Source organism: Oryctolagus cuniculus, chromosome 2 (assembly GCF_051225735.1).
Source record: "Oryctolagus cuniculus isolate XC-2025 breed Fujian yellow rabbit chromosome 2, ASM5122573v1, whole genome shotgun sequence".
In the NCBI taxonomy this organism is placed as follows: domain Eukaryota; kingdom Metazoa; phylum Chordata; class Mammalia; order Lagomorpha; family Leporidae; genus Oryctolagus; species Oryctolagus cuniculus.
The window spans coordinates 98551093-98612040 of record NC_142868.1 but is presented as its reverse complement, the minus strand read 5'-3'; the positions used below and the strand labels follow the sequence as shown (position 1 = coordinate 98612040).

Here is a 60948-nt window from a genome sequence, read left to right as displayed (position 1 = left end):
GCAAAGGTTCTGAGCCAGGGTGTACTGGGAAAGAAACATGGGGAAAGAATTTCCCTTTGAGGCCAGCCTGATCAGACAAAAAAGCAGAAGGAAAAAGAGCCAGGCATTTCTGACAATTTCTCAAATCACAGATGCTAACAAGGATCCTAGTGCCTTTGGAAGGATTCAAGCCCTGCATTGTCATGGGCAAAATCTGCCAAGAGGATTCTAACCCGCTTGTGTAGCCTACCTCAGATTGGTTAATCAGAGGCTGGTGGTGTGGCACAGTGGGTTAACGCCCTGGCCTGAGGCGCTGGCATCCCGTTTGAGCTCTGGTTCGAGACCAGGCTGCTCCACTTCTAATCCAGTTCTCTGCTGTGGCCTGGGAGAGCAGTGGAGGATGGCTCAGGTCCTTAGGCCCCCACACCCATGTGAGAGACCCCAAGGAGGCTCCTGGGTCCTGGCTTCAGATTGGCACAGCTCTGGCAGTTATGGCCAATTAGAGAGTGAACCATCAAATGGAAGACCTCTCTCTCTCTCTCTGCCTCTCCTTCTCTCTCTGTGTAACTCTGACTTTCAAATAAATAAATAAATAAATAAATCTTTTTTAAAAAATTGGCTAGTCAAACCTCATGCTAGGGCACTGCTTTATCTTGTAGGTGAGGGTCTTCAGATTCCAGAATCTAGCATTACATGGATATTTCTAGACCACACTCAAAAATGATTTATAGCCATACAACAGTGGTCAGTGCACTTGCCTCTGCTGAGACTTCTTAAAAGCAAAAATTCTCAGTGTAGCCACTGGATATTTTGAGGGGCAGGGATGCTGGACCAGTTGCAACAGCACCAAGGCTACCTCAGTGAGGCCTGAACTCCCACTCTTGGTAGCATGAACGAGATAGTCTAGGCTCTCTGCCATTGTCCTTTGCTCTGTTCATGAGAAACTGGAGAGTTTGAAGATCAGGAATTCTGGAGGCATGCAAATACCAAATATTACCCAGTCAAAATTTTGGTCCCAATTTCCAATGTGTTCTAAGAACTGCACCAAAAATTGTTATGCAAAGTATTGTATTGCAAATAAAACAACTTTGGTAAAAAAAAAAAAAAAAAAAAAAAAAAAAAAAAAAAAAAAGCAGAGCAGCCAGGATTCGAATTGGTGCCCTTATGGGATGCTGGCACTGCAGGAGGTGGCTTCACCCACAATGCCACAGCACTGGTCTGGGTATTTTCTTATACACAGTTTTAGCTTCTTTGTCTCCCTTCTATGGATACATGCATGCATTTTGGGGGTATTCCAATGCTTCATGGTGGCTGCAGGAGATGATACAATATTGTGCATGCATACATAGTTACTGATGATGTTTTCTTTTCCACACACATACTGAGTGTTACACTGTCTAGCAAGGGTTAACACCATCCCTTAGTGCTAATAAGCAGGAACCCAAGCAGATAGTAAATCCACAGACAAGAAGATAACAATTACATTTCATTCCCAGGACAAGTTCCTCCCTTTGTCTTCTTCTGAATTTGGGAAGGCCTCTACCACAACCTTAATCATGTTAGTTAGAAACCATTTTAACTAAAAGACAAAAGACCTCTACCATGATAACCCATGTCCCACATCCTCCCCAGATGAGCACATCTGTACTATTCAGTCCCCTGCCAGAATGGAAGCCTGTGTAAGTGTGACAAATGTGGTTAAGGCCACTGTTAGTGCCCACCAGGTATACATAATGGTGACTGTGAGTACAAGGCTGGACTCTGGGAGCAGGCAGAGTGAGTGCTGGGCCAATGGGCTATGTGGAGTAGTTAGACCAGAATCTGGTGATGGAGTGAGGGAAGAGGCAGGGCTGTTGAGAGGGTGGAGAATGAGGGGAGACCCAGCTGGGTGTATCCTAAGATAAAATCCCAGAATGCATGCCAATGTCCCCAGCTCATGCTTTCTAAGTTTTCTTTGGTACCTTCTGAACCATGTCTCGAAGAACAATCTGTGGGAGCCAGAGATAGAACAGACACAGGTGGAGATACAACAAACACATGTGGAGATAGAGCAGACACATGTTGAGGAGACTAGGTTTCCTTTTGTCCTTCCAGAAAGCTAGCCAGTGACATTAGAGAATTCCACATGGCAGCCTGATGCCCCTTGTCTGAATAAGAGGCACCCCTCAGGCTAGACTTGTTTTCATTTATTTCTCAAGCTCTGGCACCTGTGAGACTAATAACAGCACACTGAAACTGAGCCTTGCTATGGAACAGATCCTGTGCTGTTTGATGTTGGATTATCTCATTTAACTCCCAAGATTTGGAAGCTGGGTACTGTTTTAAGTAAGGTATCTGAAGCTCAAAGAGAGTGACCTAATGTGATGCAGCTAGAAATTCTAGCAGGATGCTGTGGTCAGGACACTGCCCAGTGTTGGCCACTTGGCATCAATGTCCTGTTCTACCCCAACCTCAGCTCCCCATGACAGAATGGCAGGAGTGTCGCTCCCCCTCTTCGCGGAGGAATGACACAGGACCCTGCACTGTTCTTTCGTCTGCTCAGCCCTTCCCGGGTTTGCTGCTGGTCCTTCCCGGGTTGGCTGCTGTCCCTCCCACCTCCGTGGAAGGGCGGTGCCCCCTGCCACTTTCCCCACTTCCGCGGGGGAGTGGCACACCGCAGGCCGGCTCTCTCGGGGGCTGCTCAGACGTTATCCGGTTGTTCCCCTTAGATATTTCTGGTGCATGTTGTCTCTCTCCTCCTTTATAGTCCTCTTCCACCAATCCCAACTCTGCTACCCACATGCCGAGTACGCTGTTCTCCAATCAGGAGCAGGATCAGCTCTTGCAGGTTACTGGTTGAACTGGAGGCAGCTGTGTAAAAGTTGTTTACTCCTCTCCCAGCACCATATTGTGGGAGAGCAGATGCATAGAATAAGTGTTAATTCCAGTAACTTAGTCTAGTCCAAGTTGCTCCCCACACAGGAGGTGTTGAGATGTCTGAGTCTGCGCTCACATGCACCCGCCACTGCCCAGAAGGCTTTGTGGAAAATGACAAATGTAGGCAACTATTTGATGTGGCCATGTGTCAACGGTGCCACCTGCCTTGATGTCATAAACTGCTTCCCCTGCCTCTGCCCTGAAGGCCTTTCTGGACACTTCTGCCTTCTCAACAGAGAAGAGCCTGCGTGGGGATCAAGCATTTGACTTTCACTCCCTCTGCCCCAATGTCTATGGGGGCAAGACTTCTGAGACTGTCTTACTTGCCCCAAACCCCTCACCACTGTGGATACCCCTCTAGGGACCACCTTAGCACCTGTCACAGGATTAGCTCCCCGCTCCCCCACACTATGGGGACTGCTCTTCCATGGATCTCAGTGAAGGAGTTGGTGTTTAGGCAAAGGTCTGGGCTAGGGGTCTAATCTGGTTGCCTTGATGGTGTCTGGGGCTCTCACTGCTGCCCTGGTCCTAACCACTATGTTGCTGAACCTAAGGGTCTATCATCATAGTGTCTTAGCCCCAGGCCCTGAGGCTATACTGGCCTACATTATGCCCTGGTATGCTAGACCTAGGAGTGTCAGGTTGGCAGCTGTCAGCAGTGCTCTCCCTGCCAACTGACCTGCCCTTGAGCCTGGAAAGACCACAGCACTGTGATGGAGGGGAGCTTTACAGGCCCTTCCTCACCTCCTCCATCCTGAGGCTGGAGAGATCCCTTCTCACCAGCCCCCAGCTCTGGCACACATACTAAGGGGGCTTCAGCTCATGTCAGAAGTATTTTGTTTTTAATACACAAAATGCAAGATGGGAATTTCATCAAAAATAAAATAAACAGGTGGGCTCCTGTCTCAGAAACCCCACCTTGAGTGTCAGCTGCAAAAAAGGGCAGAGCAGAGGCCTGATTCTGGGGAAGCCTCTGGGTTCTGCCCACTGAGGAGTGGTTTCCCAAGAGGAAACCAGGATGCCATTTTCCTCTCTGGGGAAATGAAGAGAGCTGGAGCCACAGAGGAGAATGCAAACCTGCAGTCAGAACCTCTGTGCTGGCCCAGCTGTGGACAGATGGAGATGAGAACCCCATAGCATGGGGGATGGGGCTCAGGGCCCTCAAGGAGAGTGGTGGGATCCCTGCTGGCTTCCCTTTATCTGCTGCTTGGACAGCAAATGGGGATGGTTGTGCAGGGCAGTAGTGAGTCCAGCACTGCACCCTTCCTGCTTGTAGCACTAGTACCTGGTCCAAGTTCAGGATCAGGTTGAGCCTCTGGGAGCAGATGGTCAGTGGGTAAGCAGGCAGGGCACAGCACTCTACAGCAGAAAACTGAGCAGCTTTATCTCTTCCTGCTGTTCCCTTTGCATAGAGCACAGATTTTTCTTCACCTTATTGCTTATTTGTCCTCATCTTATTGCTTTGTCTGTGCTGTAGGAAGAACTACAAAGTTGCTTTCTATAATGTATATGATATATGTTCCTGATGTGTTTGAAGAACTTCAAAGGTTTAGAAAGAAGCATTAGAAATTTAATAACTTGTTATTGACATAATTATAGAACAATCATGATAATCTAGTTAAATATACATATATATTACATATATTATTTGTTTTTGTTTTTTTATTTTTCTCTTTGCATTTTATTTGTATTTCCAAAAGGATGAAAAAATGACATTGTTATAATCTTTTAATAGCATTAGTCCACTCTTTCATAAAGTGTCTAATTATAAGTGGATCAGATGCAAGTATTTGGGAATATTAGAAGGTCTATGGTGCTCGCTTCGGCAGCACATATACTAAAATTGGAACGATACAGAGAAGATTAGCATGGCCCCTGTGCAAGGATGACACGCAAATTCGTGAAGCGTTCCAAAAAAAAAAAAAAAAAAAAAAGAAGGTCTATGAACCCATAAGTAAAAATCAACAACTGAAATCAATACAGCTGAACTGTGAATGTTCTCATATAATAATGACTTCAGGAAAACTCTTTCTTTAAAAGATTTATTTATTTGTTTGTTTATTTATTGAAGAGTCATTCATTGATTTGAAGAGCAGAATGAGAGAGAGAAAGAGGGAGAGAGAGGGAGAGAGGGAGAGATTGATTTTCCACCTGCTGGTTCAGTCCCCAAATGGCCCCAATGAGTGCAGATGGCACTTGGGCCATCATCTGCTGCTTTTCCCAGGCCATTAGCAAGGATCTGGATTAGAAGTGAAGCAGCTGGGGCTGGCACTGTGGCATAGCAGGCAAAGCCCCTGCCTGTGGTGCCGGCATCCCATTTGGGTGCTGGTTAGAGTCCTGGCTGCCCCACTTCTGATCCAGCCTTCTGCTATAGCCTGGGAAAGCAGTGGAAGATACCAAAGTGCTTGGGCCCCTGCACCCATGTAGGAGACCTGGAAGAAGCTCCTGGCTACTGGCTTCAGATTCTGTGCACCTCTAGCCGTTGCACCATATGGGGAGTGAACCAGCAAATGGAATACCTCTCTCTCTCTCTCTCTCTCTCTGCCTCTCTATAACTCTGCCTTTCACATAAATAAATAAATAAATATTAAAAAATAAAAAAAGAAGTGGAGCAGCCAAGACACTCATATGAGGTGTCTTTGTATGCTATGTCACGATGCTGATCCCCCAGGGAAACTTGTAAAAATGTTCCTTTAGCAGGAAGTCTAATTCATTTTAGAACTTTTAAAATAAAATGCAGAGGGCCGGCACTGCAGCTCAATAGGCTAATCCTCCACCTAGCGGCACCGGCACACCGGGTTCTAGTCCTGGTCAGGGCACTGGATTCTGTCCCAGTTGCTCCTCTTTCAGTCCAGCTCTCTGCTATGGCCCGGGAGTGCAGTGGAGGATGGCCCAGGTGCTTGAGTCCCTGCACCCCATGGGAGACCAGGAGAAGCACCTGGCTCCTGCCTTCAGATCAGCGCAGTGCGCCGGCCGCAGCGCACCAGCTGTGGTGGCCATTGGAGGGTGAACCAATGGCAAAGGAAGACCTTTCTCTCTGTCTCTCTCTCACTGTCCACTCTGCCTGTAAAAAAAAAAATGCAGAGGCTGGCATTGTGGCATATGCCTTTTGTTTAAGATTTATTTATTTGAAAGGCAGTTACAGAGAGAGGGAGAGATGGAGGGAGAGATTTTCCATCCACTGGCTCACTCTCCAATTGGCCACAATGGTGCAGGGGCCCAAGGACTTGCACTGTCTTCTGCTTTCTAAAGCAGATTAGCAAGGAGAGGGATTGTAAGTAGAGCAGCTGGGACTCAAACTGCTGCCCATATGGGATGCCAGCACTGCAGGCAATGTCTTTACCACTATGCCACAGCACCAGCCTCAATAAATAAGTCTAAAATAAAATAAAATAAAATATAACACAAATACATTACTTAGTAGAAAATGCTTTTTCAAGTTGCCTATCTTACAAATAAAGCATTCAATGTCTAAGTCATATGGACCGAATAAAGGCCCAAGTTGGTTTTTGTTTGTTTGTTTTTGACAGGCAGAGTGGACACAGAGAGAGAGAGAGACAGAGGGAAAGGTCTTCCTTTTCCATTGGTTCAGTCCCCACATGGCTGCTATGGCTGGCTGCGCCAATCTGAAGCCAGGAGCCAGGTGCTTCTCCTGGTCTCCCATGCGGGTGCAGGGTCCAAGCACTTGGGCCATCCTGCACTGCACTCCTGGGTGACAGCAGAGAGCTGGAGTGGAAGAGGAGCAACCGGGACAGAATCTGGCTCCCCAATCAGGACTAGAACCCGGTGTGCCGGCGCCACAGGTGGAGGATTAGCCTAGTGAGCCACGGCGCCAGTCAAGGCCCAAGTTTTGCTGAAGAAGAGTTTACTTGTGTAGCCAGCATAGGAGGTAAGGTTACTGCTCCAAACCACATCTCTCCCAATAGCCCAGGGAAGGACTTACCATAGATACAGAAACAAAAGCTGGGGGACATTCATTCAAGAGAGGACTTGGGCTTTGGGGAGTGGTCTTGGTGCTTCTCTCATTGTGCATTTGCAGATTCCCATTGGGTCTGCTCTTGTGATCATCAACATCACAAAACTTACCACTGTGAGACTTGGGAGCATCTATCCTGAGGAGTTACTTTTTGAAAGAGACAGTAACTTTCCTCTAAGGAAGAAATTTGCCTGTGTTTAATGATTATAACAGTGTTGAGGAAACTGGTTTCCTTTTGCAGGACAAGAGAAGGGGACTCAAGGGAGGAACTAGACCTCTTGTGTTTAGGAGGACCCTGTGAGAATACTACTTCAAGAAGTAGTATTGGGCCAGCGCTATAGCACAGTGGGTTAATCCTCCACCTGCAGTGACGGCATCCCATATGGGTGCCAGTTTTAGTCCTGGCTGCTCCTCTTTCCATCCAGCTCTCTGGTATGGCCTGGGAAAGCAGTAGAAGATGGTCCAAGTGCTTGGGCACCTGCACCCACATGGGAGATCCAGAAGAAGCTCCTGGCTCCTAGCTTTGGATCAGTGCAGCTCCAGCTATTGTGGCCACCTGGGGAGTGAACCAGCAGATGGAAGACCTCTCTCTGTCTCTACCTCCCTCTGTAACTTTGTCTTTTAAATAAATAAAATAAATCTTTAGGTCGGCCCCACAGCTCACTAGGCTAATCCTCTGCCTGTGGCACCAGCACTCCGGGTTCTAGTCCCGGCTGGGGCACCAGATTCTGTCCCAGTTGCTTCTCTTCCAGTCCAGCTCTCTGCTGTGGCCCGGGAGGGCAGTGGAGGATGGCCCAGGTGCTTGGGCCCTGCATCTGCATGGGAGACTAGTGGGAAGTACCTGGCTCCTGGTTTTGGATTGGAGCAGCACACCAGCCGTAGCGTCCATTTGGGGGGTGAACCAATGGAGGGAAGACCTTTCTCACTGTCTCTCTCTCTCACTGTCTAACTCTGCCTGTCAAAAAAAATTTTAAAAAGAAATCTTTTTTAAAAAGTATTATTTATTTGTTAATTCATTGAGTACATCTCTCCTTAGTGTTTTCCCTGTGCCAGACCTTTTGAGGCATGTAGAGGTGAATCAGAGAGAAGCCTTTTATCAACCTGCAAGAGACCTCTATACAAGTAGATAAATAAAGAGGAAATGGGTTTCTGGCAACAAGCACTACAGCTTCTTGTGAATGTCTTGGAGATTTATTAATCCCCCAACCTTTCAGTTAACTCTGGTTTTTGAATCTTATTTTACAGTAGAATTGCACAGGGAGATATTTGAAAAGATTCATCAGAAAGTTGGAGATAAAATTGCTTTATGCACAGTTTTTACTGAAAAGTATAAATAACAGTGGAAATGATTTCTACTGGCAAGTTTATTTATGATAAAAAATAAGACCTACATATGTATCAGACATAAATTTTCATGTTAATCAAAAAACCTTTAATTTCTTTTGCAAAGATGGATTTATTTATTTATTTATTGGAAATAAAGAATTTCAAAGAGAGGAGACCCAGGTAGAGAGGTCTTCCATCTATTGGTTTACTTCCCAAAAGGCCACAATGGCCAGGGCTGGGCCAGGATGAAGCCAGGAACTAGGCACTTCATCCAGGTCTCCCATATCAGTGGAGTGAGCCATCTTTTTCTGCTTCCCACAGCATATCAGTAGAAAGGTGGGTTGGAAGTGGAGCAGCTGGAATACAAACTGTTGCCCATATGGAATGAGAACATCATAGGTGGTAGCTTAACCCACTATGTCACAACTGTGCCAGCCCCAAATCTTTAATTTCTATCTTAGAAACAATTATTTTATACTTAATTTTTCTTTTTTAAAAAGATTTATTTTATTTTATTTGAAAGACAGAATTACAGAGAGAGGTAGAGACACAGAGAGGTCTTCCATCTGCTGGTTCACTCCCCAAATGGCTGCAATGGCAGGACCTGATCCAATCCAAAGCCAGGAGCCAGGAGCTTCTTCCAGGTCTCCCACATGGGTGCAGGGGCCCAAGGATTTGGGTTATCCTCTGTTGCTTTCCCAGGTATATTAGCAGAGAGTTGGATCAGAAATGGAACAGCTGGGACTCGAACCGGTGCCCATATGGGATGCCAGTACTGCAGCCTGAGGCTTTAACTATGCACCACAGCATTGGCCCCTATACTTAGTTTTCTTTTCTTGAAGATTTATTTGTTTATTTGAAAGTCAGAGTTACACAGAGAGGAGAGGCAGAGAGAGAGAGAGTGGTCTTCTGTCTGATGGTTCACTCACCAGTTGGCCACGACAGCTAGAGCTGTGCTGATCCAAAGCCAGGAGCCAGGAGCTTCTTCCAGGTCTCCCATGTGGGTACAGGGGCCCAAGGACCTGGGCCATCTTCTACTGCTTTTCCCAGGCCATAGCAGAGAGCCGGATCAGAAGAGGAGCATCTGGGTCTCGAACCAGCACCTATATGGGATGCTGGCACCACTGGAGACAGCTTTACCCACTATGCCACAGTGCCGGCCCCTATACTTAGTTTTTCTGACAACTCACTGTTCATGAATTCAATGAACCTCCTCTGGGATTGGTGTCACACTACCTCAGTGATATGGAAAAATCTTGGAGGGCCTTTTCATTTATGGCAGTGATTGGGGAGCACTGCTGGCACTAGATGGTCATTATCAGTGCCCAGGACACTCCTGCACTTCATGAGTTCTCTACTGCTGCTGTCACCAGTTACTGCAAACTGAATGCCTTGAAGAAATACATTGATTTCCTTGTGGTTAGGTAGGAGTCCAATAAAGACCTCATGTGTTTAGTATCTAAGCAAGGGTATGGCTGCATTTCCTCCCAGAGATTTTACAGAATTTATTCCCTTTATCAGCCTCACAGGAGTGGGGAAACTTTTTTTTTTTGCCATGGGCCATTTGTATATGTATAATTCATAAGCCATGAATAATTAGCAATGTAAAAATTAATCTGCTGTAGATTTATTGACTTTCAAGTCCCTCCTGTGGTTGCCTTGGCAGGGCCACACCAAATGACTAGATGGGCTATATGTGGTCTGAGGGCTTCCCATTCCCCAATCCTGCTCTGGAAGATGCCCACCTTCCTTGGCTAGAGGATTCTCCCACCATTTTAAAGGCAGAAAAAATATCTCTTTTAAAATCTTGTTTAATTACCATTTTACAATGACATTTAAATGAGAACTGGTATACGTATAACTAATCACACATTTCCCTTGCCTTTTAACATTCACCCAATCTAAACACTCTCCTCTGTGGCGGCTCTGGTATATTCTCTCTCTCTCTCATTTTTCTTAAGATTTATTTATTTATTTGAAAGTCAGAGTTATGTAGAGAGAGGAGAGGCAGAGAGAGAGAGTGAGAGGTTTTCCATCTGCTGATTCACTCCCCATTTTGCCACAATGGCCACAGCTGTGCCGATCCGAAGCCAGGAGCCAGGAGTTTCTTCTGGGTCTCACACGTGGGTGTAGGGGCCATCTTCTACTGCTTTCCCAAGTCATAGCAGGAAGCGGGATTGGAAGTAGAGCAGCCGGGTCTTGAATTGGTGCCCATATGGGATGTCGGCACTTCAGGCCAGGGCGTTAACCTGCTACACCACAACGCTGGCCCTGAAAAAAAATATATCTCATTTTCCTTCTGTAGTCAGGTCACACTCTGAGCACAATTGGGAAAGATTTTTTACTTTTACAGACCTCTGTAATTTAAATTGCCCCACCTATAGTCTCCAGGTTAATTTCCCTTTTCAGGGAAATAGACACAATCACACTTGCAATCCATTTTGCCATATAGGGTAACACGTTCACAGGTTTAGAGGATTAAGACATGTTCAAGGGAAAGGCTGCCTGTTAATATGCCAGAAAGAACTCTCACTTTTTTTAAAGATTTATTTTAATTATTTGAATGACAGTTACAGAGAGAGGTACAGCCAGAGAGAGAGGGAGGTCTTCCATTTGCTAGTTCACTCCCCAAATGACTGCAAGGGCCAGAGCTGAGCTTATCTGAAGCCAGGAACTTCCGCCAAGTGTCTGACACAGGTGCTAGGGCCCAATGACTTGATCTATCTTTTGCCTTCCCAGGCCATAGCAGAGAGCTGGATCAGAAGTGGAGTAGCTGGGGCAGGTGGGGGGGGCGCTGTGGCATAGCAGGTAAAACCGCCACCTGCAGTGTTAGCATCCCATATAGGTGCTGGTTCGAGTTCCGGCTGTTCCAACTCCAATCCAGCTCTCTGCTATAGCCTGGGAAAGCAGTAGAATATGACCCAAGCCCTTGGGCCCCTGTACCTGCATGGGAGACCTGGAAGAAGCTCCTGGCTCCTGGCTTTGGATCAGCACAGCTCCAGCCATTGTGGCCATCTGGGAAGTGAACCAATGGATGGAAGATCTCTCTTTCTCTCTCTCTCTCTTTTGACAGGCAGAGTGGACAGTGAGAGAGAGACAGTGAGAAAGGTCTTCCTTTACCATTGGTTCACCCTCCAATGGCCGCTGTGGCCGGCGCACTGTGGGCTGGCGCACCACGCTTATCTGAAGCCAGGAGCCAGGTGCTTCTCCTGGTCTCCCATGCAGGTGCAGGGCCCAAGCACTTGGGCCATCCTCCACTGCATTCCTGGGCCAGAGCAGAGAGCTGGACTGGAAGAGGGGGAACCGGGACAGAATCCAGCGCCCCAACTGGGACTAGAACCCCGTGTGCAGGCACCATAGGTGGAGGATTAGCCTTCAGCCATGGCTCCAGCTCTCTCTCTCTCTCTCTCTCTCTCTCTCTCTCTCCTCTTTCTTTCTTTTGTAACACTGACTTTCAAGTAAATAAATATTTTTTAAAGATTTGTTTTATTTATTTGAAAGATAGAGTTACAGAGAAAGGTAGAGGCAGAGAAAGAGGTCTTCCATCTGCTGGTTCACTCCCCAGTTGGCCACAATGGCCAGAAATGTGCCGATCTGAAGCCAGGAGCCAGGAGCTTCTTCCAGGTCTCCCACATGGGTGCAGGGACCCAAGGACCTGAGCTGTCTTCTACTGCTTTCCCAGGCCATAGCAAAGAGCTGGATGTGAAGAGGAGTAGCTGGGTCTTGAACCAGTGCCCATATGAGATGTCAGTACTTCAGGCCAGCCTTTAACCTGCTGTGCCACTGTGCCAGCCCCAATAAATAAATCTTTAAAAAAAAAAGTGGAGTAGCAGGAACTCGAACCAGTGCCCATATGGGATGCCAGTGCCACAGGCTGGGGCCTTAACCTGCTGTAGCACAGCTCCAGCTCCTTTCACTTTTTTTAATGGCCTTACTGCTGAGGAACAATTCAATGGGAGGGCAGAATACAGAGTCTCGCAACCAAATTGAGTTATTAAATTTGCATTCCAAATGACTTTTATAACACTCAATATTTCTTCCTATCTTCAACTATTTTATAGTTTGTGTCTGAAAGAGGTTAAAGTGGCGACATTAAATGATGAATCATCATGACACTCTGCTACTGTCACAGCCTGTGATCCTTGATGTCCACTTGGTGTCATGTTCCATGGATTCCTCCCACCTGTCCTTGAAATGTATGTACAGGACAGACTAGAAATAAAGACAGAAAAGGGAAGAGGGCTAAATCTGAGGCAGTCGTCCTTCATTACCTAATTCCAGTGTAATGTATTTGTATTCAATCCAAGATTTTCTTAAAAAAAGAATTGTCTAGGGGCCGGCAATGTGGTGTAGTGGGTAAAACTGCCGCCTGCAGTGCTGGCATCCCATATGGGCGCCAGTTCAAGACCCAGCTGTTCCACTTCTGATCCAGCTCTCTGCTATGGCCTAGGAAAGCAGTAGAAGATGGCCCAAATCCTTGGGCCCCTTCACCCATGTGGGAGACCCAGAAGAGGCTCCTGGCTCCTGGCTTCAGATCGGTGCAGCTCCGGCTATTGCGGCCAATTGGGGAATGAACCAATGGATGGAAGACCTCTCTCTCTCTCTCTCTCTCTCTCTCTCTGCCTCTCCTCTCTCTGTGTACCTCTGAATTTCAAATAAATAAATAAATCTTAAAAAAAATTGTCTAAATTTCAAGTGCATCTCTAAATGGTTACCATCTCTGTTCTTTCTGATGCCATATCAAAAAGAAATAATTGTTACATGCTTCAAGATGATGCTTAGAGGAGAATATTCTAGGTTCTTGTGGAACATGAAGTCTGAAACAGAAACTTATTGGTCATACAGATGATAGTATGGCCATGTATTTTCCGTGGTTCACATCAGAATTTTCCTGTTTTTCCTTAATTACCTTCTGTTGGGCTCATCAAATTTTGAGTTTCAAAAATTTTGTTTACTTCAGAAACAGAGACTCAGAGAGTTCCCATCCACTTGTTTACTCCTCAAATATCTACAGTGGCTGGCCAAATTAAAACCAAGTGCTGGAGGGGTCCGGCTTTGTGGCACAGTGGATAGGGCTGCTGCCAGTAGTGCTGGCATCCCAGTGCCAGTCCTGGCTGCTCCACTTCCCATCCAGCTCTCTGCTATGACATGGGGAAGCAGTAGAAGATGACCCAAGTCCTTGGGCCCCTGCACCCATGTGGGAGACCCGGCAGAAGCTCCTGGCTCCTGGCTTTGGATCAGCACAGCTCCAGCCATTATGGCCATCTGGAGAGTGAACCAGTTGATGGAAGACCTCTCTCTCTGTCTCTGCCTCTGCCTCTCTGTAACTCTGCCTTTCAAATAAATAAATAAGTCTTTAAAAAAAAGTGCTGGGAATTCAATACAGATCCTTCCCCTGGGTATCTGGAACTCAATTACTGTCACCAGTGCCTACCAGGGCTCACCCCTCCTGGAATCTGGAGTTGGAAGGCATAGCTGGATGTCAAACCCAGGTACTCCAATGTGGTGCACAGACATCTTAACTATCACCTTAACCATTAGGGTGAATGGCTGTGCCCATAAACTATCTTAAATATTTTATTGTGGTACTTATATTGACTATTTATAGACTGAATTATTTTCTCCCCAAAATCCATTTGTAGAAACTCTAATCCCCAAATGACTGTATTTGGAGATAGGGTCACCAAATGGGCAATTAAGGCTAACTGTAGATCTTTGTGTGAGTCCTAATGCAATTCAACTGGTGACTTCATAAGAGATATACCAGGAATGAGATGATGCAGAAAAAAGACCAAGAGATTACATGGTGAGAATTTGGCTATCTTCATACCAAATAGAAAGGCCTAAATAAAAACCAAGCCGGCAGGCATCTTTCTCTTTGACACTTAATTTTGAATTTTAATTCTCCAAAACTATGATAAAGTTAATTTCTGTTACTCAAGGCACCCAATCTATGTATGGTACCGTATTATGGCTGCTCTAGCAAATACACTGCTTTGGGCCGGGCATTGTGGCATAGCAGGTTCCTGCACTACCAGCATTCCATATAGGCACCATTTTTAGTTCCAGCTGCTCCATTTCTGATCCAGTTCCTTGCTTATGTGCCTGGGAGGGCAGTAGAAGATGGCTCAAGTGCATGAGCCCCTGCACCCATGTGGAAGACCTGGATGAAGTTTCTGGCTCCTGGCTTCAGCTTTTTGAGAAGTGAATCAGCAGATAGAAATCTCACTCTCTCTGCCTCTCCCTCTCTCTACCTTGCAAATAAAATAAAATAAAACTTAAAAAAAACACACTGCTTGTTGCATTAATTTTCTCTGAATGACATGATAATTTTATTCATTAATTTGTTGATAATTGCTCTACTGATTTAAAATATGCATAATTTGTCATAATATTCTTGGAGTTATACTGTGCTACTTCACATACAATATAGTAATTATTTAATAGAATAGTTCTTTCGACATCTACATATTGTACTATTTCATTATAAACATACCTATGTTTACATATTAAGTCAATATATGTGTGCCTTAATGTGATACATATTGCTTCAAGTAATCATCTATGCTTTAAATTAAGAGTTTAAAAAGGTATATAGTCTCTTATCTTTAAACACATACATGTTTACATTTTTTTATCCTGATACTTTCCTGTACAGTCATTTCTTTTAACCTGGAAAACTTCCTTTAGCATTCTATAGTGTAGTTCTACTGATAATCAATTTAGAGTTTTTTCATTAGAAAGTGTCTTGTTCACCTCATATTTCAATGTTTATTTAAAAATCACAGTCACACACACAGGGAGACAGATTTTTATTCACTGGCTCAGTGGCCTACATTCCAGCTGGGCAAAGCTAGGCTGAAGCTAGGAGGCTGGAAATCAATCCATGTCTCCCAAGAGTGTGGCAGGGGCTCAAGTATTTGGGATATCACATGCTGCCTCCCTAGGTGCACACTACTCAGAAACTTCATTAAAATCAGAGGTAGGGATTGAACACAGGCAGTCAAATACAACATGTGGGCATCCCAAGCAACAGCTTAGTGCATTGCACTATGATATCCACTCCTGTTCACCTCACATTTTAAAACACTATCTAGAAATACTGAATCAGGGATGGGAGGAGATGTTATTTGAATACTTTGAAGGTGTCATCTTATCATTTTTGGAGAGAACTCAGCTATCATTTAAGTCTAGTTGTGCCTAGTGTGTCACAAGCTGAAATTTCTCTCACTGCTTTCAAGACCTTTTCTTTGTATTTGGGTTTCTTCAGTTTGTGGTTTGCCTAGAATCATTTTCTATCTTTTCTGAATAAGGAGTTGTTGGACATTTTGATGAGATAAATTGATGTCTTTTGGGGCTGGTGCTGTAGCATAGAAGGTTAATTCTCCACCTGCAGTGCCAGTATCCCATATGGGCACTGGTTCTAGTCCTGGCTGCTCCTCTTCCAATCCAGTTCTCTTCTATGGCCTGGGAAAGTAGAAGATGGCCCAAGCTGGGCCCCTGAATCTGCATGGGAGACCCAGAAAAAGCTCCTGGCTCCTGGCTTCAAATCAGCTCAGCTTCAGCCTTTGTGGCCATTTGGAGAATGAACCAGTGGATGGAAGACTTTTCTCTCTTTCTCTCCCTCTCACTGTTTATAACTCTAGTTCTCAAATAAGTAAAATGTTTTTAAAAAATTGATGTCTTTTACAACGCTTGGGAAGTTTTATCCATGTCTAAAAATACATTTTGTGATTCATTCATTCTATTTTCCTCCCAAAGTCCAGTGGTATGTATGAGAATATTTCAAAAAAGATTGTGGAAAGTTGAAATAAAAAATGAGGTTGTTTTGCTGTAAGAAATATTTTTGAGATCCATACATACAAGGAGTTTTTGAAAAGTTCATTGATGAGGACAATGTTGTGGCAAAGCAGGTAAAGCCACTGCTAGGGACACTGGCATTCCATGTCAGAGTGTCATTTGGGTACCAGCTTCTCTGCTGCTGATCTAGTTCTCTGGTGGTATACCTTGGAAGACAGCAGATGGCCTTGCCACCCATGTGAGGGACCCAGGTAAAGTTCCTGGCTCCCTGGTTCAGCCTGGACAAAGTAACAGCCTTTGCAAACATTTGAGATGTGAACCAGCAGATGAAAGATCTTTTGCTGAGTGTCTACCTGTCAAATAACTAAACAAACAATTTTAAAAGTTAAAAAGTGTCCATATGTGTTGCCATTGATTTCTCAACAATGTTGCAGTGGACTCATTTCTGAGAGGAGCAGCATGGTGGGGGCAAGAGGCGTGGAGTCACCACACAGACCCCGGGAGTCAGGTGAAAGCAGGCTTGAGGCAAGCAGCCCGCAAACTCATTTATTTCAGTTGGTACAACATCTTATATAGCCAAGACCAGCCATTCTGGTCAAGGGGTGGTCTATGCCCCAATCAATCACGGCCTGTTGCCAGGCAGTTTCCAAAGCCATCCAATTACAGCCTGTTGTCAGGCAGTTTCAAATCCATCCAATCACAGCCTGTTGCCAGGCAGTTTCCAAAGCCATCCAATCACAGCCTGTTGCCAGGCAGGCTCCGTTGCCTGGTGGGTTTCAAAGCCATTCCTGAGTAACTGATGCTCACTTGCCAGTGGCCATCTTAGCATGGCCTTCTCATTCCACCACACATATGGATTTTTTTAGATTTATTTTACTTATCTGAAAGGCAGAATTATAGAGAAACAGAGAGAGAAATAGTCCATCTGCTGTTTCATTCCCCAAATGGCTGCAACAGCTGGGGTTGGGCCAGACCAAAGGCAGGAGCTAGGAGCTTCTTCCCAGTCTTCCATGTGGGTGCAGGGGCCCAAGAACTTGGACTATCCTCTGTGGCTCTCCCAGGCACATTAACAGGGAGCTGGATTAGAAGTGGAGCAACCAAGACTTGAACTGGTACCCATATGGGATGTCAATGCCACAGGCCAGGGCTTTAACCCACTTACCACAATGCTGGACCTGGGTCCATGTGGATTCAAAAATGTTTTTAGTCAGGTGAACTTCTCTTTAATTTCACTTTCTGAAAAGTTTTTAAAGTAACCTTATTTGTTATTTTTTTAAGATTTATTTATTCAAGAGGCAAAATTACAGACATAAAGAGGAAGCGATAGAGATGTCTTCCATCTGCTTTTTCACTCTCCAAATGGCCACAACAAGCCAGAGCTAGGCTGATCCAAAGTTGGAAGCCAAGAGCTTCTTCTAGGTCTGCTATGTGGGTGCAGGAACCCAAGTACTTGGGCCACCTTCCACTGCTTTCTCAGGCCATTATCAGAAGGCTGGATTGGAAGTGGAACAGCCAGGACTTGAAACAGTGCCCACATGGGCTGCCCCTGCTGCTGGCAGAAGCTTAACCTATTATGCAATAGTGCCACCTCCATTTGTTAAATTTGTCTTTAAATTATTCCATAGTTTCCCAACCAATTTCCTTCTCTCTTTCATAAAGATTAGGCAATATCAATCTATTTTTTTCTCATTTTATTTTGTCTCATAAAAATATCACTCAATTACAGTCTGGAGGCTGAGAAGTCCAATGTCAAGAGGCTATATGCCTGCATCCTATCATGGCAGAGGTCATTACATGGTGAGAGAGCAAGCGATGGAACTCATAGCCTGAAATTCTTTTAAAATTTGGGTTAACTTACTCTTAAGGACAGAAACCTTGAGAATTAGGTTTCCAACAAATTCTTTTGGGAGGACATAATAAGGTCAGATTGTATTTCAAATTCTGTGGGTTTTTTCAATTTCCAATATTGTGGGTTTTTTTCTATTCCAATCTGTTATTTAGCCCATATGTAGATTTCTATTGTAGTTGTTCTATTTTATAGCTATAGAAATAAATTTATGGTTTTTTTTAAACTTTCATTATTTATTGTTCTTTATATTTATCTCATCATTTAAATACTAAAAGGTATTTAGTTTAGCTGTCTTTTCTGCTATTTACAACATCTCAATACATTTCTTTCTAGGGATTTTTTTTCCCCTTGAGTATGAGTTAATTTTTCTTTGTTACATGTACTGATTCTGAATTTTATCCTGACTATTATAAATAATGAAATGTAGAAATTGTGGACACTATTAAATTCTTAGGGGAATGATTTCTGTCTCATAAGGCAGTTACTTGGTTCAATTGAAATCCCAAACTTTTAATTTTTACAGTGATTAGTAACTATTTCTTTTTTTTTAATTTCCTTATTTGAGAGGTAGTTACAGACAGTGAGACGGAGTGACAGAGGGAAAGGTCTTCATCCCGTTGGTTCACTCCCCAAATGGCCACAACAACTGGACATGCACCAGTCTGAAGCCAGGAGCCAGGCACCTCTTCCTGGTTTCCGATGTGGGTGTAGGGGGCCAAGGACTTGGGCTATCATCCAGTGATTTCCCAGGCCACAGCAAAGAGCTGGACTGGAAGAGGAGCAACCAGGACTAGAACCGGTGCCCATATGAAATGCAGGCAGAAGATTAACCTATTGCACCACGGCACCGGCCCCAGTAACTATTTCTTTCACCTTCCAATAGTCCAATGCTTTTTATTGGTTCCTCTGAAATTTCCCATATGATTGCAGCATAGGCGTCAGTAATTTTGGTCCATTTTGCATGCAATTTTAGGAGCTTTCTCTTCTACAGTACTTAAATTTCTGTTCCCAGTATTTTTTATTGTCTTCTCAGCCCTGGATTTTTCCCTGTTACATCCTGAGTCAATGAAAAGGCAACTTTTACTTCCTTGATCTGTACATGTGCAGGAGTGTGTCTTCTGGTAATATCTCCCAAATGTGTGAGTTTCCCCTTTATATGTCCCCACAGTCCAGTTCCTCCCTTTTAGTTTGATTCCTCCTCTCTTCCCCAGGTAGTTGTGCTACAAATTTCTTCTAATTTCAGTTTCTTTTTCTGTTAAGGGTTAATCTGGCTAAATATGTTGTTATCACTATGATACTCTAGTTATTTATATTTAAAAGCATGTCCTGTACATTTAATATTCTTCATTATTCATAGTTTGATTTTTTCTGTCCCAGGAGTCACTGCTTCAGGTGTATTTTTTACTGTGCAAGTGAAATATTTCTTGCCTAGGGATGATTTTACAAAGCAGAAATAGGGAAATAGTCCTATGTGCCAGATTTAGCTCACTTTCTATTTTGGTGTGGCCTTTGAGTTCATTTGTTGTAACTTTTTCAAGGTTGCTTTGTTGCTCAGAAATCTTCATACTTACAATTTCTGTTTATTACCAAAAAAAGGACCCACTGCAATGAGCCAAGGGATGAGCTTCCAGTTGTGGAACCTTATTGTCATTGCCTGCTACTCCCAACAACAGTGGGTGATAATACCCATGGGACATTGACAACCAATCTTATATGAGCCTATGTTCAGAGTCCATATTGAGGTTTCATAACAGAGATGTTTGTACACCCATATGGCTTTTGTTAGTCACCAACACATCCAGAGATAGAACTGATACCACATGGCCCAAAACCTGTCACCAGAATTACATTGTAGAAGCAAAGCGTCCATGTGGCCAAAAACCTGAAGGTCAATTAAGTCATCCTCCAGGTGACACACTCTAAATGTTGGAAGAAAACCTACCAGGAGCAGAGCCAAGAGCCAATCCTTTTTTTTTTTTTTTTTTTTTTTTTTTTTTTTTTTTTTACAGGCAGAGTGGACAGTGAGAGAGACAGAGAGAAAGGTCTTCCTTTGCCATTGGTTCACCCTCCAATGGCCGCTGCGGCCGGCGCACTGCGGCCAGCACACCATGCTGATCCGAAGGCAGGAGCCAGGTGCTTTTCCTGGTCTCCCATGGAGTGCAGGGCCCAAGCACTTGGGCCATCCTCCACTGCACTCCCTGGCCACAGCAGAGAGCTGGCCTGGAAGAGGGGCAACCGGGACAGAATCTGGCGCCCCGACCAGGACTAGAACCCGGTGTGCCGGCACTACAAGGTGGAGGATTAGCCTAGTGAGCCACGGCGCCGGCAATGGATATGGTATTAACAACATTTAGTTGCTGTGTTTTTTAAAAATCATGATCTAGTACCACTCTGTTTCTTCTTATCTGGATAGATCATCCTTAGTGCCTGTGGTATCCTATCAGGAATCCCATCAATGATGGGATAGGCTATTCCCAACTCTTCATTAATCAATTCATTTGTTGATGCCTCAAATTGAGCAGCTTCTTGGACAGGAGGCACACCATGAACTACAGCAGCACCTAGTTGAAGACACTGGGTGGCTGCCCCACCCTTTCACTCCCAACTGCCAAGGGCCACAACTTTGTCACATGCAGGCACCTACAGATGCCCACAGCACTGAGGCTAGCCTTCCAACCACTTCCCAGTGTGCCCCTGGCCAGCCGCATGGTGGCCCCACTAGCCTGTCACTGTGATCTCTTAACACAGTCAGAATTCCATTGTTCCTTTCTTGTGGGGAAGGTTAGTTCTAGGTATATAAGAAAAACTTTTATAGTATATTTGCAATTACAACATTAACACAGATGGAATATATTTCCATTGTGTTTTTCTTACTGTCAGCATACAGAGCACAAAATAGGCTTCATCTTACATTAGAGACACGTAAAACACACTGAGAGAATGGATTCCCTATTTACCTGTTTTGTGACCCAGAGCTGAAATGCTGAAGACAAATGCTCTGTAAAAGATATTGGTGTCATAAGACCAGACTGTTATGTCCACCCAATGTGAGTAACAGCATCTGGACAATGCTCAGAGGACCCTGCACAGGGATGTGATGCTGGAGATCTACAGCAGCCTGCCATGCTGGGGTGAGTGACACTCCCCAGTCACACCCAAATCTACCTATTTCATCTCATTTGATAAGCAAGTAGCTACCTTATAAGGGGTAATTCTGTTTAGGTATAGGATTTGAGTCCATGAAGGATGTGAGTATCCACATTCTCCAGCAAAGGATTTAAACTGGCCCTTCTGTTGCACAACTCCTGAACCCAAGCCATTGTCTTTCAAAGAACTTGACTTAATGATGACAAATTCCTTCTTCCTTCCTTCCCCTCTTCCCCTCTCTCTCTCACCCCTCCCCCTTTTCTTGCTTTCCTTGAAAGGAACAGTTAGAGAGCTCTCCCATCTGCTGGTTCACTCTCCAAATGACCACAACAGCTGGGTGTGGGCCAGACTGAATCCAGGCACCTGGGACTCCATCTGGGTCTCCCTGACATGGGTAGCAGGGTCCCAAATATTGGAGCCAACTTCTGTTTTCCCAGGTGCATTAGCAGAGAGCTGGATTGGAAGTGGAGCAGCCAGGACCCACTGCACACAGAGATTTAACCTGCTGGGCCACAATGCCAGCATGAAGTACATGCTGTGTGTTCGAAGAACTGCCTGCTGCAGTTGTTTCTCCTCAACCCTTTCCTAATTATAATCAGTCCCTCTCTTGTGAGATCTCCAGGGCACTCCCACCCCCCAAATGACCATATAAATACTCTCAGCTTTTCCAAACCTCCAGACTGAGTGTAGGCGGGGAGTGTTTTTGTGTTTGCCCACATATATAAATACCCTCTTTTCAGTTGAGTTTCTGAAGAGGATAAATGTTTCCCCTCCTCCCTCGGTGCACTTGTCTGTCTCCCAGCACTCCCCACAGTGCGGCAGAAATTGTAATATTCAAAGAGACCAGAACTGCCTGGCTCTGGACTGCTACACAGGAAACAGGGGACTAGGAATACAGCGTGGGACTGAAAGAGCCCTTAGGAGGCATGAGGTGGAGTAGAGAGCTGGAATTCCAACCAGGGAAGAGACGCAATTCAGGGGTAGGCTAGGAAGAGAAAGAGGGGTGAGGGGTAAGTTGTTAAAGTATTTGCAAAGTCAAAAACCCAAGGGGCTTAGCAAGATGGGGAGGAACAAGTACATAAGGGCTAAGTTGGAAAGAGGTGAGGGACCACCAGAGTCTGCAAGTGATTACGGGGTAAGTTTAGGGGACCCAGAGGGTGACCTTCAAACAGTGGCCTGAGCCCCAGATTAAAGTAGGGGTAGCAGGGAAGTGTAGGGGGCGGGGCATCCCGGGTAGAGACTGAACTGGCTCCCAGAATCTGCAGCGAGTGGAGAGAGAAAGGGGGCAGAAGGCAAGGGGTTCAGCAGCGGGGGAAGCCCTGGAAAGATGCCGGGGTGGCTAAGGGTTGGGACGGGGATGGTGGGGGAGGGGGGCTCCTGGAGAGCACACGAGTCGTGCAGCCGGAGCCTATGTCCACGGGACGGACCTGTATCGGCCATCCGGGTCGCGGGCGGGAACCCCGGAACCGTGGCCGCATAGCCACTTCTCCTGCACCGGGGGACCTTGGGGCGGGCTCCACCGCGCCTCCCTGAGGGACTGGAAGGAGGAGGGCTGCCGGGAGAAACGACCCGTTGACTGACAGCAGGTATCGCCCAGGAGCCTGCAACCTGAGCCGCCGGCTGTCCCGCGCAGGTGCCGAGCAGCACCGTCCTGGGAACTTGGAAGAGAGAAGTGACGCAAGCGCGCCGGGTTTGCCGGCCTCTCCGCGCAGGCGCAGCAGAACTGGCGAAAAGCGCGCGGCGGCGGTCCAGTGGCCGCAGGAGCCTGGCGTTAAGGATTCTTTTCCCTCCTAACAGGTTCCTGCGTTAGCAGCCGTGAGGTGGTCTCCAAGTTGGAGCCAGGAATAAAGCTGTGATGGTGGAAGAAGCCCTCAGCCTGAGCCTCTCAGGTCCGTCAGCGCCTTCTGAGTGGGAGGCTGGGACTAGGAGGAGTCAGCGGGTGTGCTGCGCGCTTCTCCCGGTTCCTCCTGCGCTCCCGGTCTTGAGGAGAGTTGGTTCAGGCATCTGCAGTCTCCATGGTAGGCTCTCCTGTGTGCATCCATCCTCCTTGTGTTCTGTTGTCACTGACTGTGCCAGTGTTTTATTTTTTGTCTGCACTTTGTTGAAACGGGTTACTCCCGTTAGTCCTGGAATCCTGGTCCGAGTCTGACCTCTATTTCCTTCTCTGACCCTGTTGGATACCCTTGTACATAAAGACAGTCGTGTGTGGTGCTATAATAGTTTTACTTGGATTTTAGTCGTTTTATTGTCATTATCCCCCTTCATGTTGATCCTCAGTTTCATTCAAAGTTGCTGTGAAATTCTGTTTCCCAACCACAAGGTCCTCTCTGACTTCTGATTGGATTTGCTTTTAGCTTAGATCTCAGCAGATCCCCAGTCAGGACGGACACTTCACCCAGGTCTTCCCAGGTGACCAGGCTACATGCTGATGGGTGCTCTAGCTGTAGTCACGCCTTTCTTGTTGTGCATGCTGAGGACAGTCCTGCAAATCACCCTCCCACCTCCACTGCTGCCCTTTGGGAAAAGCACGTTAGCCCTAGTCATGGCCTTTGAGGATCCCCCAAATGCAGTCATGAGATACATACCTGCAATACAAGAATAAACAGATTTAAAGGGAAATAAATGCTTATTTGTGTTTTGTAAAAAATTAAACAAAGGTGAGGTAGCTATTCTTCCCTCAGAATTGACTTAAAGATAATTTTTTTAGAGACTGAGAAAAATCAGTTGTTTTAAGAGATTTAATTAAGTGTATTTAAAAGCTATACTTTTTTGTATATTTCTGTCAACTCACATATATAAAGTGAAAACTAGTGTAAGGGAGCTGGCAGATCGTAGTAGGAGACATAGTCACCTCTCTCCATGGGTTTATAGATGGAGTACAGCAAGGAAACAGGGGTAAGAAACAGAAAAGAAGAAAACAAAAGTAGGACCTGGACATGGAAGCTTTAGTTATTCAAACTGGATGCCCCAAATATTGATGCTCATTTTTTAATTTTTCACCAAGCTGGGAAGATATGATCCCAAAGCACTGGTCCTGTCCTGCAACTGCTTTGTATCAGACAAGCGTCTTGCAGAGTATCTCTGCTCCCCAGAGTATCTTTCAGGCAGTTGGGAGGAGACCCAGGCTCCGAGAGGGATCAGGAGTGGGTTGAACGGGGGAGGTATATATTTGGACAGAGCTGAAGCCAGGCTTACTTGGGAAGGTAGTGACTTCAGGGCCTTCTTCCTGAGCCTGCGTGTCTCAAAAATGAGGTCAAGGGGTAGAGGGAAGGAGTGACTGGGAATGATGGGACTCACTGTGAGTGCAGCATGGATTATGGATGAGGCTGCACACATTCTGTCCACACTGTGCGTCTGATCTGTCTCCTGAGGTGGAGCAGTTTCAGTACCTGGTCACCTGGTTCAGGAACCACCAATGGCAGTGGGCAGGACCTCATTTGCTTTTGCTTTCTGAGATGTGTGCAGCTGCTCCTGTGACTGGACTAGGGTTCTGATTTCTCTGCCTTTCTTGACCACCACTCATACAGTGTTCATCAAGATCCTTGCATATCCCCTGGTCTCCAGATGAGACATGGGGATCATTTTCCTGATGAAGAAATTCTGTATTTATCAGTGAGTAGCATAGTTCTCTCTTTTACCAGGGTTGCAGATATACTGTTAGTGTCCAGGAGATCCAAACATGCTCAAGCTGCTTACGTGTGAACTTGGCTTACACACTATACATTTCTTGACACTGCAAGCTAAGCAAGCCTGCCAGGCGTTGGGTGGACAGAAGCAAGTGGGTTGTGAATCTTGCATGGCCTGTCCCAGAGGAATCAGCAGAATGCAAAAGTGAGACAGGAATGAGTAGAGCAAATTGGGGTCAAGGAGAGATCCTGTACGGTATGGCTGGGTGCAGAGATAGCAGGATCTTGCTGGGCAGAAAGATCTCACAATGTGCCATCATCCCTAGCCCCTGGTTCCCTACCTGCAAGTAGCCACCGCTGCACCGTCGTTTCTTTGTCTTTTTCCACTCTACCTTCTATATATCTTTTTCCTCTTTGGTTTGGCTTTAGCTTTTTCCAATTTTTCTAATTTCTTAAGGTAGAAGGGTAGTTTACTGATATCAGATATTGTTTTTAAAATATCCCCCATTCACTGGTTTACTCCCTAGATGCCCACAACAGCCAGAGCCAGACCAGGGTGAGGCCTAGATCCTGAAACTCCATTCCTGTCTCTCTCATGCACGGAAGAGACTCAGGTACGTGATCCATCACTTGTGTGCACATTTTCAGGAAGCTGGAATATTGGGCAGAACCAAGGCTCAAATCCAGGACATGGACATTTAAAGGGGCATTTTAACCACTAGGCCAAATGTGCGCCCCTAATTTTCTCTTGTGATCCTTCATAATCAGAAAATACCTCCTGTGAGTTCAGTCCTTTTAACATTTATTTAGTCTGTTTTATGACTTAGTGAATCTTATATGCATTTTGGCTTTTCAGAGTTCAGATATAAACAAGATAATATATTTGCCTTTCTGTGCCTGACTTGTGTCACATAATATAATATGCTCTATTCATGTATCTTGTCATGTGACAGAATTTTCTTCTTTTTCAATCTGAGTAGAATACATTTTAAGTCCATTCATGTGTTGGTGAACATGTTCATGGTTTTTATGTCTTATGTACTCCACATGGGAGTACAGCTATATCTTAAATATAATGGTTTCATGTTCAAATATATACTTAGTTTTGGAATTAATAAATCCAATGCAAGTTCTATGTTATGTTTTTAGAGGAAACTTCATACTACTTTCTAAGCTGTCTGATTTAATTTACATTTCCAGAGACTATTGTACTTATGAACACTTACTATTTTGCATCTTTTTGATAGTAGCTATTCCATCAGGTGAAAAGTGATACATTATTTTTGTTTTATTTGTGTCTCATCATTAATAATATCAAAGATGTTTTCATATGTTGACCATTTATATATCTTCTACTGAGAAATGTCTATTTGGTTTCTTTTCTTATTTTAATAAAGATATTTGAGTTATTTTGAGTACTTAGATTCCCTTATACATATTTGTTGTTAGCCTCTTACTTTCTAATGTGTGGCTTTTCTCTTCACTTTGTCATTTATCTTGCAGTATAAATAGTTTTTAATTTCCTATAATCCCAGTAATCTGTATTTCTTTTAATGCCTGGCTTTTGGAATCACATCCAATAATTCATTTTCTGGACTGATGTCTTGGGACTTTTTCCTGTTCTGTTAGTACTTTTCTAGTTTTAGATTTTATATTTGAGCATGAAATCTATTTTTTAGTGATTGCATATAAATATTTAGATGTAGCCAATTTATTTTGCATGTGGATGGCACTTTTTTTCAGCAGGATTTGTTGAAGAGACTACTATTACTACATTTTATGTTTACTACATTTATGTACCTTATTTGAAAATCAGTTAATTGTCAATTTTTAGGTTTATGTCTGGGCTTTCTGTCCTAGTCCATCAGTCAATGTTTCTGTTTTTGTGGCAGTACCATGCTGTAGCTTTGTAATACATCTAGCTTTGGTGTTTTTGCTAAAGATTGTTTTGGTGATTCTTAATCTTTCCTGTTTATACAAATTTTAATATTTTTTTCTGTTTCTGTGAAGAATGACATTAAAATTTTGATTGGGATTGCATTAAATATCTACATTGTTTTGTGTGGGTAGGAAGGACATTTTAACAGTGTTATTTTTCTGATCTATGAACATGGACTAGCTTTCCATTGTTTCTGCTGTCTTCAATTTCCTTTATTCATATGTCACACTTTTGAGTATACAGATCGTTCTCCTTATTGGTTAATTCAATCATAAGTAGTTTATTTTATGATGTTTAAATGAGGGCTTTATTTTAACTTTATTTATTTATTTATTTGAAAGGCAGAGTTACAGAGAGGCAGAGGCAGAGAGAGAGAAGTCTTCCATCCACTGGTTCACTCCCAAAATGGCTGTGGTGGCCAGAGCTGGGCTGATCTGAAGCCAGGAGCCAGGAGCTCCTTCCAGGTATCTCAAGTGGGTGCAGGGACCCAGGGTCCTGTGCCATCTTCTACTGCTTTCCCAGTCCATAGCAGAGAGCTGGATTGGAAGTTGAGCATCCAGGACTGGAACTATTGCCCATGTGGGATGCTGGCACTGCAGTCAGCAGCTTTCCCCCTATACCACAGTGTGGCCCCCCACAATGTATTATTAATTACTTCTTTAATCTCTGTCATTTCCTTTTCTTGCTGATTTTCTTATTTAGTGTTTTTCCTAATTTGTTGAGCTATAACATTAGATAATTAAATTGTTTATTTGATATCTTCTTTTTTGTTCTGGTGGTATTGTACTACATTTTGCTACATCCTATTAGCTTTGTATGCTGTTTCCTTATTTTCTTCAAGGTATTTTTAGCTTCCCTCTTTAGTTTTTCTTTGATCCTGTAGTTATTTAGGGTTGTATATGGCTTAGTTCCTACATATTTGTATATTCTCTAATTCACCTATTATTAATTTCTATTTTCAGACCACTAGGGTGTGAAATTATACTTGATATGATTTTAATCTTAAATTTGTTGACATTATTTTTGTGGCTTAATGTATGACCACATATATTCTATGTGTATTTGGATGACTTTTGATTTTATTGTATTGTTCTTGGACAAAATATGTTTTTTTTGTTTGTTCTTTTTCTAGATTTTATTTATCCCAAAAGTTACCTTTAGCAAGGTCAGAAGTACTTGTCCTTGGGAGCTTCCAGTTTTGTCATGAGGTCTTTGACTCTAATAAATCTTGCTTTTAAATCTCAAAAAATTATTTTGTATTTATTTATTTGGGAGGCAGAGCTACAGAAAGGGAGAGACAGAGAGAAAAGTCTTCCATCTGCTGGTCCACTCCCCAAATGACTGCGATGGCTGGAGCTGAGACAATCTGCAGCCCAGAACCAGGAGCTTCTACCAGGTCACCCTCACGGATTCAGGGGCCCAAGCACTTGGGCCATCCTCCACTGCTTTCCCAGGCCATAGCAGAGAGTTGAATCAGAAGAGGAGCAGCCAGGACTAGAACTGGCACCCACATGGGATGCCTGCACCATAGGCGGAGTCTCAGCTCACACCATAGCACCAGCCCCCAGAATGTTTTGTATATGTCTGGTAGGACCATTTGTTCCTAATGCATAATTCAGTCCCAATGTTTTCTTGTTGATTTTCAATCTAGATGATCTATTGTAGAAATGGGGATTTCAAATCCCTGCCTTTATTGTGTAATAGTCTGTTTTCCTTTAAATTTCTTATATGTATTCCTGTGTGTTAGAGACAGAGAGATAGTCTGAGTTTAGGTGTGTGTATAATTTTATATCCACTTGATGAACTGATACTTTTATCACTATGCAGTGACCTTTGTCTCTTTGTTACAGCTTTGGCCTAAAGTCTGATTTAGGTGATCTGACTTATAGTTACCTCTGATTATTGTTGCTTTTCATTTACATTGATTATCTCTTTCCATCCCTTCACTTCCAATCTATAAATGCCCTTTAAAGTAAATGAGCCTCTTATAGCCTCTATATAGTCATATCGTTATCTTTTTTTTATTCTCCATCCATTGTTTGCCTGTTATTTAGAGAATTCATTTACATTCAAAATAATTATTAAGAGGTGAGGATTTATTACTATTTTATTAGTACTATTGTTTTATAAATTCATCTTTTTTTCATCTCTAACCAATATCCTTTGTGACTTGATGATTTTCTATAGTGACATACTTTGAATCTTTTAAAAAATCTTTTTGTTATCTTTATTTCAAAAAGTTAATGAAATTAGAATTAAAATATAAGTTTATTTTGGTGAAAAATATTTTGAAATTACACATTTTCCTGAACTTTTAAGAGATCCCTCATGATATAGTTGTTTGCCTAGTGGTTTTCCTAATTCTTCTATTTAAAAAAATAAAAATAAAAAACTCTAGGTTGAGAGCCTTAATCTGATATCATTCACAGACTATCCTTTTACTCCCCCTCCTCCTACATTTTATGTTGGAATGTCACATTTTCACCTTATACTTTGTATCATTTAGGAAATGTTGCAGCTATAGTTATTTTTCATTTATTTATTTATTTTATTTAAGAAGTAGAGATACAGATGGACAGAGGTAGAGAAAGAAAGAAAGGTCTTCTGTGCACTGGTTCTCTCCCCAAATAGCCACAACAGCTGGAGCTGGGGTGATCTGAAGCCAGGAGCCAGGAGCCAGGAGCCAGGAGCTTCGTCCAGGTATCTCATGCAGGTGCAGGGGCCCAAGCACCTCAGCCATTTTCTACTGCCTTCCCAGGCCATAGCAGAGAGCTGAATCAGAAGCAGATTAGCCAAGACATGATCCTGAGACAAGAACTGGTGCTGACCTGGGATGCCAGTGCCACAAGTAGAGGCTTAGCCCAGTACGCCATAGCTTCAGCCCCTATAGAGTGTCTTTTAACCTTTTACTAGTGATATAATTTATCAGTTCTCCATAATTAGAATATTAGTGGTTTGAATCTGATACTGTATGCACACTGGCTGATGAGCTTTGTATTTTCACATGATTTCTTTTTTTATTTATTTTTATTTTGACAAGTAGAGTTATAGACAGTGAGAGAGAGAGACAAAGGTCTTCTTTCTGTTGTTCACTCTCCAAATGGCCACTATGGCTGGCACTGCACTGGCCTGAAGCCAGGAGCCAGGTGCCTCCTCCTGGTCTCATGTGGATGCAGGGCCCAAGCACTTGGGCCATCCTCCACTGCCTTCCCGGGCCACAGCAGAGAGCTGGACTGGAAGAGGAGCAACCAAGACTAGAACCCAACACCCATATGAGATGCCGGCACTGCAGGCAGAGGATTAACTAAGTGAGCCACAATGCCAGCCCCTCACATGATTTCTTTATACTAGTTAGTATCCTCTTCCTTCCCCTTGAAGAATTTCCTTTAGCAGTTTTTCCAGTGAATGGTGATAAACACCTTTACCTTTTTTTTTTTTTTAATAAAGTTTCTTTATGTTCCATTTTTGAAATACAGGATCACTGAAAATAATACATTGATTCACATTTTTTTGTTTACTTCTTTCAGGACTTTGAATAAACCATACCACTCCCTCTGGACTGCAAAATTTCTGCTGAAAAATATATTGACAGTCTTATTACAGTTCCATTGTACATAGTGAGTTGTCTTTCCAACACTACTCTCCAAAGTCTGTTTATGTCTTTAAGTGAAGAGCCAATTTTTCAAGCCATTTTTCAAATGTAAAAATGTGCATTTCCTTCCCTGACCCTCTGTCCTCCACGCTTCTTTCTTTACTCTTAACCCAAAATGAACCCATTTCCTTTCTTCAAAAGTTTTAGAGCAGGAATCTTGCATCTCCTGTGCTCATGCCACAGCCCTGTGCTCCTGCCCCAGGCCCTGACTTGCTCTGACACACACAGCAGCAGGCAGGGATGGTGCTGTGCCTCTTGTCCACTGCATATGCTGAAAGTTACTCCCTGTCTGAAATTCTCCTAGGTAAGGTACCCTGCACTGGTTTCTTCATGCTGGATTCATCCCAAGAGTTAGGGAGGTGGGGGTGATATTGAGGCCTGAATTTCTGAGGGATCCCTCCTTCTTCAGGGCAGTCTCTTCCTAAGGAGACATGTCTGGGGCAGGGTGGGGAGGCAGGAAGCACAATAGGAAAGGGGTAGATGGAATGTTTGAGAAAGGTGTTGAAAGTACACCTGCAGTTTGGGGAAGTTCCATACGGATATACTTGCTGGCCAAGGATGGTAACTGCCCTTTGGAGAGCTCAGATACAGTGCATGCGACAGAGCTAGGATATCCTTGGTGACCCTGGTATTCTAGCATTCATGCTATCCAGTCACTCCCTGGCATTGAATATGGGGATTGGCATACCAGTGTCATGCCCCTAGAGGGCAGAATCTCATTGTTTAGCAGCCTTCTCTCCAAAATCTACACATTCCTCTCCAGGGTGAGTCTTTGTCACAGTCTTCCTTGTGTCAAGGTCCCCCTCTTCTCCTGGCATTCCCCTTTCATTCTCCCCCCTCTTGGTGAAAAGTAACTTTCACTTGTGTCCTTCCCATGACTATAATTAAGATGGTTATTGTGCAAAGGCTAAGTCAGTTGTGTAGACATGTGGATGGCACCTGCCCCTTTCTTAATGAATAGAGCTCCCCTCCACATGCCAAGGCTGCTGTGACAGTGTTGGTATGTGTTAAACAGAACCCTCCAGCTTGCATCCCCTGTTCCCAGCCCTTACACCATTGTCACCATTTTGTGTTTTTACATTTCCATCAGAACCTTGAACTTTTGTTTTCATTTTGAAAGGGAAATGAGTTTATTGAGAAGGCTGAGAACACAAGTATCACATAACAATTTAGCTCAGTTTCTCCTATACTTTCAGGTGCAATGGAGAAGTCATTTGGGACATAGACTCCTAGGAGTACTTTCTCATCTGGCCTTGTACTAGGCATACACTTTGTCATCTCATTCCCTTACATGTCTGTTCCTCCTTAATCTGTCCTCAAAACCTATGGCAACTTCATTATGGTGCATGATGTGTTAGAGTAAATGTCCCTTTGTCTATAGCACAGTCTGTAGCACAGGAATGCCCCTGGCCAGAATGTCCTCACTGTAGGCATATTACAGCCTTATTGGTGAGAATGCACATGTTCTTGTTAGAATGTGACAAAGAGTAGACATCCTCAGACATCAAGTAACAGCACTGGAAACAGCAATCTAAAGTCACTTGAAGTCATACTTAGTGGTCCGTCCTGCTTTACCTGCCCTTATGTGGGTCTTTTTGAGGTGACGTCACTTATCTCTTACCACTTATCTCCCAGATACTTTTGAGGTCTCAGAATCAAGAGATGTATTCTTCAGGTTTTCTGTTGTTGCTAGGGCTTGAGACACAGCACCCCTAAAGTGACAGTAGGAAACCAGAATACACTGCCCCAACATTCACTGCTCTTCGCTATTATGTGCTGGTTATTCTGGGAAACTGCAAGCACCAAGGAACTGTGAAGTGTGCTTTGTTAATAGAAGTTTCCATCTATAAAAAATATTAGAATTATTATCCTGTTATTCTAATAGTACACTAGTATTAGTAGTGTTCTAACAAACATTTCAGGAAGAAGGGGGCTCTGGACAAGCATTACTACCAAAGAGGGTTTTTATCCATTTTGAGCCTTTAGTTGCTGACACATTAGATTGTGAGTCAGTTCTGTATCCTTTCCAATTAGATTTCATTAGAATTACATACTTTAGTGCAGTAAGAGATTCCTTTTATATATTGCTCACAGATGCTACATTCTTTTTTATAATATGTGTTATAAAAACAAAGGCAGGCTATACTTGTATATGTGGACTAAACATATGGAAATGTTACCCACAAAATCTGGCTCTTATAGTCTGCAGCTTTGTAATGTAGAATTCTCAGGGGCTCCTGTATGGCAAAGACTTTAGCTTGGGAGGTATAGTATAAGACTCAAATTCTAGGCCGGCACTGTGGCTCACTAGGCCAGTCCTCCGCCTGAGGTGCCGGCACTCTGGGTTCTAGTCCCGGTTGGTGTGCGGTTTTGTCCCAGTTGCTCCTCTTCCAGTCCAGCTCTCTGCTGTGGCCCGGGAAGGCAGTGAAGGATGGCCCAAGTGCTTGGGCCCTGCACCTGCATGGGAGACCAGGAGGAAGCACCTGGCTCCTGGCTTTGGATCAGTGCAGTGCGCCAGCCATAACGGCCATTTGGGGGGTGAACCAATGGAAGGAAGACCTTTCTCTCTCTCTATCTCACTAACTCTGCCTGTCCAAAAAAAAAAAAAAAAAAAAGATTTTGTGTTTAACTTCTTGGAGGAGGTCTACTATGGGCCTGTGTTTCAAAAGTCAAAGTATATCATACAGAATTCAATGGATATGCTTTGAATTAGCCTCCAGCACTTCACTTTAGCCATGGACACACTCATTGTGTTTCCTTTAGAAAGAAGGTAAATATCAAGACTTTACTGCTTGCAAAGTTTTGTCTTACCCTATTAATGTTCATGGTGATTTATGGAGCGATTCTGCAGAAAGTTCTATGAGTGTTTATAGGGAATGAGTTGTGTAGTTTTATATGTACACATACACACACTCAGAACATTCCTTTAGCTCTTTTTCTCACGACTCAAGACTACTACGGTTAAATGATCTGATTATGGACTCAGTCAATAAATGTAACTCATTTTTACTGGATGCTGTTTTGATGTCATAGCCATGATTTTCTATTAATTTTAATTTTCCCATTCTACTGTACTTTTATGTTTGATCAAGAATAAGCCTAATGACTGAAAGGATATACTGGATTTGGAGACTCGACCAAGACAGCACTGTGATCATTTCGGAGTGTGAGGCAGCTACATGTAGCCTGTGAGCAGTACATGATGAGAAAGATGTGGAGGCACCCTGTGATGAGCTCCTTGTATGCATGTCAGTGTCTGCTACTTTAGATCCACTCATGTGTGAGCTCTGCTGAGAGGGAAATACTCTGTAGTCAACTGGAACTCATTCAGCCAAAACCTTGATTTTGCATTCCTACTACCTATTGACTGGACTTCCATGTGCATATTTTGAGCTTAATTATGCCTCTATTATCTCATTTCAGATAGTGAAAACTAGATAAAGAGAGTATAGATTATGATCAATGATCATTGTTACTAAGCAGCCAAAATATGATTTAAACTAAGATCTGGGGCAGGTGTTTGGCCTGGTGGTTAAGATGGTACCTGGGACACCTAAATCCCATGCTAGAGTGTCTAAGTTTGCATCTTACTTCACTCCAAATTCCAGCTTTCTGCTGATGCACAGCTGTCATTGATTTCTCAATGCCCCATTTGGAGACTTGAATTGAGTTCATGGCTCTGAGATACAGCCTGGTCCATCCCTGGCCATTATAGTCATTTGAAGAGTGAACCACCCAATGGGACTCCCTCCCTCTCTCTATCTGAAGCTCTCTGTCCCTCAAGTAGATTAATATAATTTTAAAAATACAAAAATTAAGGTCTGTTTAGCTTTCTAAAAATATGTATTTATTTATTTTTAAGTCAGTTACACAGAGAGAGCGAGACACAGAGATCTTCTATCCACTGGTTCATTCACCACATAGTCACAACGGCTAGAGCTGGGCCAGTCCAAAGCATGGAGCCAGGAGCTTCTTTCAAGTTTCCCATGTGGGTGCTTGGGCTGCCCTCTACTGCACTCTGAGGTACGTTAGCAGGGAGCTGGATCAGAAGTGGGGCAGGTGGCAGCTTAACCTGCTATGCCACAATGCCATCTGTTTAATTTTTAAACTTGAGTTGTTTGGGGACCATAGGTAAGTCTTAAAAGCACCCAAAGTGTTAATTTTAAAAAGCTGTGGATGTAGTTGAAAAGCTGGAAATTAGAAGACTAAGCACATTGATCTATATAAGATCAGCAGCTGCAAAGGATGATAGGCTGAATAAACCATCAGCTTCTCTTGACTCTTGTTAAAATTTTTAGCTGGAGGGGTCTGTGCTGTGGCATAGTGGGTTAATGCCCTGGCCTGAAGTGCCAGCATCCCATATGGGTGCTGGTTCGAGACCTGGCTGTTCCACTTCCAATCCAGCTTTCTGCTATGGCCTGGGAAAGCAGTAGAAGATGGCCCAAGTCTTTGGGCCCCTTCACCTGTGTAGGAGACCTGGAAGAAGCTCCTATCTCCTGGCTTGGGATTGGCACAGCTCTGGCCATTGTTGCTAACTGGGGGAATGAACCATCAGATGGAAGATCTCTCTCTCTCTCTCTGCCTTTCTCTCTGCCTCTTCTCTCTCTGTGTAACTCTGACTTGCAAATAAATAAATCTTTAAAAAAAATTTAGCTGGAAGGACAATTGACACCTTTTTTAAAAATTTGAGACAGGGAGATAAGAGAAACAGAAACAGAGAAGTCTCCCACCTTCCAGCCCAACTTACATATAAATTTCTGCAGTGCACAGGCCAAGGACAGGAAACACAGTTCTTCTCTTCCATGTAAGTGGCAGAGACAGAATTAAATGAGTCCTAACTTGGTGTCTCCTGGGATGCACAGTAGCAGGAAGCTGGAGGTGGGAGCCAAGCCAGGATTTGAACCTAGGTAGCCTAATATGGGACAAGGGCATCTTAAACCTATATCTTAATCACTAGAGCAATCACTAGATCAAATGCTCAAACTAGATCCACAATCTCAGGAGGCCAGAAGCATCATTTATGGTTTATATTCTTATGACAGTGAAGAGAATCAGGATGCAGGGAACTGTAAAATCCAAAAATAACAAGGATGATCTCTGTAGAGAGATGTCAGAGTCATATTGTAAATCCTGTGCCAGAGAGAACCAAATCACTCCTCCCTCTGTAACTCTGGAGGCCTCTTAGTCAAAGTCAGTTTCTCCCAATGGGAGCTTCTAGTCAGGTTTGCTCTTGCCCATACTATCCAACAGCTCAGTGATCCTGCTAAAGTGCTTTGTTGTGGGACATTCTCTTTGATACTTCCCTCTCTGAATTAAAAAATGACAAGCAATGGACGCCTTATGTATTACTCATTTACAAAGAGACCTGAGGTGTATAAGGCAGGGGACCTTGATATCAGACAGTCAGAAAGGCTCATTTACAAATTAGGGATCGATGTAAATATTGAGGTCTATTGGATTTAAAAAAAAAAAGAAAATTTATTTGAATGTCAGTTACAGAGAGAGGGAGAGACAGAGATCTATATGCTGGTTGACTCCCCAGATGGGTGCAATGGCCAGTGGTGAGTCAGGCTGAAGTCAGGAGCAAGGAGCTTCTATTGGGTCTTCCACATGGGTGGCAGGGCCTCAAGCACCTGGGCATCTTCTGCTGCTTTTCCTAGGCCATTAGTAGAGAGCTGGATCAGAAGTGGAGCAGCTGGGACACAAAATGGCACCCATAAGTGATGTCAGCATAGAAGGCAGCAGTGCTATCTGCTACCCCACAACACCAGACCCAAAGATACTGCTTTTGGATGGAGATTCTTCTGGGCATTTTATTCCCTGTCTGCCCCACCCTTTATTCTCTTACACATATGTTCCAGGTAGATTATGTTTAGAAGATAATCCTACTATAATTTATTTCTAGTAAGGATTGTTTATCAAGATTAATAAATTTTAATGGTTTTAAGAACTTTGGATTACGTGCAACTGAAAGACCATGTTATAAAGAATTGGGTACTATTTTAAACACTTGGCATGTGCTAAGAATTAATAAAGTAACCTAACATGCAATGATGAAATTAAGAATCCAGCGAAGATGAAAGTCTGGGTAAACCTAAAAATGCATGTAGAGGACGGGCATTTGGAATAGCAGTTAAGATGCCAGTTACGATATCTGCTTTCCACATTGGAGGGTCTGAGTTCAGATTCAGACTCTGACTCCTGATTCCAGTTTATAGCCAGTATGGGCCTTGAAAGGCAGCTCAAGAATTTGGGACCTTGCTGTCCATGTGCGAGATCTGGATTGAGTTCCCAGCACAGAGCTCTGGCCAAATACAGCCCTGACTGTTCCAGCATTTAGTAAGTGAATGAAGAGATGCGAGCTCTTTCTTTTTCTTTCATTCTTCCCCAGCCCCATCCCTTTGCCTATCAAACATGCCTGTAGAAATTCATGGTGTAATCAGTCCTTGGATTGATAGAAATTCTCCTGAAGAGATGCTTACATATTGATTTAAAAATGTATAACTGTACTTATATAAATGATCATACTTAAAATTTCCCCTGTATTATCACTGTAGTTTTACATCATTCAAAACCTTTTTAGCATAGTGATTTTTTTTCAGTGTGAAGCAAAAGTATTCCCAAACTATTCCTTAGGTTTCCATTCACCTCTTTTCAAATGAATCCCAGTCTTCACTTCATTTCTCTTAAAAGTAGCATTTCCAACTAAGGTACAGAAAAGGGAAATTTTTCTTAGAATTGCGTATTTTATTTGAGAGGCAGAGGGACAGAAACAGAGCGATCTTTCATCACTTGTTCACTCCTCAAATGACCGCAATACCCAGGACTGGACAAAGTAGAAGTTCATCTGGATCTCCCATGTGGGTAGCAGGTCCCAAACACCTGGGGCATCAACTGATGCTCACCCAGGTGAGTGAGCAGGAAGCTGGATCAGAAGCAAAGCAGGGATGGTGCTGTGGCATAGTGGATGAAGCTGCTGATTGTGGTGCCGCCATCCTGTATGGGAACTGGTTCAAATCCTAGCTGCTCCTTCCAATCCAGCTTTCTTCTATGGCCTAAGAAGGCAATAGAGGATGGCCCAAGTCCTTGGGCCCCTGTGCCTGTGTGGGAGACCTGGAGGAGGCTCCTGGCTCCTGGCTTCAGATCAGCACAGCTCCAGCCGTTGCGGCCATTTGGGGAGTGGACCAGTGGATGGAAGACCTCTCTCTCTCTGCCTCTACCTGTGTCTCTGCCTCTCAAGTAAATAAATAAATATTAAAAAACTAATCAGGACTTAAACTGGCAGCCAGATATGTAACTGAAGGGTTAAAAAGTTAAAAGCTGCTCCCGCTCCCCCTGCCCTCCTCTGGTGAACTTTCCCGACCTCATTAGACTTGCTCTGTATAGCCATTCTCTTTAAAGTTAGTTAGTCAGTGAATTACCCCAATGTAGATGTAACCTTAGTTTCACCTAAGTAAGATAGAAGGAGTCACTGTTTAGAAATTAACAAACCTTCACAAGAAATCTATTCGCTCCTGGAACCCTGACCCCACCATATGTCCCTTATCGCCATTCGGCTGCATTCCTAGGTATCATTGAGGCAGTTCCTGTAACCTTGTTGAGTGGCCCTCCCTTTTGGTAATAGGAGGCTTTTTGATCCTCCCTGTATAGGCCATATGGTTCTCTGATGTCTAATCAAGCCCTTACTCGATATCCTGTACTCCCTGTATTCATAAATCAACTGATTGTAAAATCACTTAACTTGTATCAATTGTTTACTCTGTACCGACTGTTTGATCTATGCAATGATTGATTTTCTTTGTTTAAACGTGTATAAAAACCCCGACTCTCTACTTCTCAGGGCCACCTGTTCTCTTACACTCAGGGGCCCCAACATGTTGGATCATCAATAAACCTTACCCATTGCTAATTTCATGAGAGAAAGCCTCTTGGAGTCATTCTTGGGGTGATGGACGCTTTTTCAACTCTAACATAACCTGCTGTACCACAGTGCCAGCCCAAAAGTAAAGTCTTGAAAGGAGTCACTCATAGTTGATCTACATTAGTATAGGCACTGTGGCCTAACAGGTGGGGCCACCGCCTGTGGTGCCGGCATCTCATATGGGCACTGGTTCAAGACCTGGCTACTCCACTTCTGATCCAGCTATGGCCTGAGAAAATGGTAGAAGATGGCCCAAATTCTTGGGCCCCTGCACCCACATGGGAGACCCAGAGGAAACTCCTGGCTCCTGGCTTCGGATCAGCTCAGCTCCAGCTGTTGTGGCCAATTGGGGAGTAAACCAGTGGGTGGAGGACCTTTCTCTCTCTCTCTCTGCCTCTCCTTCTCTCTGTGTAACTCTGACTTTCAAGTAAAATAAATCTTTAAAAAAAAGTTCTGTTCACAGGCATTTGTGTGTGTATATGTATATATACATATATATTTTATATATACATTTATATATTTATATATACATATAAATGTATACCAAAATGGATTATATATTAAAAATAAAACATTTGGAAAGGGACTATTTTAAATCAAAGTTGTAGTATAATAAATTTGTGTCCTTATTACATAAATATTTGTATGTGGTTTATAATTCTTGATATGTTAAAAAGACTTCAAGGATTTAGAAAGAATAATGTTTAATAATGTGTGATTGATATAATTACTGAACATTGATGGTAGTAAAGTTAGATATAAATTTCAGATTTTTTTCCAGTGTCATTATTCTGTCTTATTACATTTTATTCATATTTCCAGATGCAAAAGCAACATATTTGGTATAATCTTTTTACAGCATTAGTTCTCTCTTTTATAAAACTTTTTGGTTAAGTTGATCAGATTTAGGCATTTTGAGAAAAAAGAATCTTAGAAGGCCTAGGATCTGAAAAGTGAAAATCAGCAATTCAGATCAATAGAGGTTACCTGTAAATATCCTCACATAATATCTCAATAAGTTAGAAATTAGCATCAGGAAAACTCTTCTAAAGACGTTCCTTGGCTAGGTAGTCTAAAAGTCTAAAACTCTTAAACTGAATCATAACTTACATTATTTAGGAGAAAATGATTTTTAAAAGTCACTGGTCTTGGCTGGCGCCATGGCTCAATAGGCTAATCCTCCACCTTGTGGCGTCGGCACACTGGGTTCTAGTCCCGGTCAGGGTGCCGGATTCTGTCCTGGTTGTCCCTCTTCCAGGCCAGCTCTCTGCTATGGCCCGGGAGTGCAGTGGAGGATGACCCAAGTCCTTGGGCCCTGCACCCCATGAGAGACCAGGATAAGCACCTGGCTCCTGCCTTCGGATCAGCACGGTGCGCCGGCCGCAGCGTGCTGGCCACGGTGGCCATTAAAGATGAACCAACGGCAAAGGAAGACCTTTCTCTCTGTCTCTCTCTCTCACTGTCCACTCTGCCTGTCAAAAAAAAAAAAAAAGTCACTGGTCTTAAAGCTGTCAATGTCAGAGTCCATGTTGGACTGAATGAAGGGCATCTCTCACTGGTGCTCTTTATAAGGCATAGTTGGTGACACCAGTTTGTTTTTAGCTTCCATCATGGCAGTTTGTTAACAGAAAGCCATCTGGTGAGTCAGCAACCACAACTGTCACCTTTCCTGTGGGTGCTGTGTGAGCGTCTGGGTGACGTCCTCAATCATACCCAAGTGGGCTGACTGGGCCCTAGGTCCAGGGGTCTTAGTTCTGTTCCTCTGTAGCCCAGAGTTTGATGTGTAGGGCAGTGCTGCCTGGCTGGTTGCACCTCTGGGCCACGTCTGGCCAGCCAACATGGCAGTATATGGCGAGGATTTGTCTAGGGCAGCCTTCACCTTTGTCCCACCTGTCACTGGGCAGATGTTTTCCTTGACAAACAGTGACATGGACAAAGGTGTCATTGAAGGAGGTGAAGAAGTGACAGATACCAAAGATACTCTCTCTTTCAGAAACCTGGTATCCAGGCTAATGACCTGTTCTTATCCTTCTCTTTGTGAGGTGTTACTTCTGTGTGTCTTCTTCAGACCCCACTGAAATGAGAGCGCAAGGCCAAGACACCAGTTTTTACAAAGAGGAGTTCACTTGGGTGGCCAGCATAGGAGGTAAGGGCTCTTGCTCTAAACCACCTGTTTCCTTGTTGGTCAGGGAGGGCTTTGCCATAGGCACAGAACAGCAGCTGGGGGAAATTCAGGAGGAGTCTTGGGCTTTCAGGAATGGCCTTGTATGTTTCTTCTGTGCACTGGAAGATTCTCAGGTGATCTGGTCTTGTGATCAGTGATAGCATATCTTTGCATTGTTACACTTGGACACATCTGTCCTAGGAGATATTTTTCATGTACTCTATAGAATACTATACAGCAGTCAAAAACAATGAAACCCAGTCATTTGCAACAAGATGGAGGAATTTGGAAAACATCATGCTGAGTGAATTAAGCCAGTCCCAAAGGGACAAATATCATATGTTCTCCCTGATTGGCGACAACTAACTGAGCACCAAAGGGGAAACTTGTTGAAGTGAAATGGACACTATGAGAAACAGTGACTTGATCAGCTCTTGTCCTGATGGTTGATGTACAATGTAATAGTTTATCCATTTTAGTATTTTTTTTTGTTCTAGTACCATTGATTGAACTCTGTAATTAACACACAATTATTCTTAGGTGTTTAAATTTTAACTGAAAAGTGATCCCTGTTAGGAATTTGGAAAACATTATGCTGAGTGAAATAAGCCAATCCCAAAGGGACAAATACCACTTGTTCTCCTTGATAGGTGACAACTAACTGAGCACCAAAAAGGAAACCTGTTAAAGTGAAATGAACATTATGAGAAACGGTGACTTGATCAGCCCTCACCCTGACTGTTGATGAGCAGCTTAATATGTTATCCCTCTTAGTATTTTTTTGTTTGTTCTACATAATACTTTTGGTTGAATACTGTAATCAATACACAATTCTTCTTAAGTGCTGAAACTTAACTGAAAAGTGATCGCTGTTAAATATAAGAGTGGGAATAAGAGAGGGAAGAGATGTGCAATTTGGGACATGCTCAAGCTGACTTACCTCAAACAGTAGAGTTAGAAATATACCAGGGGATTCCAATTCAATCCCATCAAGGTGGCATGTACCAATGCCATCTCACTAGTCCCAGTGATCAATTTCTGTTCACAATTGATCGTAATGAAAGGACTAAGAACCAAAGGGATCACATAAACAAGAATAGTGTCTGCAAATACTAGCTGATAGAATAAAAAAGGGAGAGAATGATCCAACATGGGAAGTGAGATACACAGCAGACCCATAGAATGGCAAATTTCCTAACAGCACTCTGGCCTCAAAATCAGCCCTTAAGGCATGCGGATCCAGCTGAAATGCCCATGAGAGTATTTCAGGCATGGAAAGCCAAGACACTCTGGGGGAAAAAAAATAAATAAATAAACCTAAATGAAAGATCTCCGCGAGTGAGATCCCAGTGGAAAGAACAGGTCTTCAAAGAAGGAGGTAGCTTTCTCTGAAGGGAGGAGAGAACTTCCACTTTGACCATGGCCTTGTCTAAATATGATCAGAGTCAGTGAACTCAGGGAGCTTCCATAGCCTTGGCAGCTCATGACAAGAGCCTAGGGTAATTACTGATGCCATAAACAAGAGTGTCAATTTGTTAAGTCAACAACAGGAGGCACTGTGCACTTACTCCTCATGTAGGATCTTTGTCCTTAGTGTGCTGTACATTGAGATTTAATGCTATAACTAGTACTCAAACAGTATTTTTGACTTTATGTTTCTGTGTGGGAGCAAACTGTTGAAATCTTTACTTAGTGTATGCTAAACTGATCTTCTGTATATAAAGAGAATCGAAAATGAATCTTGATGTGAATGGAAGGGGAGAAGGAGTGGGAAAGGGGAGGGTTGCAGGTGGGAGGGACGTTATGGGGGGGAAGCCATTGTAATCCATAAGCTGTACTTTGGAAATTTATATTCATTAAATAAAAGTTAAAAAAAAAAGAAAGAAGCCAGCGCCATGGCTCAATAGGCTAATCCTCCACCTTGCGGCGCCGGCACACCGGGTTCTAGTCCCGGTTGGGGCGCCGGATTCTGTCCCGATTGCCCCTCTTCCAGGCCAGCTCTCTGCTATGGCCAGGGAGTGCAGTGGAGGATGGCTCAGGTGCTTGGGCCCTGCACCCCATGGGAGACCAGGAAAAGCACCTGGATCCTGGCTCCTGCCAGGATCAGCGCGGTGCGCCGGCTGCAGCGGCGGCCATTGGAGGGTGTACCAACGGCAAAAGGAAGACCTTTCTCTCTCTGTCTCTCTCTCTCACTGTCCACTCTGCCTGTCAAAAAAAAAAAAAAAAAAAAAAAAGAAGCAGCAATTGTCCTCTCAAAAAACAATTTGCATGTGGTTGGTGATATATAACAAAGTTGAAGAAATTGGTTTCTTTTTGCTGGCAGGGCAAGGGTAGGAACCCTTATGAGGAAACCATTTTTTTTTTCCTTTTAAAGATTTTATTTATTTGAAAGGTGAAGTTATGGGGTATAGTTGGTGGGGTGGGAGACAGAGATATTTCTTTGGCTGGCTCACTTCCCAAATGGCCACAGTGGTTGGGCTGGGTCAGTCCAAAGCCAGGAGCCAGGAGCTTCTTCCACATTTCCCATGTGGGTGCAGGGGCCCAAGTATTTGGGGCATTATGCAGGGAGCTTGATCAGATGTAGAGCAGCCAGGATTTGAACCGGCACCCATATGGGATGCCAGTGCTGCAGTTGGCAGCTTTACCCACTATGCCACAATGCTGGCTTCACCTTTCGTATTTTGGATGAGCCTCTTACAATATTACTTTGTTAATTATTTTTTAATTTATTGATTTTTATGGATCTTTTTAGTGTTTTCCTTGTGCCAGAATCTTTTGAGGCTTGTCCAACTGAACCAGAGATTGACATTCTCTCTCCAACCTGTGAGAGGCCTTTATATAAACAGGTAAATAAAGAGGAAAATGTTCCTGGCAATAAGCACTGCGGGTTCTTGAATAAGGGTAAAGGGACAAGTAGCACTGACTAAAGACATGCCTTTAAGCAGCCACTTCTGCAAATTTAACTGATACATTGACATTTATGTAGATTGGGAGAAGAGTAAGCCAGGGAGAACTTTTTTTTTTTTTTTTTTTTTTTTTAGATTTACTTATTTTGAAAGAATTTAAGGATCCTAGAGGGTGTTGGGGCAGAGGTTTCTAAAAGGCTGATTGTTAGGTAAGGAATCTTGAAGGTGGGCTGATGCTGTCATGGAGCTGATTTCTCTTTTCTAGAAGTTCTCATGGAAGATTGTGGCCATAGCTTTTTCTCTTTATAGTACCAAGGTGGATCTCAGTCATCTATTTTTGTTTGTTTCAGTTGATGGGCTTTTCTGTTTTGATCTTTGTGATATATATGGATCATTTTTTTTTTTTTTTTTGACAGGCAGAGTGGACAGTGAGAGAGAGAGACAGAGAGAAAGGTCTTCCTTTGCTGTTGGTTCACCCTCCAATGGCCGCTGCGGCTGGCACGTGGCAGCCGGCGCACCGCGCTGATCTGAAGCCAAGAGCCAGGTGCTTCTCCTGGTCTCCCATGGGGTGAAGGGCCCAAGCACTTGGGCCATCCTCCACTGCACTCCCGGGCCACAGCAGAGAGCTGGCCTGGAAGAGGAGCAACTGGGACTAGAACCTGGTGTGCCAGCGCCGCAGGCGGAGGATTAGCCTAGTGAGCTGCAGAGCCGGCCTCTTTCCTTTTTTTTTTTTTTTTTTTTAACATATGGATCTTTGTATAATCTTTTTTGTCTGAAGAGATGTTCCTCAGGATTTAACTTAATTAGCAGTTTTGTGACATCTGTTGATCCTTGGGAAATGTCACTGTACAGATGTTTCCCAAAATTAACCCTACATAGGTAACTTTGAGTAACTTATCCTATGTGAAGCAAGTAGAAAAACAAGTTGTTTTTACCTTTTGAAGCTCTCAGAATTTTCCTCTCTCTCTTTGCTTCCCTAATTAAGCTGCAGCTGTCTCTTGCCTCAACCTGATGCCCTGATCCTGTCTCATGCAGTTTCGTTCCTGTACTTTCATTGGTATAGTATTAGAGTCACAAATGCAAATAATGAAATAAAGCCTTCAGATAACCAGAATGACCAAGCAAAAGTGACAACCAAGCCCCAAATTATTGTTTATTCATGGAATCCTTCTTTGGCAGAGTTTTGAAGTGCTGATACTGACCGACTCTCCTTTTCCCTCTAAGCTCTTTAAAGTTCCCTAAAGTCTCATTATTTGCAAAACCATAAAAATAGGATGATACAAATACATTAACAGAAGTTAAATTTCCATCAATAAATTTGTGGAAAATATGCATTTTTTAAAAAAATTTTATTTAAGTTATACAAATTTCATATATTTCATATATACAGATTTAAGGACATAGTGACACTTTCCTCCTCTACCCTCCCTTTCAATTTGCATTTTTTGAAGAAATTTTTGAAGCCCTCACATATATTATGTCACTTATTATTTAAAAAATTATTCATCTTTGAAATATCAAAGCATTATTCCTTCTTAACTCCTTAGGTGACTACAACAAAATCTATTTTTTGAAAGATTTATTTATTTTATTTGAAAGGCAGAATTACAGAAGGAGAAGGAGAGAGAGAGATCTTCCATCAACTGGTTCACTCCCCAGATGGCCGCAATAGCAGGAGTTGGGCCAGACCAAATTCATCTTCCTCATCCTTCCCAGGTGGATTAGCAGGAAGCTGGATCAGAAGCAGAGCAGCCTGGAATTAAACTGGTGCCCATATAGGATGCTGGTTTCTAAGGTGGCAGTTTAACCCACCACACTACAGTGCCAGCCCCTACAGTAAAATCTTCCAGTTTGTATTTCATATATGAAATTATAATTTAGCACAATACCAAAATCATACTGTTGAGAGTGAAGTTCATCATACTGAATTTATTTTTAAATGGTTTTAAATGAGTGTGTTTCTTTTTAAAAAAATGTTTATTTTAATATAATTGAAAGGCAGAATGACAGATTTTCCAACTTCTTCTTCAGTCCATGAATGACTGTAACTGCTTCTGCTGGGCTAGGCCAGAGATAGAAGCCTGGAATTCCATCTGGGTTTTGGCAGTGGGTGTCAGGGTCAGGTCACAGACATTTGAGGCAACATCTGCTGCCTCTAAAGGTGCATCAGCACAAACCTATATCAGAAGCAGAGCAGCTAAAACTTTGAGCCAGCATTCCAAAATGGCCTAGTTTTGCTCGGACCTCTGCACTGACTTGGGAGACCTGGATGAAACTCCTGGCTCCTGGCTTTAGCCTGGCCTAGCGCCAGGTGTTGCAGCCATTTGGGGAGTGAACCAGCAGATGGAGGACCCCTCTGTCTCTCTGTCTCTCCCTCTCTCTCTCTAACTCTGACTTTCAAGTAAATAAAAAATAAACCTTAAAAATTTTAAAACCTCTTAATTATAAAAACCCTCCCCACATTAGGTATAGAAGGAATATATATGACAGACCAGGTGTCCCAAATGGTAGCTTTATCTGCGGTGCCACATTTCCCACCATATATTCTTTAGAGTCAAAAAATATATCTCCCTTTGGCTTCCATTAGATTCCATTCTAATTGCTTCTCAGGCTTTTGGCTAAGATAAGTGTAGATTCCATTCTAGTGATGGGTTATGAATGGCTGACCTGGTAAGGAAATTGATCAGAAAGTTAGGAATAAAATTGCCTGCCACATGTATTTCATTGAAGTACATAAATAATATGATGTGTGTTAATTTTGAATATTTTATTTGTAATAGAAAATAAGGCCTATGAGTACATTAAAAGTAATTATTAACATCAATCAGAATATTTGAATTTCAGTCTTAGAATCTGATTATTCATTCTCAATGTTTCTGACAAGTCGCTCTTCATGAATGCAGTGATTCTCAGCTAGGACGGGGTTGCACTACCTCAGGGACATTGAAAGTCTGGGAGGGCCTTTTCAGTTATGGTAGTATCTGGGGAGCACTCCTGGCACCAAATGCTCATTATTAGTGCTCAAGGCAATCCTCGCTGCCTGAGTTTCCTTTTGCTGGCCACAGTTCTTCACAGATTCCATGGGAGAATCTGCTTGCTTTTGGGAGTTGCTGGAAGATGCCTGCATTCCTTGACTGGAGGCTTTCTCCACCATCTCATTGTCCTTCTGCAGTCCACTGTTCCTCTGACCACAGCTAGCAAAGCTTCTTCACTTGTAAAGACTTCGTGTACTGAGAATGGTCTCACCTACTTTATCTGGGTTAATTTTCTTACCCTAAGAACTTAGACACAATCGCACTTGCGGTCTGTTTTGCCACGTAAGCTAACACATTCACAGGTTCAGGAGATATGGACATCTTTGGGAGGAGGGCTGTTACAGGATGGCCTAGATATATGAACAGAAAGGTGAGGGGGCAAAATCTGAGGCAACTGTTCCTCATTACTTCCAGGCTGATAAATTTGTGTTAAGTCCAGGGTAGTTATTTTGTACAAGAATTGTCTAAATTTCAACTAGATCTGTATGATGTTGTACATTTGACTTCAAATGGAATCGTTTTGGGGCTGGCTTTGAGGCACAGTGGTTAAGCTACTACTTGCAGTGCCGACATCCCCTATTGGAGTGCTGATTTATGTCCCCTCTATAATTCTGGTCCTAGTTTGGAAAATGGCCAAAGTGTTGGACCTATGCCACACATGTGGGAGACCTGGATGGAGTGCCTGGCTTTGGCCTAGCCTAGAACATTCTGTTGTGGCCATCTCTGTTCCATTTTTAATTTTTTGTAAGATTTACTTATTTATTTGAGAGGTAGAATTATTGAGACTAGGTCTTCCATTTGCTGGCTCACTCTCCAGTTGGCCACAATGGCCAGAACTGGGCCAGTCCAAAACCAGGAGTCAGGAACTTCTTCCAGGTCTCCCACGCAGGTGCAAGGGCCCAAGTATTTGGCCATCCTCCACTGTTTTCCCAGGCCATTAACAGGGGGCTGGATCTGAGGTGGAGCAGCTGGTACATGAACTAATGTCCATATGGGATACTGGCACTGCAGGCCGAGACTTAGCCTTCAGCTTCGTGCTGCTGGACGGCGCCCGCGGAGGCCTGCCCTGGGCCTTCACCACCTGCGTGAGCAGCTACCTGCCCAACACGGTGACTGAGACGCTGCGCGACAGCGGCGCGTGGGGGCTGCTGCTGCGCCGCGTGGGCAACATGCTCATGCACCTGCTGGTGCGCTGCGTGCTCTACGTGCTGGTGGCCCCGAGCTGCGCCTACCAGGTGTGTGGGCCGCCTCTGTAGGAGCTCTGCGCCTGTCGCCCAGGCCCGGCCCTCCTGCACCATGCGCTTGTGGGACCCAGGCGGGCCCCGCGGCCACGCGATGGGTTCGGAACAGCAGCGGTGGCGAGGCCTGGGCTCCCCTGGGCTCGCCCGCCCGCAGTTCGGGGCGTGGGCGTGTCCCGGGCCTGCGCGGTGACGCCTGCGGAGTGTTCGGAGACCACGCGTTCCAGGGCTTCCACGGGTGTGGACTAAGCGGGAGCCCGGCCACTCCGCCGCCCGGTGGTCACCACGTCCGAAGGCTCAAGTGTTCGCGGAGACCAAGCACTTCCTCTACTACCTGGGCGACGGCGAGCGGCTGCGCGCATCTTTCCCACTGAGCTCCCTGCGGCCCAGCCTGGCGGGCGCCCGAAGGCTGTTGGAGGCCATCTTCTTGGGCTGGACGCCGAGTCCCAGGGGTAGCCGCAGGCCGCGGCCCCTGTTCCGGAAGCTGCTTGCGAACCACACGCGGTGCCCCTACGGCTCGCTCCTCCGGACGCACTGCCCGCTGCGGGGGCCGGCCACACAGGTGCGGTCCCCAAGGCCGGCCGCTGACCCCCAGGAGGACACGGGTTCCTGGCGCCTGGCGCCTGGTGCGGCTCCTGCAGCAGCACAGCAGCCCGTGGCAGGTGCACGAGTTCCTGCCGGCCTGTCTCCAGGCACAACAAGCTTCCCTCCCGAGGAATACAAAGAGGTTCATCTCGCTGGGGAAGCACTCCAAACTCTCCCTGCGGGAGCTGACCTGGTAGGTGAGGGTGCCAGGACTGCACCTGGCTGTGCGAGAGCCCAGGTGAGCGGGCGTCGGCCAGCGCCAAGCTGGGAGCTGAGGGGGTGGTGGGTAAGGCTGCCCCGTGCCCCCTGGACTGGAAGGTCCCCTGCTGATGGGGTGGGGTGGGGGATGTCCGGTCATGTGCTGGGCAGGGGAGAGGAACAAGGTTAGACTTCCTGTGAGTGCTGCCCAGGAGGAGGGAATGGGGCTCCTGCCCTGGCTCCCTGGGTGGCTGAGCCAGCGCCCCCATCATGTTTCCCATTTGAGCTCCAGGGGACTGTGGCAGTGTCTTGCCAGCTCAGGCCCCCCTCCCGGACTGCTCCTGGATAGGTGGGGCTTGAGTCAGATGGCCGCCTCCCTAGGGCCCGATGGGGAGGGCTTGTTGGGGTGGATACCCTGCCAGGCTCCCCAAGAAACCAAGATATGCAGTGACCGCTCTGTCCTTGTGTTGTGGAAATGCCCCCACAGCGGGAGGCGTGACATCAGCCCCGGGCACCCCCAGCACTGCTCTGTGCACCCACCCAGACATTGTGTGCTCAGGCAGTGGCCACTCTACCGCCTTCGCGGAGGGAGCAGAGATGCTGGGGTTGGGGATCTGCCTTCTGCCAGGCCAGCTGGCCTCCTGCTGCATGGGGCAGGATGGGCCGGCTTTCCCAGTGTGGGCTGTGCATGGGAGAGGTGGTGCTGCTGGTGCTGGGCTGTTTCTGGTCCCTCTTGCTGCAGCTGCGAGGACCCTGTCTCCCTTGCTCTGCCTGCAGCGTCGGCCCAATGGCCTCACCCAGGCCGCTGTGTGCTGCCTGCCGATTCCTCCCCTCCCTGAGGGCTGGCCCTGTGTTCTTGTGTGTGGCTCTTTGTCTGGCTCAGCCTCCTGTCACCCCTCCCCCATTGCCCTTTGACCTTCAGAGTGACTGAGTTCTGTTGTCCCCATGGGGTCCTCTCTTGAGCCTTTGTTTTGAATTTCAGTGATTTCTGTTTATCTTCTTCCTAATGCCTTTTTCAGGCTTTCCTGTCATTCTATAAACTTCTGATGGTGGATGTGTGGCTATGCATTAGCCTCTAAGTACTGCTTTGGCTGCACCTTATGTAGTAATATGCAGTTATTTTGATATCAGTTACTTTTTAAAAGATTTGATTTATTTTGAAAGAGAGGAAAAGAGAGAGAGCTTTCATTTGCTGGTTCACTCCCCAGATGGCTGCAACTGCCCGGGCTGGGCCAGGCTGAAGCCAGGAGCTTCCTCCAGGCCTCCCACCTGGGTGCAGGGACCCAAGCACTGGGGCCATCTTCCACTGCTTTCCTAGGAGCATTAGCAGGGAGGTGGAGCAGCCAGGACTGGCGCTCGGCTCTCACATGAATGCCGGCGTTGCACGCGGTCCTTAACCTGTAACTCCACAGCACCGGTCCCTCTGTGGTGACTTCTGAGGTGGCAGAGCCTGCACAGGGGGACGGTTGAACCATGAGGTCTGGGTGGTATCCTACGGCTCCTGCGCCGGGCTCCCGAGGGTCAGCTCTGCCCGCTCATCATGGTCGACTGCAGGGGTGACGTGGGGTGGCGAGTTCTCAGTCTCCGCGCAGGCGCATGGTGGGACCCTTGGCTGCTACACGAGCCTCGGCCCCGGGGGGCCATCTCCTGCACCCTGCCACCTCCCGGCTCAGCTGACCGCTCCACAGCACCATCCTCGGCTGGGTGTGAAACCGCGGTGCCATTTGCTCCTGGGTTTTTACTCTGCCGGGTTCCTTGGCTTAGCTGCAGCTCAGCCACACACACGGGTGAGGTTTCCATTACTTCCAGCCCACTGGACGGTGTTTAGGGAGAGGCTGGCCTGAGTGTGCTGCTCATCATTTCTTTGAGAGGCAGAGAGAGACGGTGAGATAGCGCCCATCCTCTGGCTCACCACTGAAACGCCTGCAGCGGTCCCCAAAGCCAGGAGCCAGGAGCCAGGAGTAGCCTCCAGGTCCCCGGCGCTGTCACCGCTGCCTCCCTGGTGTCCCCGTTCCTCGGGCTTTGCCGTCTTCTGCCTTTGGGTCCTTGTAAGCCACCTGTGGGTGGCTGAGGGCATTAAACCCGGCCCAGTGCCATTGGCTCTCCTGAGCAGGGACCTGGACTCTGGCCACTGTCCCTGCTCACCCAGCCGCCATCCCTATGATCAGGGTCTGCCCTGCCCCAGCCCCTCCCCAGTTTCTCTTGAACCGGTTATTGGTGGGCCCTGAGTTGCCTGCGAGGTCTGATGCCAGGGCCCCCAGGGGTCCAGCCGTGTAACCATGCTGTGTGTTCCGCCAGCCCCTGGTCTTCTGCCTGGAGGCTGTGAGTTTGACGCCGCACCTGGGAGCCCTTTCCATGTTGTCTGCTCTGCGTGCCAACCCGAGCGTTGCCTGTGAGCCGCGTGTGCGATGGGATGCCAGGGGCCAGTGCACGTGCAGCGACATGTTCACCAAAGCCAGGGCAGCCAGCTCAGGACTGCAGGGCCCCTCATGCCCTGCACTCCCACCGTGGCTGCCTCGTGAGGGTGCACATTCAGGGTCTGCCTCGTTCCAGGGCATGGCCACGTCCCGGCCATGGAGCACAGACTGAGGGAGGGGATCCTGGCTAGGTTCCTGTTCTGCCTGCTGGACATCTATGTGGTGGGGCTGCTCAGGTCCTTCTTCTACATCATGGAGACCACGTTCCAGAAGAACCAGCTCCTCTTCTACCGCAGGAGCGTCTGGAGCAGGCTGCAAAGCCTGGGCATCAGGTACCGCGTGGGGCATCCGTGTCCCGGCTCCCCACAGGCTGCGAGGCCCTGTGCTGGCCCACGGAGGGGAGGCCCTGTGCTGGCCCATGGTAGCCCTGTGCTGGCCTGCAGAGACCCTGTGCTGGCCCGCGCCCTGTATGCTCATGCTTGGGCTCAGTCCCCTCAGGGCGCTTCTGAGGGACTTGGGTCGTGAGTCGCAGAGACCCCTCCTGCAGGGACACCTGGGGGTACAGGCGTCCCCTCTGGATGACCTTGGTGGGGGTGACATCAGGGGATGGGGCCTGAGTGGTGGGGATGCTGGCTCCTGGTTCTGCTGAGTCAGACTGAGGGATCAGGACTGATTACGCCGAGTCATGCCAAGTGTGGGATGGGAGCCTCGGGCCCCCATGTGGGGGTTCCTGGGAGCTGTCTGTGGTGGGTGAGGGCATCTGTAGCCCTCGCCCCACCCCACAGAGTGTGCTGTGTCCACGGGGACCAAAGTTCCCTGACCCCAGCCCAGGGGCGTGTTGCAGGCAGCACCTGGAGCCGGTGCAGCTGCAGGAGCTGTCAGATGCAGAGGTCCAGCAGCAGCCAGGTCGGCCCTGCCCATGGCCCTGACCCCCTCTCACCCCGGCCCTGACCCCAGCCCCAGGTGTGTTGAAGGCAGCACCTGGAGCCGGTGCAGCTGCAGGAGCTGTCGGATGCAGAGGTCTAGCAGCAGGCCAGGTTGGCCCTGCCCATGGCCAGACTGTGCTTCATCCCCAAGCCCAGTGGGCTGCGGCCCATTGTGAACCCGGACTCTGTGGTGGGAGCCAGAACATTCTGCAGGGAGAAGGTGACCTGGCGTCCGTCTTGCCCCACACAAAAGCTCACAGGCTTGTGCCTGTGTGCTCAAAGACGGGTCCTGCTGTGAGTGGACGAGGAGCTGGGGGAGGTGCCCAGCTGGGCCTGGGAGCCCACAGGGGGCACTGGCCAGGGCCCTCGGAATCCTGCTGTGGCGCCGCATGGAGGGGAGGAAAGAACAGCTGTCGCTGCCCCCTGAGGACCGCAGGACTCGTCCAGTGGCTCCCCCTGCCCCCTGTGGCTCTTTCTGTGGCTTTGCCCCCATGGCTGCTGGTGCCTCTGCCACGGTGGGGTGATTTTGTCATTAGTTAACATTGCTGCAGTCACTCCAAGGACCTGGCCTCTGTCAGGGGGTGCTGCGGACCCCAGCCCCAGGCAGCTGCTCAGCTGGAGGTGGATGGATGGCTAGCATCCCTGAGGGTCACATGTGTTGCTGGGTGAGGGTTCCTGAGGTGCAGTGACAGGAACCCTGAGGGGCCCGGCCAGTGGGCTGAAGGCCAGCTCTGCAGTGGGCTCTCCCAGGACCCTGGGAAGCTGGGTGGGCTTGTGGCTGCCTGCCCTCTACAGCCCCCCTGAGGCTGCATCCTGTGTGCCCCAGGCCCAGTCCTGGACCTCACACATCAGGACACTGTTCAGCATGCTCAATTACGAGCAGGCGCAGCGGCCCGGCCTGCTGGGTGCCTCTGTGCTGGGCCTGGGCGACGTCCACTGGGAGGCCCTGGAGGCTGCAGCTGACCCGGCCCTGACCGCAGCCTTCAAGAGCATCCTGGACTGAGGCTGGAGGAGCCGGGCACATCGCTGTCGGGGGAGGGGTCATCTGTGACACAGGGCAGGGCCTGTCCTTGGGGCCTTCTTCCTTCAGGTCAGTCCCCTCCCTGCTGTCCTCAGGGGAGCAGAGCCCACCACCGAGTCCTCTCAAGACCCCGTCATGAACAGCCAGGAGGCAGCTCATGGAAGACCTGGCCATGGGCCATGGACCTGTGAGCATGTGCCCTGCCCCGGGCCTGCTCATCACCCCCGAGTGATCCAGGGCTGCCAAGGGAAGCCCTGTGCTGTGTGCTTGGTTAAGCTGCCCAGCTTGAGTGAGGGGAGGCCCCAGGCGCTGACCCACATGTACCTGGGAGCAGCAAACTACCCACCCCCTCATCCAAAGTCCAGGCTGAGCATTCCTGACCCAAGGTGTCCACTGTGCAGCCCCCCCCCAGGCCTCCCCTTGCCCCGTCCCTGCCTCCGTCCCTGCAGTGGTCCTCTGGAGCCAGTGTCTGGTGCAGTGTGTGTGGACTCCCCTCCCGTCCTCAGATGCCAGGGCAGGAGGACACGTGGCCGCTGTGGGGGAGTCTTGTTCACGTGCTGGAGCCACATATCTGTCAGGCAGCGTGGCACTGCCTAGTGCCTGATGAGGATGAGTAGGGAGCCCCCTTCCCCCGGCAGGCCCCAGCATACAGGGGGCCTGGTGTGACCTGAGGACCCTACTGAGAGCAGGAAGGGCAGTGCTGGGGGGGATTTGGTGAAGGAGTGGCCTCAGCCACAGGGGTGGCTTGGGCAGCCTGAAGCCTGGCAGAGCAGGCACCTGTGTGACATTTCAGCTGCTGTGAGCAATTCCAGAACCTAACGGGATGTCACAGATGGGGTCATGGACATGGACCTTGGACAGGACTCCTGGCACCTCGTGCTGGGTTTTATGGCACGGGATGTGCCCCTTTGCTGCTGCATTCAAAAGATGTCCTGGTGACTAAGCCGACATGCCCAGGGGACCCCAGACCATCCTGGTGACTAAGCCGATGTGCTCAGAGGGACCCCAGACCTTCCTGGTGACTAAGCCGACATGCCCAGGGCACCCCAGACCATACAGGTGACTAAGCTGATGTGCCCAGGGCACCCCAGACCATCCAGGTGACTAAGCCGATGTGCCCACAGGGACCCCAGACCTTCCTGGTGACTAAGCCAACGTGCCCAGGGGAACCCAGGCCATCCTGTGACTGAGCCAATGTGCCCAGGGGACCCCAGACCATCCTGGTGACTAAGCTGATGTGCCCAGGGAGACCTCAGACCATCCTGGTGACTGAGCCAACGTGCCCACGAGGACACCAGACCATCCTGGTGACTAAGCTGACGTGCCCAGGGCACCCCAGGCCATCCAGGTGACTAAGCCGATGTGCCCATGGGACCCCAGACCACCCTGGTGACTAAGCCAACGTGCCCATGGTGACCCCAGACCATCCTGGTGACTAAGCTGACGTGCCCATGGGGACCCCAGACCGTCCAGTTGACTAAGCCAACATGCCCAGGGGACCCCAGACCATCCTGGTGACTAAGCCGACATGCCCACAGGGACCCCAGACCATTCAGTTGACTAAGCCAACATGCCCAGGGGACCCCAGACCATCCTGGTGACTAAGCCACCGTGCCCATGGGGAACCCCAGGCCCTGCTGTACTGTCACTCAGGTTCTCAGGCTTCACTGAGTTTGCCAAACCTTGGAAAAGCTGAGCTTTCATAATTCACAGATTTATTGGTTCATTTGAGAGCGACAGGGAGGGGGAGAGAGCTTCCATCCACCTGCTCCCCTGGTGGCTGCCATGGTCAACACTGAGCCAGGAGCTCCATCTGGGTCTCCCACATGGGTAGCAGGGGCCCAGGTGCTTGGGCATCCTCTGCTGCCTTCCAAGGCTATTAGGGAGCTGGGCGGGAGCAGGGCAGCCAGGACTCCAGCCAGTGCCTACAGGGGATGCAGTGTTGAGTGGCCACTTTGTGGACACAGGATCCCCACAGGTGAAACGGCATCAGCCTCTTTGCTGCCCAAGCTCTGGCCTTCGCAGTGAGCAGCTCCTGACAGGGGCAGGGCAGGGAGAGGGAGACAGGGGCGGAACCCCCAGGGGGCGGGCTCACAGTCACCTGTGGGGGCTGCTGTGACTGTGAGGGATAGTGCCCCCCCAAAAACAAGATGGCTGTGCCCTGCTCCCCAGTGCCCCCTCCTGGTCGTGCTAACTGTAGTCCCCCATTGGGTGACCTTGTGGTGGTGGTGGCCCTGTCTGCCCCTGGAGGCTGTTGCCCATGAACACGATGTCCAGGAGGGAGGGGCCCTCTGTGGACTCCTCTGTTGTGGCCACATGAGGGCAGCATCTGCTCCTGTGCCAGCCCCTGCCAGTCAGGGATATCACATGGAGGGCTCATGCCCATGGGGGTGTCATGCTGGTCGACCATTGCCCTCTGCAGCCCCTGGGCCATGTCCACATTCACATGAGTGTCCATCTGTCCACACATCCATGGCTGAGTTTTCTGGAGGCTGGGTGTTCACTGGGTCTCTGTCCCCAAGCCCCACCCCTTCCCTCTTGGCCACTGAACCAGGGCTCTGACACCACCACCGCCCACCCCCGAGGGCCCCACCAGGCCAAGCTCCTGGGCACAGGGTGGCCAGGCAAGGTGTGGTCAGGAAGGGCAGCCCCGGAGCTGTTCAGGGCAGTGGTAGGGTTTGCAGGCCACAATGGCAGTATCGGGACAGCATTGCCCTCATTTTCCAGCCCTGTGGGGGCCCTGCCAGCACTGTCCACTGTGCAGAGGGCAGATCATGAACCACGAGGTCTCTACAGCATATGAGGGGGGCTGGCCAAAGGGATACCGCAGGGCAGAGCTGAGAGTGGGCAGATGCCTGTGGGTCCCGCGAGCTCCTGTCCCCTCGGCTGTCTGCTCAGAGCTGCTGTCAGCAGTGATGTCCAAGCTAGCAAGACGGGGCTGAGCCCTGGGATGCCCCCTGTGGTATGGGCTCCCCTGTATGACACCCCATGCTCACTGCCACCTGTCTCAGCATGGCGTGGGGAGGGGGTGTCATGATGGAGGGCTAAGTGCCAGCTTCCCCCACTGTGGACTCAGACGTGCATGGAGCGCTGGGGCTGAGCAGGTGTTTAGCTCTCAGCTCCTCTGCAGCCGGGCCTTGGTCACACCCGTGGTGGCGAGAGCTGCTCCCAGCACAGATGCTCCTTGGGTGATAACACACACATGCCTTGCCAGGTGCCACAGGGGGTGTGGCCAGCTGTGTGTTTCTGCAGGGCACCGGGAAAAGGCTAGGGGCTCTGTGGGTACTGGTCTGGCAGTGTGAGGCTGAGGTCAGTGGTCAGAAGGAAGTGGGGGTGGGGTGGGCAGGTGGGGGCTGACTGCCTGGGTGCTTGATGGGTGAAGGGCGGCTGGGGACCGGGAGGGAGTGGCCGAGAGGCCCCATGGTAGGAAATCTGATTTCAGCAGCCTCTGCCCTCGAGCATGGGTGCTGACACTGGCGGTGTCTCTGAGTCCTCCCTGGCTGGGCTCCCAGCACCCATGTGTCCCCCTCACATGTGTGCAGATGACTCCTGCCCCCTATCCTGGGCTGGACTTGGGGGTCAGCCTGGGGCTGGATTCCTGGCAGGGAAGCTGTGCAGGGCCTGGCCTGCCATCAGCACGCCTGCCCTTTGTCCATCACCACAACTTAAGGCTGTGTGGGCAGCACTGTCGCAGAGGGCCTCCCATGGCAGCCAGGACCTGGGTGTGCCCCTGGGTGGACTCTGCCTCCCATTTGAGGGCAGAGTGGACCCTGGATAGAGCAGGCCCAAGACGTGGGGAGCCAAGGGTCCTGCAGAGTCGGTGTCAGGGTGTGATGAAGTCACCCACGGCCATCCCTGCCCCTCAGTGGGCCCTGCTGTCTTGCAGCCTCAGGCTCCTGTCCAGCCACTCATCCTGCTGCTGCCTCCTACACTTGGCCACCAGCTGGGCCAGTGCGATGCCCGGGACCCACAGAGCAGGCAGCAGGGACAGGAGCATGCAGATGGCTTGCACCCAGCCAGGGTAGAGTTTCTCCTGCCTGGAGGGGAACTGCTCCTGCAGGGGGCACAAGAGAGAGAGCAAGCTCAGCCTGTAGGGGTCAGACCTCTGGCTCCAGACCCCAGGCCTTGGGCAGAGCGAGGCTGACCCGACCACCTGTGCATGGAGGCAGCCCCAGTCCTCCCTGTTACTACAGGAGGGCAGCTTCCTGGGTGGGTGATCAGGGATGAGGGAGCTGGGGCTTGAGGCTCCCTCTGGGTGGAAGCCCTCAGAGAAGGCAGGCACATGTGGTCCCCACCCACTGGCCTCCAACACTTGTGGACAGGTGAGGTGTGGTCTGAGACCCCGGGATAAAGCAGAAAATTCTCACTTCCCCCAGGCGGATCCTGAGGGGTTCTGGTGCTCACTTGGAGGGGCGGCCCAGGCCAGGTGTTACATGGTCCCCTGTGTGGACCAGGCAGGGAGTGACCCTTCGCCAATCTGCCTCCTGACCTCTCCCAGACACTAGAATTGTCACTTCCCTGGCTGCCTGTCCCCACACCACGTGGAAAGTGCGGGCTGGAAGGACCGATGTCTCCAGGGTCTGGACACTGCTCTGAGGCCCTCGAGAGGCTCCAGTCCTGCAGGTCACTGCAGCCCCTTGATCCCCGTGGGAGAACCTACGTGCTGAGGGTTCCAGGCCTGGTAGCTCAGTGTCCTCTGGGCCAGCAGGACGAGGTAGGCCAGGAAGACACTCAGGAGGAGCAGGGGGCTGGCCACGAGCCACACCGCCCGCCAGTAGAGGCCTGGCTGCTGCCCCATCATCCACACAATGTCATCACAGAACCTGCACAAACATTGGGCTCATTGGCGCTGCGGGGCCCTCCCCACCCCCCGGGTTCCCCGTGGACCTCAGCTCACTGCCACAGGCTGTAGACGTAGATGACCCCCACCACCTCGAAGAAGGTGAAGACTATGAGGTTGAAGGAGGACGCGTAGCTGTCGAAGATCTCCAGCCAGTAACTTCTGGACTGCAGCATGGAGCAGGTGGCTGAGAGCAGGCAGGCCAGGCAGGCCAGCCCTGAGGTGCAGGGTCTGGGTGGGAGGCCTGCACCTGCCCCTTTCCCCCACCCCACCCCACCTGCCAGAGGTGGGTCAGAGCTTGGCCTCAGTGGGCCACGGTCAGGGTAGGTCCACCCATGTCCTGCACGGAGCTGTTGGGCTGTCCTCGGGGAGTGGGCTAGCCCAGGGCCCCTGAGCTCTGTATGGGAGGCAGCAGGCAACCCTGTGGCTGAGCTGTGCACTCACCTGTGAGGGCCTCCTTGGGGATCCCCGTGGGGATGGCCCCCATGTCCAGGAGCAGCGTGATGATCCCCTCCATGTTGGTGCCTTGTATGATGCAGGGTCTCACACAGCCATGCAGAGAAGGGCCAAGTGCAGCCAGGGCAGGAAGTGCGAGCCTCATCCTGATGCCCCAGGCGCCCAGCCCAGCCCAGCACCCCCAGTGTGGGCACAGCCACCAGAGTGGGAGCCCCAGCCCAGCACTCCCTCACCAGTGTCGGCAGAGACCCCGGGAGTGGGAACCCCAGCCCAGCACCCTCTAACCCAGAGTCAGCAGAGACCCTGGGAGTGGGAGCCCTGGAACAGAGAGAAGCAGCTTTGCACGGTGCAGCATGGCCACCACTTGCTATGCTTTATGAAACTCCGGGAATCCAGCTAGGACGTGACAGGACCCTGTCCTTGGGGTCCAGGTGAAGGAGCTGGAGAAGCCCCTCTTGCACTGGTGAGGGTGGTGCTGAGGTGAGGCGCACACAGTGAAGCACATGTGAGGTGCACACACATGTGAGGCACACAGGTGCACATGAGGCACACACACACACATGTGAAGCACACACATGCTCACACAGTGTTCCTGGGGCACCGGCTCCTACCGCACTGGCCATGGCTGGCCTGTCCTCTGCCTCCTCCCTCTGAACGGTGTGGGATTGGCACAGGCGCCACCCATTGACTCTGCATGTGGGGGCCATTCTGGGTGCCGACGGGTTCCGCAGGACCCCTGCCCCACCCACTGGGTGCCTGAAGCCCCCTCCAGGGATGCGTACTCTGCAGGGGCAGAGCTCCCTGTGCCAGAGGCTGCAGCCCACCCAACTCCCTGAATGAGACGTGTCTGGATGGTCGGGTGGAGGGCCTCAGGGTTGCTCAGGCAGCATCGGCTTCCTGGGGCTGCCTTAGGGCTGTGCACTGTGCATATCTCAGAGTGGAGGCATGCATAGTGTGTGTGATCCTAGAGGCCCTGGGCACATGGGGTCAGGTGGCAGCCCCCCAGAGGCTCCAGAGGGCACCCCTCCTGCCCCCTGTGGCTGTCCCCTACTTGGGGCCCACATTCCCCAGGGCAGCCTCAGCTCCATCCACACCCAAGTTTCATCTGCTGAGACCCTTTTTCCAGTGAGAGTCCTCGGAGCACTGGCATGCCTGCCCCGCCCCTGCCCATGGCGTGGCCCGGCCTCACCTGCCCAGGCACTGTCCATGGTCTGTGGTGGCCTGGAAGCCCATGACGGAGAAGATGGCAACAGAGGCATACAGGGAGGTCATGCTATTCACCAGGGAGATGACCATGGTGTCCTCACAGTTGTTCCTGCACACGGGAGCACTCAGGGCCTCTGGAGGGCCCCCACCCACTGAGCCTGGGCCCCTCCCCACTGCCTCACTCTACTCCTTGACCATTTGTGGAAAGGCTCAGAGCTGCCCCAGGCCACAGTCAGGCTGGGCACACACAGCAGCTCCTGGAACGGACAAACCAGGTGGAGCCTACCCCAGGCCAGCAGGTCCCACAGCACCATCCCCAGCTCAGCCCTGGCTGGCTGGCACTGCATCGCCAGGGTGCCAAGCAAGCTGGGGCAGCTACCCACCTGGATGGATTGTAGCTGGCAAAGGCGATGTGTCCACTGAAGGCCAGGGACTGGGAGAAGATCTGGGTGGCTTGCATCCAGCCACACCCACAGGTTCTGGAGAATCTGCCTCTGAAACATGAACACAGAAGATGCTGTTCTAGAACATTCCCTGGCCCTTTTGGGTCACACCATAACCAGGTGTGACCTGTACAGATTCCAAGAACCGTTCAGGACTTTGTGCCAGGAGGGAGCTTGCTTGGCATGGTAGCTGACACGGCTCCCCTGTTCTGCGATGCAGCCACCAAGCTGTGGCTTCGTCAGGCCCATGGCAGAGTGTGGCTGGCACTCGGTGGTGGGGCCTAGAACCAGATCTGAGCTGACTCCGACCCGGGCACGCTCCCTGTCCTCTCCCATGAGTGGCTTTAACTGTGTGAGGCCCCTGGGCAGGGGTATTTGCACCCATTGCCCCATTTGCCCACTGCTGGGTGTCTGGGGAGACAGCCTCACGCCCAGGTGTGCAGCCGACTCCTGGTGGTGGTCAGCAGCCCTGGAAACCCCCTTGGGATCCTGGACCAATGGAATGGTCTAGAAGTGCTGCAGGCTCTGAGTAGAAGCCCCTTGGTCCTGTGTGCCACACCTGCTGGACGTTTCTGCCCCAGGTGACAGCTGATTCCTGCCGGCCCCTCCCCCACACTCCTACCTTGTCAGCACCTGGACTTCCTGCAGGTGCACCGGTCCACACACCCCAGACCAAAATCCTTGCCCCAACCCTGCCGAGACCTGGAGGCCCGCCTCCCTTGCCCACTGTGCCCCCTGTCCCCCTCCACTTATGTTGGGGGTGAAAAGGTAGCGGAGCCTGTGTGTGACACCAGACAGCATCAGGCCTCTGATGAGGAAGATGGTCAGCACCAAGTAAGGGAATAGGGCCGTGAAGTAGATGGCCTGGAGGAGATGCCAGGTCAGATGCACAGTGGCCCTGCAGGAGCGGGGGAGGGGCCTTGCCCCATTGTGACCACTCATGTGGCCCAAGGTGACCACACAGGCATGGTGCTTTGGGTCAAGCTCTGAAGGTGTATGGTTACACAGGACCCATGGGTCTGCTAAGGTGGGCACCGGCACTCGGGACAGGCAGGCCCCCTCCCCCACCCCAGGCTGCTCCTCGTCCTGCCTTGGGTCCTCCTGTGCACACCTCAGGCTCTCAGCCCAGCCCCCTCTTTCCCCTGTCCTGGTGGCTCCCAGTCAGCGGTGGGCCAGGGCCGGCCCCACATCCCCACACAGACCAAAGCCACAGGGCCTCCCCAGTGCATTCCTAACAGGATGATCTGTAAGAGCCACAGGGTCTGGTCACTGGCTCTGTCCTCAGAGCCTCGTGGGAAAAGGCTCAGGCTGGTGGCTGCTGGATTGTGTGGGCTGCCCTGGGGCAGGGGGTGTGAGGAGCCCTGACCATGCAATGAGTGTTC

The 60948-nt window shown here is 47.9% G+C and overlaps 1 protein-coding gene, 1 long non-coding RNA gene, 1 other non-coding gene and 1 pseudogene across 8 annotated transcripts in view; 3 read left to right on the top strand and 1 right to left on the bottom strand.

Moving 5' to 3' along the window:
- Nucleotides 1-4708: 4708 nt before the first annotated feature.
- On the top strand, nucleotides 4709-4815 carry LOC149127925 (U6 spliceosomal RNA). The gene has a single exon (XR_016230690.1). It is a non-coding gene; the product is annotated as a U6 spliceosomal RNA (small nuclear RNA).
- Nucleotides 4816-22553: 17738 nt separating this feature from the next.
- LOC149127924 (uncharacterized) lies at nucleotides 22554-40635 on the top strand. 6 transcript variants are annotated; one of them, XR_016230095.1, is made up of 4 exons: nucleotides 22554-23011; nucleotides 25147-25233; nucleotides 26900-27022; nucleotides 27691-30078. It is a non-coding gene; the product is annotated as an uncharacterized LOC149127924 (long non-coding RNA). The 6 variants fall into 6 exon arrangements; XR_016230098.1 differs by lacking the exons at nucleotides 26900-27022; nucleotides 27691-30078 and adding an exon at nucleotides 40174-40635 and having other exon boundaries at nucleotides 22564-23011; XR_016230097.1 differs by lacking the exons at nucleotides 26900-27022; nucleotides 27691-30078 and adding an exon at nucleotides 33303-35687 and having other exon boundaries at nucleotides 22564-23011.
- A 6230-nt stretch (nucleotides 40636-46865) lies between these two features.
- On the top strand, nucleotides 46866-52603 carry LOC149127923 (telomerase reverse transcriptase-like; annotated as a pseudogene).
- Nucleotides 52604-56483: 3880 nt separating this feature from the next.
- The window catches only part of LOC149127922 (sodium-dependent neutral amino acid transporter B(0)AT3-like), a 7812-nt gene continuing 3347 nt past the window's right edge, over nucleotides 56484-60948 (bottom strand). Inside the window, 8 exon segments of the mRNA XM_089327044.1 lie at nucleotides 56484-56675; nucleotides 57282-57444; nucleotides 57519-57648; nucleotides 57906-58003; nucleotides 59107-59232; nucleotides 59507-59577; nucleotides 59579-59615; nucleotides 60318-60430. Of these exon segments, the coding sequence (XP_089183170.1) occupies nucleotides 56484-56675; nucleotides 57282-57444; nucleotides 57519-57648; nucleotides 57906-58003; nucleotides 59107-59232; nucleotides 59507-59577; nucleotides 59579-59615; nucleotides 60318-60430 (930 nt within the window).